The following is a 72,089-nucleotide window of genomic DNA, read 5'->3' on the forward strand; positions in this document are numbered from 1 at the left end:
AAGCTGAATGTTGGGGAAAACATCCTAGTGGGTGTTCACTTCGGTTTATTTATGGCTAAGGAAATTGGCAAGGGATTTGGAAATGAAAAGTGGCAACTATTGGTTTTTATTTATGAAAATAAAGGAAAATAGGAGAAAAGGGAGATGAAAGGGCACAGGTTTGCATGAGGAGGAAATTGAAGGAAAATAGAGGAAAAATGAAGAAATTAGAAGCCTCAATAATGAAAAGGCTTCTAAGGATCAATTCACAACCTTTTTTATCAGTTTGTCTTTGTATTTATCTTCAGAGAGAGAACAGTGAGGAGAAAGCAAGCAAAGGAAACAAAGGAAAGCAAATGAAGGAACATGAAAGCAAGGACAAGCAAAAGGAAGGAAAAGGAAAGCAAGGACAAGTAAAATGAAGGAAAAGGAAAAGTAAGGACAAATAAAAGGAAGGAAAGGAGAGCAAGGACAAGCAAAGGAAGGACAAGGAAAGTAAAGGAACAAGAAAGGAAAATTTGGATCAAGCAACTTCAAAGGGAATACTTGCAGGTAACAGGTTTCATGTTATTTCCTAGTTGGTTAGTGCATGCATGTGTGTATTTGGTTCTCTTGCTATCATTGACATGGGTTTTACCAGGTTTGACAGTGGTTTCAGCCTTGACTTGCCAATTCTTGGATAACCATGGTGTGATGCGATTCATTCTTGGTTGAGCTTTAGATTGCCATAAGGTTTTGCATCCCGGTGAGGTGGTCTCAAGAAAATACCAAGGGTTGTGGGTGGAGATGGTTTTCTCTGGGAAGCTCTCAACAGGTGGGTACAGACAAGAAAATTCCTCAAGGGATGGTGAATGAATTCCGAGGAATCCAAGCTTGGTTTGGTTTTGTAATCTCAGGACCAGTTTAGGTGAGATCACGACAATGTGAGGGTGGAGGTGGTTTAACCTCTGGATTCCCTTGGTTTTCTATGTATTGGTTTATCCCATGAGATCCCACATTCATGCTTGGCATATGGCATGAGGGTGATTTGCTGAAAGAAAGATTTGGTTTAGCCCAATATATGGTCGGGTGGTACGTGGAAGTCCCTAACTTGGTTGGATTTTGCATCTGTTAATATGAACCATTTTCCTCTTGTATTTTATGAGTAAATTTACTTGTTATGATGTGGCTTTGATGGTTGTTCTATCATTGTTATTTATATGGTTATATGTTGGTTATAAGCTTGGTTTTATGACAAATTCCAATTATGGCTCTTATCATGTTTTGATTGGTAAATGAATGGTTATTGAATGCATGATCTAATAGATGTTATTGCAGCTATAGTGAGAGGGCATTATACCTTCTTGATGATTCTTAGATAAGTATCATAGCCCCATGTTCAAATATGCATTCATTACCTGTAGATTACATATTCTCAATGTGTTTGACGTATTGACTGTCATGGCTAGGCATGGTTAGGTCAAGTCCGATCAAGTTTTGTGTTAGAGGCTTCGTCCTTGTGTCATTTATTATTCTGGAAAGTCTCATAAAGTTCTAGGCAGTGATCTAGAGACCCTGAAAATGTGGCAAAAATTCCGCAGTTGCAGGCTTAGAACTAGGAAATTGGGACTGCAGTCGCTACCTTGTAGGCTTATGCATGCGACTAGAGGCCTACAATTACATGGATGCAAGCTTGTGCATTGGACTGGGAGTCCAGATCACTCTAAAGGCAAGTTAGCTCAGGGTTTGGGCACCTGGAGTGGTTGGTTAGCTCTTGTGGGTCCTGTAGCTCCTGAGGAAGGTCAATAAAGTTTTGGTTTGTCGATTCCACTTCCTTAATTGCACTTAGGAGGTTGAGTCATGTCATTATAGCCCTCAGCTCATGTTTACCCCAGCAAGCCGATGAAAGTGGGTAAATGTGGGAGGGGTGGCTATAATAACTCACATTTGTTGACAAATAACACAATCATGAATACTTTACTTAACATTGTCAGTTGTCTAAAATGAATTATAGAGAAAATTTGGCATTTTGATTATTCCACTTGTACTAATCAACTCCTCATTGTGCTTAAGTTGTTTGTTAAGGACCAAGTTGCATCTAACCCTTTTTCACAAGAATATATAGAGAATTTCACAAGGTCTTTAGGATTGTCAAGTGCATAGCTCACACAATAGAGTGAGTGTTGAATTCTCTAGTTTACCTAGTCTTAAATAACAACAATGCATGTTAAAGGAAGTGTTATTTTGTCCAACTTTTCATGACAACAACAAGGTTATGGCACTTTAATGTAATATACAACACATTTATACTTTATACCTCTTTTCCTTTATGATAATTTTGATTATCTTATACATAATAAAAACAATGTTTCTAGTTGTTTAGATGATCACATTAAGATAACTCATTATTTCCAAATTATTAAAATGATAACATTAACACGACTTAATATTAACTTATTTTGGTTTATACTAGTTTTTTTGGTTTAGTTTACTATGAAATACATATTCCTAGGAAACCCACTATGTACTTCCTCTCATTATGAGGATGGTATCTAGGGTAAATGAGATTTCTCAAAAGTTCAAGGTTTTTCAACATAGAGCTCAAGGGCATTACACCTTTATACTCATTAAGAACTCATGACCTTGGGTAGGGATGATAACAATCATTCCTCTTAACCACTTGACCCAGTCCCAATTGACATTTTTGTTTATATTTGCTATGATACTACATATTTTTTTGACACAATATAATTTATATTAAAAAATGTTGTGGCTAAACCAAACTTTTAGCAATACAAAAATATGAAAGTTTAAACATAGCCATGGCCAAATGTCTAAAAAACAACCCAGTATGTCCATTTTCCTATATATTCTAGTACTCTTATTCTAGCTTCTAAGGCTCAGTAGCACACTACCTTACATACTAATTAAGCAAACATGCAAAAAACAAAAAGGAAAAATGTTGATATTCTTACCCCACATGGGTGTCAACTAGTATGTTGTCTAATGAATCTGTGTCAATGTATTCTCACACCTCTATTTTCTAGAAATAGCAGCAAGGAAAACCTCACTTGTGCCATCCACCATATTTACGTCTTGAGTGCATAGTTGTCCCTTAACATCTTCTAAGCTCATCGATTTACCATAGAGGGAGGGATAGATAATTAAACTAGAGTTCTTTAGAGGAGAAGGAGATGCAACAACTTCCAAAAGCAAACCACGATGAACAAAAATTCCCTCTAATAACCATTGCAAGATCTTACTTTTTTGCTAAGCTTTAAATACCATATCTGATGAATCCTCATAAATATTTCCACCTCCTTTTCCCACTCATAAACTTCCTAAATGTATCTTACAAAATCAACCACAAAAATATCTCTAACATTATTCTCTTTTTAATCTACCTTGTAACCTCTTCCATCCATCTTTCCCATTGAATAGTTCGAATGTGATTTAAATCTCCCCTAATAGGATTCATATTAATACAACCATTAGCACAATAACATTAAGTCATTAAAAACAACCCAACCCACTTACTAAATCTCTAACAAAATGCACACTAAAGCGCTAGCCTAATCACTTGATGTCGTAGATGGAACCATGACCTACAACTTTGACAACAAATGGGATTACAAATAGATTTTTCCTCTGTATGATTTCGATGCATGGAATTCATGAAATAAACTTAAAAATATCCAATTTTATATAATGAAAACTTTTCCAGTAATATAATACAATAGATTATCTTTCATTTCCCAAGAATGAAGATTCTCCAAGACAAATCAATCCTATCGTATGACCGGGATTGTGAGTTCAGTTATCCTCGAATCGAGTGGCATGTGTGCTTTTTCCTTTTCACATCAACAATATACTCTTTGGCCGAAACCATATATATATAGTATGGTCCTCATGGCCCGCGGATCAAAAGAAACCAGAGTCACATATATTTTGTCAAAGGATTTCGTTTCACATGGATGAATATTTCAAAGATCCTCAATTAAGGAATTAATATTCACATAAAAAACGGAAACAGCTTGAATAACATTTCAGCAATCACCCCACTGATCAAATAAAGCAAATGAATTTCGTTTTACATTGATAACAACCTAATGAACTGAATTTAACATGAAACTAGAAATACCTTGAATTCAGGTTGGTTCAACCATGTCATACAAGACATGAATGCTCATTAAAAGCCCTTACGGGTCCCTATAACATCCCATGTGGTAGATTGGCACTTAACAAAACATAAATTGTGACCCCGTATCGTCTGCGGTGGCAGTGAACAGTTGGTCGGCGGATACTTCGCCTTTGGAGAGTTTCATTTCTCTCCAGCCACGACTTCTCGCATTCTGACGCCTTTTAGTGCATGAGAGCATCCTTATTTGATCGAATTCAGGCTTTTAAAGCCAGCTTTTACTCTTGGGTTCCCTGGAATCTACAGCTTTTTATACATTAGTGCCTTCAAAATACCATTTTCCAATCCATTTTTGGTATATTACAATGGCAGGCTACGTGGGTGTATTGGTTTCAGATCCTTGGCTTCAGAGCCAGTTCGCCCAGACAGAACTTCGAACTTTAAAATCACAGGTCTGTTTTATTTTCAGCCAAATTACACATAAATTTCTATCTGGACCATTTTAACATTTCTTATTGTTATGTCATTCAGTTTTTAAGATTAACAGAGAGTTTGCGTGAATGAATTCTGGAATGGTTGATTTCATTGAATTTGTGTACAGTATGCATCCATGAAGAAGGAGAAGGGCGAATTAACTGCAGGGGATTTGAGTTCTGGAATGACTAAACTGAAAGCTTTTGAGGAGTTGCTCAGCGAGGAGGAGGTAGGGGCTGTTGTGGCCGAATACCATTCAAATGCAGAAGAGTTGGTGGATTTCGAAGGTTTTCTACGGGTGAGTCATCATTGATTGGATTTACGAGAAAAATTAATATTTCATAGAGAGGGGCAACATGTTAAGGCCTTTAAAGGTGGTGTGAACTGTGGGCTTCCTGTCCTGATGCCAAATCTGTAATGTTAAATATAAAACAGAAGAGGGTAAAGATTTAAAAAAGAAAATTGAACTCTAGTTGATCAAGGGCCGGATTAGCCCTTATTCTTGTGAAATGAGTGGTGATTTGTATTGGTTATACTTGATATTGAAGCTTCCATTGGTTTTGCAGTCTGATTATAACTACAGTCTCTAAACCTGTAACTACCTTTCAATCCCCCAGCCGCTTGGGTTTATACAGGGGTGTGTGTGTAATGATGCCATCTTGATGAGTACAGTCTGTTTTTGGTCTTTCTCGTGTTGTAAATATAGGCTTGTTATCGTCGGTCAGGGACCTCCACGGAAATAAGTTGTTATTGTGTGTGATTGCTATAATCCCACAGAGATGAAGATTATAATGATGACTTATGAGAAACGGGAATTTCCTTTATGTTTCTATAGCAGAACAGCACGTATTCTGCTCTTTTCCCTGGCATTGTTTAATTCTGATTTAGCCCATTAGAAAATGAAAGGAAACCGGAAACCAATCATTATTTCTGTTATATCGGATGAATTCATGATTGCAATTTCCTGCGTCAAACTAAGTATGGTTTGCTCTCTTTTATTTTTCTTATTTCTCATTACTTCTACACAGAATTTTTGTTGTTGTTGATAGAACATGTGCGTCATCTTCTGCTTGTAGATTTCTCATTGAACCTATGGTGGCACTCAGAACTATGTTGTGGGGCATGTAGCCAATAAAGAGAGATTGGAGACCGTGATTACTGGCATATGATGTGGTTGATTTTCTCACTTATATTTGATTGGAAATAGTCAAATTCTATTATTTTCCTTGGATCCTGTACTGTGTTTGCATGTGATCAACCCATATGCAATGGACTGATAATGCCATTATGGGTAGTCTGTGTTTAGCATTTTGGGTTGTATTGTGTGTGCAGATATATAGATTGCACGGAGAATAAGCTGTGATTGTGGTTCTATTATATATTCTTCTGCTGGTGTTAAGGTTTATATTTTATCGGAAAAAATGTTATCAGGCAAAATAGCCAAAATATGCTCTCTCTAATAACCTCTGTTAGTTCAATTTGATTCAGTTCAAATCCTATATAAAATCTTTTCACTCAGGTATTTCAAAATTCATATTACCATCCCCGCTACATATCGGATATTTCTCTTTCATCTTTTTGTGTCTTTGCTGCCAGTATTTGCACAAGTAAAAGATTCCTATGTACCATAAACTTAAAAATGCGTAAAGCTGTTGTGTTTAGTTAAACATTGCACTGCAGGGACGTGATCCCCTAATTTAACATACACAATTGTAGCTAAAACATTCATGTTTGCCATCAAAGTTCCTAACTAAGATATTTGGAATGCAATCATATAACTATGTACTTACCTCTCGTGATAATAGGAAGCTTTGACAGGAGTTGCTACTAAAAGAAAAGTATTTATCAATTCACCGATTGATATGCAGTGGTTTGCCTTATTGATTTAAGTTTTTCAGTGTATGCATGTAATAACTCCACAGAGTTTGGATGCATGATAATTTCTTGGCAAATATCACCCTTCTATTCTTCCCTGCTTTGTCTCATTGTAATGCAATTATATGCAAGAAGAGTTTGAATTTTTCAGCTGCTGATGTAATCGCTTCTTATCCAATAGATGATTATTTACTTTTTTTGTGGGCGGGAACTTTTTTGGCAGATGTATCTTAATTTGCAGACACTGGCAAATAAAAAATTAGGCGGTTCCAAGAACAAATCTGCATTTCTGAAGAATGCCACAACCACCTTGCTTCACACAATTGGTGAATCTGAGAAGGTGGCATATGTTGCTCATATCAATAGCTATCTTAGAGATGATCCAGTGATGAAAAGATACCTTCCAATTGATCCTATGACAAATGATCTCTTTGATATAGTGAAAGATGGCATTCTTCTATGGTATGAATACTCAATTAACTAAAAGTGGGAACCTTGTTGCAATTATATGATAGCTACATTTCAACAACTTTTGAGTCAATTTGGATTTTGTGGTTTGTTCATACTACTAGCTGTTGTCATACTTCTAAGAATGTGAAGACAATGACCATTTCTGTTTTTGTGGGCATGATGCAGTAAATTGATCAATGTGGCTGTTCCTGGTACCATTGATGACCGAGCAATAAATACGAAACCAAAGCTTAATCCATGGGAAATAAATGAAAATCATACACTTTGTCTCAATTCATCAAAGGCTATTGGATGCACAGTAGTAAATATTGGAACACAGGACTTAGTTGAAGGGCGGGTAAGTGAAATAAACTGTATAGTTGTATATGGGTTGTTAAATTACATATTTGTATGCAGGACTTAGCTGAAGGAAGGGTAAGTTAAATAAGCTGTATAGTTGTATCTATGTTGTTAAATTACATATTGGAACACAAGATTTGGTTGAAATGAGGTCAACTGAAATTAGCTATTTAGTTATGTTGCGGAATTTCAGTGTTTTGTTACTTTGTTTGATCCCTCCTTTATATATTAGCACTGCCATAGTATGTTAGCTCAATTGCTATAGTTTAGTGTTCTGACTTACATGTTCTAGTATTGAAAGATTTAGAGCTGCATTAATTGTTATAAATATGCTACATGTCTAAGTCTCTTTGTTTGGCTTTGCGTTTTACTTGATGTTTTAATGGCTTAGATCCTTAAATTACCTAGTTCATAACTCATAAACTGAGGGAAGTGTATTCATAATAATACATTGTTAAATTTGAATTAGTGTTTTTTCACCTATCTATGATCTCTCTACGGTTGCAATTTCTAAAGATTCGTTCAACTGAGGAAGTAGGTTGTGAACATTATAAATTTATGTTCTTTTAGAAAGTAGGTCCATTTTGGTTCTCTTATTGATAGGAACATGGACTCTGTTTTCAAATTCATATATTATCTGGACCTGCCTTTCGAGGACTTCTTGTAAATGGAAAGGTCCTTCTGTTTCGGAAATTGATTGAATTGATGTGTTTCTGTGCCTTATCTAATCTTGCAGCGTGTATATTGTATTTGCAGCCTTATCTTGTACTTGGCTTGATATCTCAAATTATCAAGGTATGTTATGATAAACTTTAATTTTTACAGTGTATGGTACGAGTTGTAATATGAGTTCTGACATGATGTATTTTACTATTTGATTCATAATATCTACACAGTCATGTCAAAAACCCAATCTAGTGCTGAGAATCTACTTTCAAGGATGGCAGTCTTAAATTTGGCAGATTAGCACTCCTTGCTTATCCTACTTGTTATATTTTCAAAGACAAGGTTAAACCACATATGAATCTATGATTGTTCATTCGCAGATTCAACTTTTAGCGGACTTAAGTTTGAAGAAAACACCAGCACTTGTAGAGCTAGTTGATGACAGTAAGGTCTGGATCGAGGAACTTATTATTCCTCTTTGTGTGCTATTGGTCTGCCTAATTATTATCTTATGCTAGTGCTAGCTTAGTGTTTTTCTACTGTTAGGCAGGGCACTAACTCTTGTGATGGTTTATTGATGTATTTTATGAATCAATCTACTAGGACGTGGAGGAGCTCCTGAATCTACCACCTGATAAGGTTTTGCTGAGATGGATGAACTTTCATCTTCAAAAAGCAGGTTACAAGAGAAACGTTACAAATTTCTCTTCAGACGTGAAGGTAAATGGATATTCAAATTTCAAAGCTCTGTACTTGGGGATTTTGATTTATTCCATCTATTGTATTTTAGGTTGCAATTAAACCTGACTTGTTCACAGCAAGCTTGTGTTGGGAATCAGAGTCAACAGAATGTATCTTCTACCAACAAATCCTTAAGCCTTTTAAGATTTAACTAATTTTCAAGAGCATGTTTGCATGTCTCTATTTTGCTAAAATTTATTTTAGAAATTATAAGCCCAACATGTTGTTTTGTGGCCCTGTCAAATGTTCTTGGGTTGCCGACTGTTTTTCAATTGTGAAAGTTCTTGGCCACATGACATCCAGGTGTGGGACATTGTCAGCCAGAATTTGACATTTTGAAGAATACAGGAATAGGGGATGATGGATTGAATGCTTAGTCTTTTTTTTTTTTTAACAAACCTTCATTTTCTCAAGAATTTAATATTCATTCACTACATCTTGTGTCTCTGTGTGGGCATGTGACTTTGTGAGGGCTTGTTGTACTCCATAATACATCTAGCTTCCTCCATAAAACTTCACATGTTTAGTTACTTGAATATATGGAAATTTATATGCTAAAAGTCAGTTCAGCTCTTCTTCTGGGTTTCTGCAGAACTGTAGATAATTAAGTTCTTTGATGCTTGTTTTGCGTGGGAAGTCTAGGTTGATTTAACATTACAGAAGGAGATTAACTGTCATATTTTCCTCCTCTCTCGAAGGAATTGGTTAAATTTTGTTTGTTTTCCTTTGATACAGGATGCAGAGGCCTATGCTGTCCTGTTAAATGTCCTTGCACCAGAGTATTGTTGTCTGGACACTATGAATACAGAGAACCCTATGGAAAGGGCAAAACTAGTTCTTGCACAAGCAGAAAAAATGGACTGTACAAGCTATTTGTCTCCAAAGGATATCTTGGAAGGCTCTCCAAATCTCAATCTTGCCTTTGTTGCTCATCTTTTCCATAAAAGGTGAGATCGAAATATATCCTATCCTGCCTTTTTTTCACCACGCATTTGTCTTCTAATTTCTAGTAAACTATCAAGTTGAATTTACTGGATAGTTTTTGATTCAGAACATCAGTTACTTTTAAGGTGGTAGCAAGATATTCAACCAAGGCTGTCCCTTGAACTATAATCACAATTTGCATCAATTAGTATGTGACTGTTTATTTTACCTTCTGTGTGCTTAATAAGAACATAGTTATCTTTGAGCCCTAACACTTACAAGCTCGAAATTAGAAAAGAAATGATATATATTAAGCTATGAAAGTACTATTTTTTTTCCAAGAAAAAAGATGTATATTTGATATTTCAAGGAGAAATAAAAATATAGATAGAAAAGTGCCTGTCTGGCACTCCCAGAGGACTAGTCTCACTGCTACTTCAAAAAATTAATCAAAAGTGACTGCCTTTATATACCTGTTAAGACAGTCATCCATTGGCTCATAGCTTAAAGTGGGAGGCCTCAAAAAAAAAACTAATAATATGCCACTGGCCAGGATACCATCTTCAGAATAGTTCATAACTTCACTCATGCAAGAACCTTTCCTGGGAGTGAACCTCCCTCCCATGTTTCAGCTACACTCAGCAAACCCTCCTGTAGTAATAGTGCTTCTTTGGTGAGCTTATCTGCCTTCTCATTATGTTCTCTGAATACATGCTGAAAAGAAACATTTGCGAACTTGTTCTTTCCAATGAGTAGTGAGCTTGGAGTACCCCATGATCTGTAAAGTGGTAATACCTTTTTCTAATGCAACTTTTAGCAGCAACCATAAAGCATACAGCTTACCCCTGTTATTTTACCTTGCCCAACAGCTGTTTGAAAAGAAATAGAATGATTTTCTTTCAAGAATAATATGCCTCCTGCTTCACAAACACCTGGAGTCCTTGGCATGCTCCATCAAGATTCAAAATGTCTGCAAGCCTTTTATTTGTCTATATGTGGGAATTTTAATTATCTGGGATTCCTTACTTTTTCAGGTTTTGAAGTTTCTCTGTAAGTACTTCCCTGCTTTTTTCCAACATTTCTTTTGGAATGTGGGCTAAAGACATCTAAAAAACATGTATCCCCTCTAATATTGATCTTATCAAGGTCAGCCTATCTCCCCTAGATAACCATCTATAAAACCAGTTTGTCACCCTCCCTTACAGTTTTTTTCATAACACATAGACCAATTGTGAAATATGTAGTTGTTACAACGTTGCATGAAGCGGGGACACGGAAGCATCATTTCCCAAAAGTCTAGGAAGTGAAGCGTCTACTATATATCTATTTTTTATTATTTTTTTGCATTTATATTAAAAAAACATCCAAAACACCAAATTAGTTGTAGAAGACATGAAAACATGCATATTTTTACATAAATCAAGATAGATATGGCATCCATTGTACATCAATGATTAATTATTCCAGCATCAACCATCTAGAATCTAGATTCTTCTTCTGTTGTCTAGCCTTTGCTTCTACTTCGATTCTCTAGGGATATTAGTCAACATTGTCCAATTTTGATCAAACAGCCTAATCCAAGCCTTATAATATGGTAGAGAAAGCCTAACATGCCTGATCAATGATTTTGAAATGAGTGAAGGGTACATTTGTGCTAAGGCCATGACAAAGGAGTTTAACAATCAACAACACCAACACTCGGGTACATATAGGGCTCGGTGCTCTTGATAAAATGCCAATCACATGCCCTCATACATGACATAATCCAATGAAATGCCGCAATCCCATTGATCCTGAAAACTGTTAAGTCTGCTGAATTTTGAATGGGATATGAAATTCTATTTTCTCCACATAAAGTCTGATGAGGTTGGAACCATTCTTAAACATCATGAGTCATTTAATGGTAATGTTAAAAATTTAAGTAAAAGGAGAATGTCACTTTTACTTCAAGAATTTAACATTACCATTTGGGAGCATTTAGGAAGCGTCTAGGGAGCATCAGGGGCACCTTGGGAGTATTTGAAAAGTGTAGCTCCTCACATAACAACTCAAAATTTAAAAAAATGGCCCTGCGGAACCGTCCACCTTCTCTTGGATCCGCTCACGATCCGTGGTGGATACATGCCTGAACCTCCACGGATCTGCACCTGATGCTTTCTGGATCTGCGGATCGGGCCCCAATGGATCCGATTTTCTAGGAATCGCCAAAAAAAGGCAGAACCGTGGATCCGATTTTTGGATCTGCCGAAGGATCGCTAGCGGATCCATACGGGATGCTATTCCGCCTTTGGATCCTTTGGGGGGGGACCGATCCTGCAACACTGAGTTGTTAGGTTTAAGATAGAGTCCAAAGTATTTCAGTCCATTGTTAAAGGGTGAGAGAGTAAAAGGCAATATTTGACAAAATTGTCTTTTCAAATCTTCCTCATATTAAATAAAATTGAGGACATGTGGACATTCACTTCCATTCCTGTCGCTTGCTATATAAATCAAGAATATTCTTGTAATCTTATGCTTTCATTACTTTTCCTAAGCCAAACAGAGTAATATTATCTACAAAGAGAAATTGTGAGACAAAGGAAGATAATTCCTCATTTTGATGCCCTCCATAGTTCGTTTCATTTTGGATGCTGTTACCATTCTGCTTAGACATTAAACAACCAATAAGAATAAAAACTGGGTATCAGGCATCCCTAGCTGAGTCCCCTGGTAGCATAGAAAAACTTAGATGCTAAGTTATTTATCAATAATGAAAATGAAGTTGAGGAGAGCCACCCCATTGTCCAATTTACTACTCAAATTCTAATCCAAATATGAATCAAATTCCCATCTATATTTTCATCACCATTGCTAGAAGTTTTTTTTCCATTTATTGTATGTAAATTTTGTAAAGGCTACACTCTTGTTTGTTCGTTAAAGGGCAAAGGAGGTTTGAGGGAGAAATCTACCATTTGTTTAATCTAATAAGTTGGATGTGTGTACTCGAGTTTTATTAAAATTTACAGGTTTTACTACCATCATTCAACCACTCCAGATCTTAGCTATTAACATCACCTATCCAAAATTAATGAAATTTTGTCAGAAGCATGAAATTGAAGATAGTTACCTCTTTCTACTAGCTATTGTAATGCATATTCGAAGTACAATGACTGTTAACATTCTACACAATGAATTAACAATTTACCATGAAGATGTGAACATAGGTCTCAAATGACAATAATTTCAAGGCTAAGTGTGATAGGAGGAAAAGAGTACATGTTTTTGTAATAGAAATGCATTGGAAACATGAGGCCCCAAAGATTTGGAAACAGGGAAACATGATATATATATATATATATATATATATAGAGAGAGAGAGAGAGAGAGAGAGAGCACATTATATTGAAACTGGGAAATAAATCATTATGAATAAATGAGCAAGAACATTTAAATGACAAACACATATGACAAGCAATGCCTCACCATCACTTATATTGGGATTCTCATCATTAGTATCACCCTTTTCCTCTACCTCACTCTAGGAACATTAATCAACACTTCCCAATTTTAATTAAACTACTTGCTGCGGCCTCAAAATTCTGTTGCCGAAACATGGGGGATAACCACCCGGTCCGAACCTTAAGACAACTCCTTTTCCATTTAAAGCGGCGGCTCCGACTGGGTGATAATGGGACCAATTTCCTAATGTGGGTTTTAAGATGAGAGTGGGTGGTTCATGAGTATTTGCAATAGAATAATGATAATCTAAATGACCTATTCTATAATGCAATTCCCTAACTAACTTATTCTAATATAAACTCGGGTATTCCTGTGTGGTATGCGATCTACAAAGATATTTTCTTAACATGTGATAATAAAGATTAATCACAACTAAACAGAGATGATAACGTATAAAGATAATTCCTTTGACTAAATAGTTAGTCAAAGAAATTTATAAAATATATTGCATATATGATGAGTTATATATGAAAATCACAATTTCAGCTAGGCATCATACAAAAGTGCAATTAACGCTTAACAGAAACAATAAATCTCACATACAATTCATGAAAGTAAAGTTTTGCCACTAATTAAATGAAAACAGAATCAATCATACAAGATAATAGTACCATATGTGCGAAGTCCTGCTCATTTGACAAATGACATAGACCAACTTCTTTCTTCAAATCAAATTGTCTCCCAAGAATACAATAGTGCATCAACAAAGGAAAGTAGTCTGATATCTAAAAGAAACGATCATGTTCCATAATTTCACCAAAGTATTCACAAACTTACAATAGTGCATTCTTTACAAATGTTTTTGATAAAATTCTGGACCCTTCTCTAAATGCATGAGAAGGGTATAAAATTATAAATACTATCCAACTAATGTGCAAATCGCATATATCGGTCATCGGTTGAATTTGAGGAGGTGCCCCAAAATGTGTCCTACGCTGTTTTGTGAAAATCGCATTGGTGAGAGGTGGCAGCATCCGCTGAGTTGTATGAAGAGAACAATTGAGAGTCATAATCTGGCTGTGTGGCTTGATGAGGTACTACCAATACGAATCCCAGTTGGTCTTGGTCAATTTTGTAATTGCCTCCCTTTGAGTCTCCGCCTTTTCCTGCTAGCTTTTATACAGAGCATTTAAATCGGGCATTTCTTTCAGATTGCCTTCTTTAATCAGGTTGGTGGCAAACAGGGTGTGATTCACTGCCTTAATGATATTCTTTGATACCCCAGCTGCCCTTGTGACTGCTAGCTCGACCTGTTTGATTCTCACGTCCCAATCCGTGAAGAGAATGTCTTTATGAGTTTCCTCAATCTCAGGCAGATTGGCTTTCCTTCCGTCTTCTATTTCCTGCCATTCGATGAACTCAGAGATTCTGGTGTTTAAATCGTTAAACTCAGTTCTCTGGTCGATTGCCTTATTTGTCAGCTGGTCGCTAGTGGTCAGATAAGGGGTAATGTGTGACATATTTTGGCAAAAATGCTCTTGCTATTTCACTAGAAGGGAATTTAATTCCAGTGCCTCTTTAACGAACTCTTTAGTAGTGGGAACATCCTTGTACCTTTCCATGGCTTGCTGCAATTCTTGGAGTTGCATGTTTTTGGCTGATATATCGGCTTCATGACTTATTTTCAGGACCTCCATGTTTTGCTGCAATTGGGTGAGCTGCTCAGCCGCTTGCCTGTTTATGCTTGCTTTCTCTGCTTCGAGCTGCTGCTCGAGCTGTGCAATCCTCTCCTCTTTTTCCCTTAACAAAGTAGAGACTTCAGTAGCCTTGTCCATAGTGGCTGATGCATATGCTCTTGTGAACTGTGATAGTCTAGTCAAGTTCTCGGCCGGATTGAAAGGAATGTCCTTCCAAACTATGTCCATTGGCTCGTTTCCAGGTGGGAACTTGGGTGTGTCTACCCTTTTCCTTTTTCTCTGCCTTCTTACTACAACCTTGTGGAGAGGACTATAGAACACATCAAGTGGAGGTATTTTAGTTACTTTCAAAACAATTTCTGATGTGGGCAGAGTAGGGATAATTTCAGTATGCTGGGACATTGTCGCTTGTTCCTCCATAGGCTTGGATTGCTCACCGATAGACTTGGGCTTTGTATCCTTATGAACATGCAGAGGAGTTTTATACTCCATTGTTTCTTGGGTATTTGTCGCTTTGGGAGTGCCTTGCAATTTCTGATTAAACTGATCCCACTCCTACTCCAAACTACTGTCTTTGACCTCTGGACTGATTTCTTTAGACAGGGTTCTCAAAACCTGTTTCTGAGTTGACTTTCCACTGGACTCTGCTGTGTTATCTGCGTCTTGGGGTTTCCCTGTGTTTGGTGTCTTCTCAGTATTTACTTGAGAATCTACTCGAGAACTAGGACCTTCACTATCAACAGTGACACTTGGTGTAGGCTTATCCTCGGGCTTTAACAAATGCATTGGGATCACTTCGAGCCTTTCATTTTTGAATTCCTGAAAGCTTTGAAAATCTTCAGGTTTCAGATTCGCCTTTGCCCATTCAAACGCTTGTTCGAAGGATTCGACCGACTGTAACAAGTCTTCAAAATCATTATCCTCATGGTTGTATTGCTTGAGCTTTACTGCAGTAGTGATATTATATGCCACTTTGTCTGGATCAAATTTCCTCTTAGGCAATGTATGAAGCCTGAGGGCTTCCATGTGTGTTGACTCCTTAGTAGCATGAACAAAATTTGCTAAAGCAAAAGAACTGCACTTGATAGGAAAAGAGGGCCATAATGACTTCTTGTTGTCTTTGAGAACTTTAGTCAAGCCTTTTCCCACGGTTTGGTAGGCAATCTCTCTTGCTAATAATTTATCATAAACATATAAAGGAAGGACATGTGGATCAGGCACAAAAACCCTAATGTAAGTGAACCATTCTTCAATAAAATATTTGCCGACAACAAACAGGTTTGTTGCGGCTTCTTGGGAAAACCTGGGGGCTCTCTTATTGAAAATTATTTGATGTAGGGGCAAAACAACAACATGAAATATTTTATAGAAGTGAGGTATATAATGCGATTCCCATATTTGTTTATGACTGAGATGGATTGGGTAGGGGTCTTGTAAGGTCCATTTCCAACCCATGGTTAGAAATGTCATGCAAAAACAGATGGCATCCATAATGTAGGCACTAAAATAGAATGGAGGGAGGTTATCTGGAGAGGAGGCTCTCTTCTGTCGATATTCGGTAATGGTGGTGGCTAGGTTATCAGATAGGATGGAGGGCCAATTCATGATGTGGGAATTAACATAGGCATCAATCAGAGGAATCCATTCTATGGAAAACTTAGTATTATTGGGTAACCCATATAATCTACATAACATAGCTGCTGCATAGTTGTAGGGGTTTGCCAAAGAGGCTATAGCATACATACCCGATTTGTCATATTTGAATTTGTTGTCCAATACTCTCCAACCCTGAATCAACTTGAAGGGGTCCGGGTTCTTCTTTGTGAAGTTGGCCACGAACGCCTTGTCATAGATATCCTGAGGGTCAGGTATGTGGTACATGTTCTTCAGATCCTCTCCTTTGAACGACCCTATGAGCTCCTTTCTTGAATTCCTGAATTGCCTATCTTCAATGGTGAGATTTTCAATCATTCCCCTAATCATATCCGTGTATGGGAGGATTTTTAACTCTTGTTCCTATCCTATGAAGGAAAGAATAGGCAGAGTCCCTGAATTGAAGTTCCGAAGGCCTTGTTGAATCAACTGTTGCTTTCGTGATAGTGATTTTAGGACGTTCATCTTCGAGCCTATTGTATATGACCTCCCACGCTGTTGTGCCTCCGGTAGTGTCGTAGACTGTATCAGAGAAAATAGGAGCCATCTCTGTAAACTCGGATTCAACAATGCTCTGCTTGCTCTGTTTCTGCATCACCTTCCTTAATGACATGTCTTTTGTAGCTTGCCTGAAAAGACAATATATATCAGCGCAGATGGTATCGGGTAATTAAGATCGAAAACTTCTCTGAAATGACTTTGGATTGTGAGAAAGGTTTAATGAGGTACTCGATGTTAACTACCCATAACTTGGAAAATGATTATTCTTCCTCGGGCTTTATTAACTTGTCAATTCGTTCGTTTTGATATTAAAACATAATTATTTCACACGTTTTACTGCTCTTAATCACACATCACAATTTTTAAATGGATACAATATAGCGCTATCAGAGGCATAAAGCGAGTTACACCTTCAGAATACCCCTCCAAGGAGATTCATTTCGCTCTACTCCCCCCAATCTGAACTTGACGTCGGGGATGCTCTCCATTGTGGGATTAGACCAAGGAATGCGATTGCGAATATCGCAATATCGCATTTTGCAAATCGCTAATGGAAATTCTAATGGCATAGCTAAATTTCTTGTGAAGTTTGCGAAGTGCGATTTGCGAAATGACAAGGTGCTATTTATCGGGCTATCGCAGCGGGAGATTTGATCGCAGATCGCAATTTTTTGAAGATGTTTTAAGACAGTCACATGGAAAAGTGCAATTTGCGATGTGGATTTCATCCTTAGTTCGTTTTGCGAGGTTTTGCTAGGTATTTTCTTAGAGTTAGGTATTATTATCCTAAGCCTAAAAATTTAAAAGGGTCCCCATTTATATCTCTAACCTTAGCTATTTTTCTTCATAAATGGGGGGGTTGTTTCATAGTACAACAATTGGCGATTCACTTGGGAGAACCAGTTATCTCTGAGTAGTTTTCTGAAATTTCTAAAAAACTTTCAAAGTAATTAGAGTTATAGGAATAATGATTACATGAGTTATAAGGTAAACAACATTTCTCTAGAATCATCATTACTTGCTCACTCTACTTATTCAATTACTTTACTCTTGTAATGATAAAAATATAAACGTTCGCATCAACCAATAATAAGTTTTAAAGTGATATAGCAGGTTTCTTCTGCAGATTAGTTTTTTTGGTGTTTACTCATTTATCACAGATAGAGCCTCTGCTGCCAGCAGGTGTTCATAGCCTCGACAGGGTTATCTTTTAACCAACAATGATTCATTATCCCATCTGTAGGAATTTTCAAATTTCAAAATGATATTCACTTGCTTTGAATCTCACTTGGACCTTGTCCCTTTTTCCTTTTTGAATATAATCTTTTTCTTTTTGGTTTCTTAAAAGACATTGTCTAGGCGTGGTAACCTAATAATGACAATGCCATTCACTGGTTGTAACTAAACTGAACAAGCTGGCTCTTGATGAGACCCCTTGTCTTTTGATCGAGGAGATCATTAGCTATTACCCTGTTTTGATATGCAGTATTGGTAATATCAGTTTAATTATTTCCCTATGAACATGGTAAACAAGCTCATAATGAGACTTTTTATCTTCTAAGTTTCGTATATTTTAGAATTACACTCTGAGAAAAGAAAATTTTATCAGATGGGGTGAATCATTGGCTCTATTAAGAGTTTTGGATGATAATGATAGAGTTTTTAAGATACTCATCTGCAGAAAGTCCTTACTAGGTTAAAGATTCTTTTGTTGACTGATAACAAAACATTCATACTCTATAAAGATAAGAGTTTGTTCGTAGAATAAATGTTTTAAGCAAGATCAAGTTTTTCCAAAGAAATTAAGTTTACTTTAGTACTCAAATGTCCTAATTATTTCTTTTAACTCTTGCTTACTTATAGAAGTGAAAAACATAAATATTATCAAAGATTTTATTTTGAAAAGCCAAAAGTAAATACTAGTTAACCATTATTTTCCTAAGAATCTTAAAAGCAATATGTTACAAAATTGGAAGAGGTTATCTTCTAAGAAAAATATTTTTTCAAAATTTTCCCATTAACAGGCAAAGAATCCTTCTTACCTGACAAGTCTTGTAAAAGAAACGTTGATTGTCCAATTTTTTCAATGATTTGAAAAGGGCCAAGCCATAGTCTTTGGAATTTGGTATGTCTACCTTTTTCCTTGTGTGCTTTGTCCCATTTCAAAACCAAGTCACCTACTTCAAGAGTTTTTTGACTAGCAGAAGTTGTATCAAAAGAAGCTTTGACTAATTGTTGATGATGGAAGTGGGTTGCTTTAGCCTTTTCTCGTTCTTCTTCAAGCTTAAGCATCTGAAACTGTCTAGCCTGGAGAGAAGAAGAAGGGTTTTCATCGATGAATTGTACTAGGGCAAGAGATGGGATTGCTACGTTTGTGGGAAGAACAACTTCTTTTCCATAAACTAAAGCAAAAGGAGAAGAACCAATAGAGGCCTTCTGAGTAATTCTATCTGCCCATAGAGCAAATGTTAATGCTTTGTGCCAATTCCTGTGATTTTGATCAATAGTCCTTTTGATAATTCTGATGAGGTTCTTGTTTGTTGATTCTGCTAATCCATTACCTTGTGGATAATAATTGGCTGAATATTTCAACTTGAAACCTCGCTTTAGAGCAAATTCTACCATTGTATTTCCAGAAAAGTAAGATGCATTGTCAAACATTAAAGTTGAGGGTAAGCCAAACCTGGTAATTATGTACTGATCAATGAAGTCCGTGATGCTTTATGTATTAGCTATCTTTAATGGGACAACTTCTACCCACTTTGTAAAATAATCAGTCGCTGTAAGAATGTACCTATGATGTTTGGAAGAGTTAGGAACAATTTCACCAATTATGTCTAATCCCCATTGTTCGAATGGTTGTTGGATGTTAACTGGTTGTAAAGGGAATGTTGAATTTCTTTCTCTTCCGGCTGTGGTTTGACAAGTTTTACACTTTCTTGCATATTCATGTGCATCCTTAAATACAGTTGGCCAATAATATCCTGCATGCAAGATTTTGTGAGCTGTGGTATTTCCCCCGAAATGTCCTCCAGCTGGTCCATCATGTAATTCCTGCATGACCTTTTTGGCTTCAGGTTTCTCCAGGCATCTTAGCAATACTAAATCATAATTTTTTCTAAACAATACATCATTGACTAGTTCATACTGATTTGATTTCAATCTTAAAGCTCGCTTTGTTTTATGATTAAGATGCATAGGAGCATATTCGTTTTTCAGATAAAATTTCAAATCAGCATATTGTGATTGCATATCATTGAGGCTTACCTCTAATATTTTCACTTCATTACCTTGATTTTCTTTTGGTGGTAACTAGGAAACTCTTGTTAACATCCTACAAAAACCTTGGCCCCTGACAATTTTAGCTGGCCGGATTTCTACATCATATTCTTGAAGCGCAGTAACCCAATTAGCTCTTTTCTCCCCTATTTCTCTTTGGATTAATAACTCTCTTACTGCAGGGTAGGGTACAATTATCTTTGTATGGGCTTTAAGAAGAAAAGGTCTGAAATGTTTCAAAGTTTAAAAACAGCAAATGCTTGTTTCTCGACAACTGAATAATTTAATTCAGCACCTTGCAAATTAGAACTGAAAAAAGAGATGGGTGCCTTGATATTTTCATCGTTTAGCTGTGTTAAAACTGCTGCATATGATGTATCGGATGAAAAAGTATATAATACAAAAGGTTTGAGAAAGTCAGGGGTTGTCAATGAAGGAGCATTAATAATGGCTTTTTTAATCAACTCAAATGACTCTCTTTCATCCTTGTTCCATCTGAAAACTGCGTTTTTTGTATCATTGCTTGTAGGGGTAGGACGATTTGTGAAAAATCTGGAACAAATCTTTTTACAAAATTTATTTGGCCTAGGAATGATTGCATGTTTTTTTTGTTGTGTGGGAGGGGAATCTTTTCGATCTCTTGGACTCTATCAGGATCAATGTAAATTCATTTCTTGGACACTATAAACCCAAGGAGTTTGCCTTCTGGTAAAGCAAAATAAGATTTTTTGGGATTTAAGGAAATGCCATATTTCTTGCATCTTTTGAAAATGTGCTTCAGGTCGCTTAAATGATTGTTCCTATCCTTAGAATAGATTGTGATGTCATCCAAGTAAATAACAATTGATTTATTAATTAGACCTTTAAAGGCAATGTCCATAGCACGTTGAAATGTGGCACCAACATTAATGAGTCTGAAAGGCATCTTTTGATAGGCATATGTTCCCCACTTGGTCCTGAATGTTGTCTTTAATCTGTCATCTGGATGCACAAGAATTTGATTATATCTTGAGAATCCATCTAGAAAAGACATTAATTTGGAACCTGCAACTGATTGCAATATCTGTTCCATAGTAGGCAAAGGAAAATTATCTTTTTGACAACCTTTATTTAGGTTTCTAAAATCAATACAAATCCTAATATCACCGTTCTTTTTCCTTACGGGTACCATATTCGATACCCACTTAGAGTGTCTAACAGGGAAGATTATTTCGGCCTTTAGAAGCTTGTTCAATTTAGATTTGATTTGACTTTCAAGGTTTGGGTGAATTTTGCGAAGCTTATGTTGAACTGACTTTTCGTTCGAAGTCATAGGTGTGGTATGTTGAACTATAGAGGTATCGTAGGTCTTGAGATCTGCGTAATCCTATGCAAAGACACCTTTGTATGTTTTTGACAACCTAATGAATGATATTCTTTCTTCAGATGATAGGCCGAGCCCTAGGTTGACTTTTTGAGGTTTTTCATTTGACCCTAGGTTTATTACTTCAAATCTCAAAGTAGAACTTTGAATTTGGAGTTGGTAATTTTTTTGAACCTATCATTTAGATCGTAGAGATCTTCCATCTTAACTACAGACTTTGGGTTTGGGTTTTGATCATGAATATGTTTTATTTGTAGATCATACTCATGTTCATCTATGATCTATTCTTCATACGACCCTTCTGATGTAAGGAAATTAACTATATCCGCATCGTTGTCCAATTTGTTACATTATCGGGAATAGATGGCCTAAATATTAACTCTATTGAAAATCTGTCTAGACTAAAGTCTTTTGAGGGTATAAGCTTGGATGCCACATTAGCAAGTAAGTCAACACTTGCGTTTTGCAGTCTAGGGACTGAAGAAATGTTAAAATGAGAAGTCAAATTCTGGGCTAACGATTGATAATATTTAAGGTGCCCAGAGACACAATGAATTGTATTTCTCACCTGCTTCACAATTATTTCAGAATCACCATAGACTTGCAGGTATTTGACATTAAGACTGATGGCTTTATACAGTCCTTGGATTAGTGCTTCATATTCAGTGATATTATTAGTGCACTGGAATTCAAGTCTGCAGGCTAACATGGTTTTCTCTCCTTGCGGATTGATCAAAATGCATCCTATGCTTGCGCCGTCTTTAGATTTAGAACTGTAAAAATAGAGAGTCCAGAACAAAGAATTATTTGAAAAAATTTTGATTTGAGAAACTACAACGTTATCTGGAGAGGGAGACCTCTGAGCATTAAAGGATCCCAAAAATGACTCGTTTGAGTAATTTCCAATGATATTATTGGTGAAGGCAACAAGTTCTTTGCTTCTCTCGAGGTCAGTGACTGTATATTGCATGATATTTTCTTGGTCTACCTTGATTTGGTTTGGCTTACCATTGTGTGGCCACTGGCAACCACATGTGAGACCCCAATCAGTTGCGAAATAACCATGCAACTTTTCAGACCAATCCCTACTGAGAATTAAACCATAAAATTTAGGGATATCAGCCACCAAAATATCAATTATTTGTGAAACTTTTGGATTAGAGGAAAGCCTAATTGAAACTGATGCTATCTCTCCAAGAACCTCTACTTTTGTCTTGTATAACTGAACTGTGTACTGTAGATTTTCGAGGTGTAATATTCAATTTGGTACACAGCTCTTGGCATTATATTTGAGGAGGCTCCTGAATCAACAAGGCAGTTATGAACATTCCTGTTAAAAATTTCATAAGTGAGCAGAAATGAAGGAATATGAGAAATAGACCTATCACCAATTAGAACTAGATCTGAAGGATCTACTTTGTTTGAGGATGAGGGAGGTTTTCCCATATCGTAGGCAGCTTGAGTAACTACAGCAGATGGCAGAGGAGATACAGGAACTACTTTTAACTCTCTTAATAGAATTTTTTGTTGTTGCTTGAGTTTAGTGAGCTCGTGCAATGAGATGTTTGCTCTAGTCTTTTTCATGTCTTCGACTATATTGTATTCCACTATATCTGAGATTACCAATTTCTTTGAGGCATTTGGAGGATCTAGAGGAATAGGTTGGCTAGTCTTAGATTCCTTAGCTATTGTTTTCTCCTTTACAAGAGTAGCAGTTTTTTGTTTCTGATTTGTGATAGACATGTCAGGAGAGTTTTTGCTTCTTGTAGTCACTGGCATTGCTTGTGCCTCTTCTTCAGTTGGGAGGATGAAATCCCACATTCCATTTAATTCAATTTCTTCTTTTGCTTCAGCTTCCTCTTCATCTGGTGAATCTTCTTCTGCTTCTTGATCAGACTCAGCATTTGAAATGGTGTTTGGGGGTTGCGATGCAGAAGAAGGGTTCTTTTTGAATGAGCGAAAAGGTTTCTTGGGAGCAGAGGATTCTGCGACCTGTTTTTTGATTTCGACCATTTCATTAGACATTGTTTTTAACACTTTCTGAAGGCCTTCAAGATCAAAAGGGTCCTTTGAAGCTTTCTTCTTAGAGTCATCCTTAAATGTTACTTTCTTTGACTTCCTTTCGTTTGTTTGTGATCTCTTTTCCAAAGCTATAATTCTTCTTTCTACAGACAGGACTTCTTTCATGTTTTCTACAAGGGTAGCCTTATTGGTTCTATCTACAAAAATTGCAATATTAGAAGGAAGAGATGATATTTACCATTCTATTTGTACATCTACAGTAGGTTTAGAGGCAGTTGGGATCTTATTTAGCAACTTGTTAAATCCAGAGTTGAAATATTTGATCTTTTCATCTGGATTAGCTTTCAAATTAGAAAGATTATTGATCAAGGATGCCATGCTCCTTCTTGAAAAGTATCCCAGTCTCTAATTGAACCCGCTAGAAGGGAAAATACCAAGATCCAACAGATCCTTGGAAAGTATAAGGAAATAGTCTTATTACAACATCTTCATGTGCGACCCCATTAAGATTCATGACTAACATAAAATTATTTAGATGTTCTTCGGCCGGGAGAGCATTGTTTTTTTTTTTTCTTTCTTTCTTTTCTGAATCAGTCTATTTCTATTATAGTACAAAAAAGTCAAAAGTTACATCAGAGTTACAACAAGGCCGTGGCCTTGTAAATCTTGCCATGAGATTGACAGTTTGCCCAGAATTACACATGCCAAAATTGAACACAGTAAAAAATTGGGTGACTTCCTTTTGTTGCGTCTTCTCCTAAGACTCTAAACAGTGCATAACAGAGACATGCTGAGGCAGACAATCATAACGATGATGAACACCGCTTAAACATGGACTTACAAACATACTGACCCATATTTCCGACACAAAGACTTTGAGACCCAGACTACAGCCGAACACATACAGAAAAACAAGATTCGAAGACAGAGTAAAACGCCTACTTCCGAGGCTGTCGAGAGCGGAATGCCTGACCAGATCAATCATCGTCCGTGGTGTATGGTTCTTCCTCTACCCTGCACCCAAATTGCAGGGAGTCTTCCGAATCTGAGAGTGGGACCACCGAGCTGGTTGGGACTCCCTGAGCAGGCTCGCTTGGACCCGCCAGGCCTGCTTGAGTAGCTAAGGAGGAACTAACTGGGCGTTGCAGATCAATTGTGGGCACTGTCCCTTGAACTGGTGGATTTTCCAGATTTACTTCTGCCTGACCTCTGAGATTATCACAATGCTCTACAGTAACAGAGACAATGAAAGTGGAGTTGGCGAGTGTGCAGGGTATCCGATACCTGACCGTAGGATGCGCCTCATGTCCACATTCTGTAATGCTTCCTCTCCCATGCCCTCTGCCACGGCCAACTCTGTTGCCATGGAGGAGGTGTTGCTCAGGTGCTAATTCGACGGAGGAAGAAGGGGAAATGGGGGCAGACCTCTGAGTGGTGGCCCGACCGCGAGAGCCTCCTCGTTTGCTGCTCATTCTAAGCCGCTCTCGCCGCATTGCCGGATTCAGAGGATGAACCAACGTGCAGATACCTGGAGAGGAGAAATTAACCAGGACGGAGGCCGCAGAATTTGGCGTGCAATGCTTATAAACCACTCGCAGGCTTGGAACAATGTCTAAATTGGGCGCAGAGAAAGAATGCCCCTGAGCAATCCCCCACACCACAGAGGAGTGCGTCGGTGTTGCAGTGGTATGCCAAATGACTGCAAAGGAATGCGAAAAGGTGGCAGGAGCTCCAGGGTTATGTAGCTCCATCGCTCAGGTTACCAGGAGGCGTATTAAGGCGGACAAGACCGGAGTTAAAACCTGCATTAAAGATCCTGCATGCGACCAGCTAAAACATGCTGTGGGATACTGGGTGGCGCGCATGGGCTGACACCTGCCCATGTGAAGCGCCACCTTGGAACTGCCAAACTCATTGATCACCCGCATCCGGGACCGGGAGAGCATTGTTAGGATTGTACTTAGGCAACCATTTTTCTGGGTTCGCTGCGAGTGCATTTGGATTTGCAACTAGGACAACACCAAGATTTGTCCAAGGTTGAGCAGGTTGATTGGCCATAACTTGAGTTGGAGACTGAGAAGATGGGAAGGTCGATCTAGAAGTAGGTATAGATGGCGAAGAACTTACTACTGGGTTAGTACTACTAATGGTAGTACTAATTGGAGAAGTGGATAGTTGAGAAGTCATGGATTGAGTAGAAGTGAATGGGGAAGTGAATGGATGGAAAGGTGATGTGATCTCGCTGGTATCTGATTTAGATCTTGATGAAGTAACTTTCCTACGTCGTGGAGGGATGGGGAACTTGAAAGGGGTGACCCCAAGCCTTTCACTTTGCAGTCTAGTCAATACACCAGTTTGTTGTAATAAGGAGGTAACACTTTCTTCAGAAACTTCGGGTCTCTCTAGTTTCTCGATAGAAATGGATATCTGTTCCAATTTCTATATCAAAGAATGAACTTCAGGAGACTCGGGAGTGTAATCTGGAGAGGGTGGTTGCCTTACTACTTCAGGAGACGAGGGAGATGTTTCTACAACTTCAGACTTCTAATTAGGAGATTCTGAATGAGATCTAGAAGGTGTAGAAATTGTGGAGGGGTTTTGACTCTTATGAATGTTTTTTGAATGATCTTTAGGTTTATATGCCATTCATAGTTAGATGGCCCTCCTTCTAGCGCCAAAATGTTGTGGCCTTAGAATTCTGCTGCCGAAACATGGGGGATAACCACCCGGTCTAGACCTTAAGACAACTCCTTTTCCGTTTAAAGTGGTGGCTCCAACTAGGGATAATGGGACCAATTTTCCAGTGTGGGTTTTAATATGAGAGTGGGTGGTTCATGAATATTTGCAATAGAATAATGATAATCTAAATGACCTATTCTATAATGTAATTCTCTAACTAACGTATTCTAATAAAAACCCGGGTATTCTTGCGAGGTATATGATCTACAAAGATACTTGCTTAACATTTGATAATAAAGATTAATCACAACTAAACAGAGATGATAATGTATAAAGATAATTCCTTTGACTAAATAGTTAGTTAAAGAAATTTATAAAATATATCGCATATATGATGAATTATATATGAAAATCACGATTTCAGCAAGGCATCATACAAAAGTGCAATTAACACTTAACAGAAACAATAAATCTCACATACAATTCATGAAAGTAAAGTTTTGCCACTAATTAAATGAAAACAGAATCAATCATACAAGATAATAGTACCAGATGTGCGAAGTCCTACTCATTTGACAAATGACATGGACCAACTTCTTTCTTCAAATCAAATTGTCTCCCAAGAATACAATAGTGCATCAACAAAGGAAACTAGTCTGATATCTAAAAGAAACGATCATGTTCCATAATTTCACCAAAGCATTCACAAAGTTACAATAGTGCATTCTTTGCAAATGTTTTTGATAAAATTCTGGAATCTGGACCTTTCTCTAATGCATGAGAAGGGTATAAATACTATTCTAACTAATGTGCAAAAATAGATTATACAAAATTTGAGGAGATTTCAAACAACCTTCCTCCTAACTAGTTAACTAACTCCAAAAATAAACAGTGGCTAAATGAACAGAACTAAGAGGATGACTTGTTGTCTGCCAACTTGTCCTTCAAATCGCATATATCGGTCATTGGTTGAATTTGAGGAGGTGCCCCAAAATGTGTCTTGAGCTGTCCTGTGAAAATCGCATTGGTGAGAGGTGGCAGCATCCGCTGAGTCGTATGAAGAGAACAGTTGAGAGTCATAATCTGGCTGTGTGGCTTGACGAGGTACTGCCAATACGAATCCCAGTTGGTCTTGGTCAATTTTGTAATTGCCTCCCTTTGAGTCTCTGCCTTTTCCTGCCAACTTTTATACAGAGCATTTAAATCGGGCATTTCTTTCAGATTGCCTTCTTTAATCAGGTTGGTGGCAAACAGGGTGTGATTCACTGCCTTAATGATGTTTTAAGATACCCCAGTTTCCCTTGCGACTGTTAGCTCGGCCTGTTTGATTCTCACGTCCCAATCCGTGAAGAGAATGTCTTTACGAGTTTCCTCAATCTTAGGCAGATTGGATTTCCTTCCGTCTTCTGTTTCCCGCCATTCGATGAAATCAGAGGGTCTGGTGTTTAAATCATTAAACTCAGTTCTCTGGTCGATTGCCTTATCTGTTAGTTGGTCGATAATGGTTAGATAAGGGGTAATGTGTGACATCTTTTGGCAGAAATGCTCTTGCAGTTTCACTAGAAGGGAATTTAATTCTAGTGCCTCTTTAACGAACTCTTCAGTAGTGGGAACATCCTTGTACCTTTCCATGGCTTGTTGCAATTCTTGGAGTTGCATGTTTTTGGCTGATATATTGGCTTCATGACTTTATTTCAAGGACCTCCATGTTTTGCTCCAATTGGGCGAGCTGCTCAGCCGCTTGCCTGTTTACGCTTGCTTTCTCTGCTTCGAGTTATTGCTCGAGCTGTGCAATCCTCTCCTTTTTTTCCCTTAACAAAGTAGAGACTTCAGTAGCCTTGTCCATAGTGGTTGATGCATATGCTCCTGTGAATTGTGATATTCTAGTCAAGTTCTCGGCTGGATTGAAAGGAATTTCCTTCCAAACTATGTCCATCGGCTCGTTTCCAGGTGGGAACTCGGGTGTGTCTACCCTTTTCCTTTTTCTTTGCCTTCTTACTACAGCCTTGTGGAGAGGACTATAGTACACATCAAGTGGAGGTATTTCTGTTACTTTCAAAACAAATTCTGATGTTGGCAGAGTAGTGATAATTTCAGTATGCTGGGACGTTGTCGCTTGTTCCTCCATAGGCTTGCACTGCTTGCCGATAGACTTGGGCTCTGTATCCTTATGAACATGCAGAGTAGTTTTATTCCACTGTTTCTTGGGTATTTGTCGCTTTGGGAGTGCCTTGCAGTTTCTGATTAAACTGATCCCACTCCTGCTCCAAACTACTGTCTTTGACCTCTGGACTGATTTCTTTAGACGGGGTGCTCAAAACCTGTTTCTAAGCTAACTTTCCGCTGGACTCTGCTGTGTTATCTGCGTCTTGGGGTTTCTATGTGTCTGGTGTCTTCTCAGTATTTACCTGAGAATCTACTCGATAACTAGGGCCTTCACTATCAACAATGACACTTGGTGTAGGCTTATCCTCGGGCTTTAACAAATGCATTGGGATCACTTCGAGCCTTTCATTTATGAATTCCTGAAAGCTTTGAAAATCTTCAGGTTTCAGATTCTCCCTTGCCCATTCGAATGCTTGTTTGAAGGATTCAGCCCACTGTAACAAGTCTTCAAAATCGTTATTCTCATGATTGTATTGCTTGAGCTTTACTGCAGTAGTGATATTATATGCCACTTTGTCTGGATCAAATTGCCTCTTAGGCAATGTATGAAGCCTGAGGGCTTCCATGTGTGCTGACTCCTTAGTAGCATGAACAAAATTTGCTAAAGAAAAAGAACCGCACTTGACAGAAAAATAGGGCCATAATGACTTCTCGCTGTCTTTGAGAACTTTAGTCAGGCCTTTGCCCATAGTCTGGCAGGCAATCTCTCTTGCTAATAATTTATCATAAACATATAAAGGAAGGACATGTAGATTGGCTATGCTACCAAAAACCCTAATGTAGGTGAACCATTCTTCAAAAAAATATTTGCCGAGCACAAACAGCTCTGTTGCGGGTTCTTGGGAAACCCTGGGGGCTCTCTTATTGAAAATGATTTGATGTAGGGACAAAACAACAACATGAAATATTTTATAGAAGTGAGGTATATAATGCGATTCCCATATTTGTTTATGACTGAGATGGATTGGGTAGGGGTCTTGTAAGGTCCATTTCCAACCCATGGTCGGAAATGTCGTGCAAAAACAGATGGCATCCATAATGTAGGCACTAAAATAGAACGGAGGGAGGTTATCTGGAGAGGAGGCTCTCTTCTGTCGATATTTGGTAATGGTGGTGGCTAGGTTATCAGATAGGATGGATGGCCAATTCATGATGTGGGAATTAACAAAGACACAGACAACAATTAGAGGAATCCATTATATGGAAAACTTAGTATTATTGGGTAACCCATATAATCTACATAACATAGTTATTGCATAGTTGTAAGGGTATTCCAAAGAGGCTATAGCATACATACTTGATTTGTCATATTTGAATTTGTTGTCCAATACTCTCCAAACCTGAATCAGCTTGAAGGGGTCTGGGTTCTTCTTTGTGAAGTTGGCCACGAATGCCTTGTCATAGATAACTTGAGGGTCAGGTATGTGGTACATGTTCTTCAGATCCTCTGCTCTAAATGATCCTATGAGCTCCTTTCCTGAATTCCTGAATTACCTATCTTCAATGGTGAGATTTTTGATTACCCACCTGATCATATCCGTGTATGGGAGGATTTTAGCTCTTGCTCCTATCCTATGAAGGAAAGAACAGGCAGCATCCCTGAATTGAAGTTCCAAAGGCCTTGTTGAATTAACTGTTGCTCTCGTGACAGTGATTTTAGGATGTTCAACTTCGAGCCTATTGTATATGACCTCCCACGTTGTTGCGCCTCCGGCAGCGTCGCAGATTGTATCAGAGAAAATAGGAGCCATCTATGTAAACTCAGATTCAGCAATGCTCTGCTTGCTCTGTTTCTGCATCACCTTCCTTAGTGACATGTCTTTTGTAGCTTGCCTGAAATAGACAAGATATATCAGTGCATACGGTATCGAGTAATTAAGACTGAAAGCTTCTTTGAAATGACTTTGGATCGTGAGAAAGGTTTAATGAGATACTCGATGTTAACTACCCATAACTTGGAAAATGATTATCCTTCCTCGGGCCGCTAAATATTTATTAACCTGTCAATTCGTTCGTTTTGATATTAAAACGTAATTATTTCACACGTTTTACCACTCTTAATCACACATCGCAATCTTTAAATGGATACAATATAGCGCTATCAGATGCATAAAGCGAAATGTGATTGCGAATATCGCAATATCGCATTTCGCAAATCGCTAATGGACATTCTAATGGCATAGCTAAATTTCTTGCGAAGTTTGCGAAGTGCGAAGTGCGATTTGTGAAATGACAAGGTGCTATTTATCAGGCTATCGCAATGGGAGATTTGATCGCAGATCACAATTTTTTGAAGATGTTTTAAGACAGTCACATGGAAAAGTGCGATTTGCGATTTGTGATGCAGATTTCATCCTTAGTTCGTTTTGCGAGGTTTTGCTAGGTATTTTCTTAGAGTTAGGTATTATTATCCTAAGCCTAAAAATTTAAAAGGGTCCCCATTTATATCTCTAACCTTAGCTATTGTTCTTCATAAATGGGTGGGTTGTTTCATAGTACAACACTACCTAATCCAAGCTTTAAAATATACTATGAAAAGCCTAGCATCCTTGATCAATGATTTTGGTTTGAGTGAAGGGTACATTTTTGCTAAGGCCATGATAGAGGAGTCCAACAAGCAATATCACTAACATCGAGGTACATAAAGGGCTTGGTGCTCTTGATTAACTACCAATTCCATACCCTCATACATGATAGAATCTAATGAAAATAATCCTAAAATTCTGAAAATTGTTAAATCTGTTGAATTTTAAATAGGATATGAAATTCTACTTTCTCCATATGAAGTCCGATGAGGTTGGAAACACTCTCAAACATCCTAAAACAATTAATGGTAATGTTAAAAATTTAAGTAAAAGTGGCATTTCTTTTACTTTAAGAATTTAACATTACCATTAATTAACAACATTTTGGTGCAAATTGAGAGTGAAACCCTTTTTAATGAAAAATCCGTGGCCTTAGAGGTTTCTATGAGTTTCATTAATTCATAATTAACCTTTGATTAAGCATTAAAACGAAAAATGTGGGTTTCAACAATTACATCAATGCAAAATCAGACAAATTTCATTTGGAAATGCATTATACAGACATTGAAATGCGTTTCAATTTGTATGAAACACATTTCCCATATGTGAAATGTGTTTCATATGGACTGAAACATGTTTCATGTTGAGAAATCTAAGGCAATTGGAGTAGGTAATTTCTCTTCTTTTCATAAATGCTTGTGGTATATTTTTACTTAACTTGATTAGCTTCTCCTTTCATGTGTTTATTATTAGTGATTTTTTCATCAAATAGCTACCAAACCGTAAAGAACAATAATACAAAGGACTCAAGATATAGGCCATCAACCAGGGCCAAAACCTCTCCACTTGAGAGGAAAACCCACAGGAAATCTCCTTCTTATAGAATCTTCAATTGACGAATTGCAAGACCTAGACCCTTGACCAAGACTCCTCCAAGACCAAGTAAAACCTTGCCTTTTTCTTGCCAGGTCAAACAAAGTCAATCTTGCCTTTCTCTTGCCAGGTCAAACAAAGTCAATCTTGCCTTAATATTGCTGCAACTTTCTTCTCGGTCCTCAACTTCGACCCTGCAACACTAGACTGTAATTTTTGGCCTCTCTTCCTACAATTCTTGGCCTCCTGCATCTTTCTCATGTGTGATGGATTTAGGGCAATTTTAGCCCTTCTCCTTTGCTTTCCTTGAGCTGATCTCCAAGTAACTTTAGCTTGCAAGAGGGATCTTCTTCTTACCTAGTTTCAGCCTTCTTGAGGTGATTGTACTTCTGATCTGCTGCAGTGAAATGATCCCTATTCTCCTCAAAACAGACCCAAAATTCCTTCGATGCTTTTATCTTCTTGACTTCCTTTTCTTCGCTTGATATGAGGCTTCTTCTTTTCCCTTGATCGGGCTTCTTGATGAGTGAATGTGTGTCTCCTTGAATGAGGCCGAGTGCCCTACATATAGGCTTCCAGTCACTTCAAAATAGGCCGACTTGTTGCTTGCATCTTGAGTTGGTCTTGGAGGGTCCTTTGACTTTATTTTGACTCAATTAATTTACTTTACAATATATAACATGCCCAAGAAGGGTCTTTCATACATGATAATGACTTTTTTGACTTGTAGACTCAATGACAAGCCCTGGAAGCTCTCAATGGGAGCTTAGCCTATAAAAATAAATTTTCCTTGAGCATGAAACCCATGACTCAAGAACAACAATAATAAAATTATTTTTCTCTTTACATTAAATACATAAAATCATGATTACATATCTCATTATGAAGACTGAACCTAGTTACATATTTCAACACTCCCTCTTAACTAGGGAGGTATTCATAATCCATACAAGGTACTTGGACATTCTCAATCTGAAGAATTCTCATTAGAAGAGTCGGATTGGTAACCCATCTGTTTAGCATTATACCAACCAACATTATCATATAGCAATGCCTTGACTAACTGCTCTATTTCTCCACAAGGTCAGAGTACAATGCTGGTGAGATCAATGGCTGATGGACACCATCATCATTGTCTCTCAAGGCACATACCCCACCCGGGTATTCATAGGGTATGTCCTTTCAGGACTATTCTTATCTTGGATTCCCAATCCCCAAAGAATATCGGTCCTCTATGACTAATTTTATCTTAGATGCCCTACTTCATCCTCAAAGAGTATCGAATTCTAGATGCTTACCCATTCCTCCATTCTTTCTTCACAATATGAAGACAAGAATGATGTGTCTATCTCTCCCTCTTAACTAGGGAAGGTATACCCATTCCTATAAAAAGGAATGTACGCAAGCTCCCTCTTAACCAGAGACTTGTCCAAGCTCCCTCTTAACTAGGGACTTGTCCAAGCTCCCTCTTAACTAGGGACCTGTTTCCAACAACAAATTTCTGCCTTTGGTGGAGATAATGGGACCTTTAGCTACTTGTAGAGCTCCTTCTTTTGATGTCATGAATTTCTTCTTCATCATTATGGAGCCGTTATCTTTTATTTGTAGGGCATCGACCATCCATAACTTTCCTTCACAAACCATGTCAGTCACGTCATCTTTTTCTTCATTGGAAAGTGATATTCTAATCCACATTTGGATTTTCTTCATACAACTGCCTCTTCCAAGTCATGTTTTTTAGGATCTTCCATCCAACCATGAGTGCTAGTTGTAGGTGACATCTACAAATCTCTTTCGGTAGCCCTATATCAACCCATCCAGATGTTGTTCAAAAAAAAAAATGAACATCAAATCAAAGTTACCTTTTGTGATGACCTTTCATCAATGACATCTGCTTGCTTGCAACATCAACATCCTACATATTCATAGAAATATCTTGAAGATTTCCAATGTAGGGTCCTTTTTCTTTTCAGACTTTATCAAGGTCGTCATACCTTTCCCATGGAGATATCACACCAGGTCCTTCTAGTCATTAGATGTTGATTCCTTGTGAGATCATGGTTGCATCTCTTCACATATTGCTTCCCAAGAACTTCATAGCTCCTTCATCTTTGTCAACCACCTCATATTCCATATGAGGACATATTATGTTGATTTCATCTTAACAATATGTGAACCATGCCTTCATGCATCTTTCAAGGGAAGAGATCCATATTCTTTGATTATGCTCATGATGTAGAGCATTTACCCATGCAACTATATGATGACATGACTCAATCAAATACATGCATACATACCTCTTTCCTTCTTTTGGTCATCTAGGCTTTCTTCAACAACTTATTTTCCTTGATTGAGAGTACTTCAACCATCTTGACATGTTGCATTCCTTAGTTATCATACCATTATTCTTTCAAACAATGAATCCCATACAAGGTGGAATTCTCAACAAGACACTTGCTTCTTCCAAAGGAGGTGAACCTTCTAATGAAGATTCCAACGGAGGACCTTGATTATCCTCATCTAGAAAATGCTCCTTTCTAATGATGATGCATGATGAACTCTATGCTAGATGAATTTCTTCTACCCATAAGTACTACTTATGCTTTCAATGAGGTTACCAAAAGCTATTTCCATTCTATGTAGATTTCTACTTTAGCTATCTTTTCAAGCTTCCATAATTATGTCATGAGCTCTTGCTTTAATCGTATGCTTCCAATATGATGCCATCTTCTACTAAGATGCATTAAGTCATAATGCTTTTCTTCTTGACTGCCATGGTGGAGGTCTTTTCACCTCCCATTTCACTTTGCTATGTATTTGGAGAAACCCTAGTAGTGAAGATCTATCCCTTTGGATTTCTTATAATAAAGTTCTTCCACTTTTTTGGTGACATGAGCTTCATTTCTTTCTTTCCTCCTGTCCTTCTTGAGCTTAGGACAATCTCTCTTGTATTGCCCATATTCTTGACAGCCATAGCATTGGATCTTTGACATATTCTTCTTCTTTTTCTGAGGACCAAACTTCCCAAACTTTCCTTTCCTCTTAGCTATGGCAACAAATGCTTGAACTTGCTCATTTGATCCTACATCGCTTTTTGCCTTCAACCTAGTTTTTTCAATCTTACATAATGACCAAAGTTCATTGAATGGGGTAGTTTCCCTCTTTCCATAGATGCTTGATGTAAAGTTGCCCCATTCCTCTGGTAGTGAATTGAGAACTATGGTGGTCATTTCTTTATCGAACATTATTTCTCCCAACTCTTGTGGTTGGTCTCTTATTTCTGATACAAGTATGAGGCTATTCCTTCTTCCTTTGATATCTTTATCTTGTAGAGTTCTTGCCTTAATGATATCATTTCTCTTGTAGTACTTACGGAGAACAATTCTACTAGATGGATTCTATAAGGATCCTTTGAGCCCTTACTTCCCCTTTCATGTACTTCGCTAGAGCTTGAGCTTCTTCCTTTGGAGGTTTAGTAATTGAACCCTTAACATGATCAATGACTTTCTTTTTCTATGAGGATCAAATCTGTCCTCTTCTTCCATGCAATAAAGTTTGATGACCCAATCAATTTGTTGCTCTCCTTGCAAAATGAAGTCATTTGGATAGAATATTTAGACATAAATATAGAGTTACTTGTCAAGTGAAGATACTCCTTGATGATGAAATCTTCAACTTGATGCTTGATTTTGATAATGATGTTGATAATAGAAGATGTCTTCTTGATGAAGGTGTCTTCCTTCAAAAGTGATCCTTCAAGGAGAGGGAGATCACCTTGATTCCTTGATGATGATGACAATGCTTCTACCTGCTTCCCTTGGATGTAGATACTAGAGTCTTCATGATGCTTCAATTTGTAGTCCTTATTTCTTTGAGTAGAGGTAGGGTCTTTGAGGTCTTCTTCTCCTTGAGGTGATGATTGTGTGAGGTTCCCAAGAATGCTTCAAGTGTAGAATCCTTCTTTGAACGAACTAGGGTTTTGAGGTCTTCTTTAGTAACTTCCTTCAAGATGATGATGTAATTCTTGTCCTTGTGGTGCCTTTGAGATGAGTGGTCCTTCTTGATGATTGATGCTCTTGATGGTCTTGAGTATCCTTCTTTAAGCTGCCTTTCCTTGTCTTGTCAACTTAGCTCTGATACCATGTTGAGAAATCTAGGGCAGCTAGAGTAGGTGATTTCTCTTCTTTTGATAACTTCTTGTGTATATTTTTGCTTAACTTGATTAGCTTCTTCTTTCATGTGTTTATTATTAGTGTTTTCTTCATCAAACAACTATCAAACCATAAAGAACAATAAGACAAAGGACACAAGATATAGGCGATCAGCTAGGGCCAAAACCTCTCCACTTGAGAGGAAAACCCACAAGAATTCTCCTTCTTATAGAATCTTCAATTGACGAATTCCAAGACCTAGACCCTTGACCAAGACTCCTCTAAGACCAAGTCAAACCTTGCCTTTTTCTTGCTAAGTCAAACAAAGTCAATCTTGCCTTAATACTGCTGCAACTTTCTTCTTGGTCCTTAACTTCGACCTTGCAATAATAGATTGTATTTTTTGGTCTCTCTCCCTGCGATTCTTGGCCTCATGCAAATTTCACATGTGTGATAGATTTAGGGCAGTTTTAGCCCTTCTTCTCCTTCACTTTCCTTGCGCTGATCTCCAAGTAACTTCGGCTTGCAAGAGGGATTTTCTTCTTACCTAGTCTCGACCTTCTTGAGGTGGCTGTACTTCTAATCTTTCTAATCTGCTCTAGTAAGATGAGCCCTAGTCTCCTCGCATGTGTGCACAAGAATAGCCCAAAACAGACCCAAAATTCCTTCATTCTTTTTATTTTCTTGACTTCCTTTTCTTCGCTTGATATGAGGCTTCTTCTTTTCCCTTGATCGAGCTTCTTGATGAGTGAATGTGTGTACAAGTGTGTACGATTTTTCCATAATAACTAGTACTGAAACCCCTAATCTTTCTAATCTGCTCTAGTAAGATGAGCCCCAGTCTCCTCGCACGTGTGCACAACAATAGCCCAAAACAGACTCAAAATTCCTTCAATCTTTTTATTTTCTCGACTTCCTTTTCTTCGCTTGATATGAGGCTTCTTCTTTTCCCTTGATCGAGCTTCTTGATGAGTGAATGTGTGTAGAAGTGTGCATGATTTTTCCATAATAACTAGTACTGAAACCCCTGGCCAAAGGAGGGATTAGAATTGGGGATTTCTTAAAATCACATTCTTCTTAAGTATCTATCTATGAAAAAGACAGAGAGCAGGAATAATGAAGATCACTGCTCTTACCTTTTCTCTGGAATCTCTTGGAATTTTGTTCCTTGAACTTGCTACTATAGTCCCTAGCTTCAACATTGTTAAAGTATTCTCACTTCCACTCTTCCTTTGTTCTCTTTTTGCTCCCTCGTCTATTGTTACTCTTTTTGGTTTGGTGTAATATTCCACCGATATCCAAATTGCCCATGGCTTCACTTTTTTTGACTTATGTTCTTTGAAATTTTCAAGGACTCTACGGAATCTTTTTGTTTTCCTTCCAGATCCACCTTCTATCTGGTTTGGGGCACTCTTTCCATACATGTCTAGTGGCATGTCAATTTGCACATTTGGATGCAATTTTTCAATAATTTAGAGGTTGGGTGAATTTCAACTTACCCCATACAATCTCCAAATTCTCTGGAAAATTGTCCCAACGATTATGTTCCATCAAGATTTTTATAACCTCCCTATCCACTTTGGATTGAAAATCACCCTCTAGGTCAATGAACTTACTCAACCCATCCCTTAGAGCTTTCAAAGTGGCTTTATTCCATAATTCCATTTGTAAGCCAAACATCTTCATCCATATTGGCTGCACAAACATAGTTTCCTTGAGTATCAAATTTTGGCCTCTTAAGTCTAGTAGGGAATGACCCTAGAACAATCGTTGTGCTAAAATTCTCTTCAGATCAACTCTAGAATGAAACTCAAAGGCAAGCCAATAACGTATAAGACATTGAAACTTTGGTTTATATCCCATTAGTTAATACCGAACCTTCTCCATCCACAAATGTGAAGAACCTTCTGAAACTTCTTTTCCCATGAACTGCCCAGTTAGGGATTTTTCCATTAAGGCAGTAATTTCTTCCATGCCCAAGACCAACCTTTCCTTATCTTTTTGTGCTCTAATACATCTCTTCTTTCAACTATTCCCTACAAAATCTAAGTTTGAGATTTTTTTCCTTCCTCTTGATATTTTCCTCTCCCCCACTAAACAATTCTTCCTGGGATAAAGCTCCAAACCCGTTCCCGAGACTTGATCCTTGCATGGAGGTTAACTTACTCCCAAAACTCTGAAACTCCTTAATCTTCTTGCAAGTGGAATGTTTTGGCCTCCCCTTTTCCCATCTCTAGTAATGGATTCCCCACCTTGAGACAATGGGAATTAAATTTTCATTGACAGTCGGTCCTACAGTCTTTGATGTTTTTATTGATTTTACCTCCCTAATATCATTGGAGGACTGGGATCTTACATTTCCACTCCGTTTGAAGTAAATGTTTAGTACCTCCTTCCCTTTTGGGTCATTCACCAAAGGTCTTGAATCTCCTAAGGTTTTAGTTAGGTGGGGGTCTTCGTTGATCTTTTTGCTATAAGCCATAAACTGTTTTCGAATTTCAAGTAGCTTATCTCTTGAGCTGAAGGTAGACTTTTGGAGTACCTCTTTTATTAATTTTCCATGAAACTTTGCAACTACTTAGTGAATAAATGAAAACTAGGCAACCAAAACTGAAACCAAATTTACTTTCACCAAGATATAGAGTTTCTTAATTGATAAGCAACAGAATAAAACGCAAAGATAAAAACACACATAGATTTACACAATTATTTTTCTCAGGAATTCAATTGGGAAAACTTGCTTCCTTGTTTGTAGTATTTTATTGATATAGCTTGAGCAATTGAATCTCTTACAAGGCAGTATGTAACAGTGAGAACAACCTTGTTCTCTCCCTGAACTAGATCGGACTCACCTTGCAAACCCCTGATCCCCTGCTCCTACTTCCTTGTGCTTTGCCTGGCCCTATTTCCTTGCACATAGGCCTCCTATTTCGAAGTTTAAAATGCCTCCTATTCTTTAGACTCTACTCTTACTTCCTAGCGCAGAATTGCCTCCTAATTCTTAATGCAATTTTGTCACAAGAAAGCCTACTCAATACTTTGCACTAGCTCCTCTAAGGTATGCACTCACAAACAAAGATGATTTCACACAAACTTGTGCTCTCTCTCACAATCCTGTGAGTTGTGTCTTGTCACAATCCTTCGGGCACAAAACAACAATGAATTCCTTGTGCCTTCATCCTTGCTTTATAGATCCGATCCATGCTAATTTTGGGCTTTGTTCAAATTTAGAACTTGAGTCTCTAACTGGAAAGTTAACTGAGTTGAACTGGTTCTCTCTCCAATCATAACTGGAGTCACAACTCATACTTACTTCAATCAATGACTAAAATTCCCAACTCGTCCTTTTCTAAACTCGAACTGCCACTCGAACTGTAGCTAATCGGAATCATGTAACTGATCCTTCAACACTACACATGAACTTGTGAATATTATTTCCACAAACTGGAAATAAACTCACCATCTCCATGAACTCGCTCCATGGTCAAAGAAGGACAACTCATGGCCTTTTTGGCTAAGCACGTACTAGAGAAGACCTTCCACTAACTAGAATTTTGAACACTCACTCTTAGCGAGGAAGGTACTTTTGGAAGAACTTCGTCCACTTGGATTTGTCTCCAACACTACCACATTCTTTGCTGTTGCAACTGCTCCCTCTAAACTAGAAGATTTCCGTTAATGCTACGAAATCTGATATGAAGACCTGTTCTCTCCAACCATGCTCTGCGAGTATATCACTTCAAACATAAGTTCCATGTACCTCATGTACCTTTGTGGTTGCTTCCTCTGGCTAAAGGTGATATTGGAAGATCCAACTCTCTCCTAATCTCCCTTAAACTACTCTTTTGCCCACTTGGCTAGAACTCTCCCTATACTGGGAGTCACTAACTGAGTGGCTATCTCCACTTGCCCTAGGCTAAGCTCCTCATCATCCTCTTGATCTGCCCAACTGCCAACTAGCCGAGACTCAAACTGAGATATTGGATGAGGCTCCATCTTGAGTAGCTTATTCTCAGGTACTCTAATTTTCTCTTGCTCTAAGGACCCCCTCAGAGCTCCTCCCCTCAACTGTCACTTCTCTCCTCCAAGAACTTCCTTCCTTGTTGCTCAAGGCTGCCCCTGTCTCAAGATGTAGTAAGTATAGATTCTTCTTCCTCGCACCTATCTGCTTCTTACATCCAGAAGCTAAGTGTTGGAGGTAAGCCTTACCTCTGCTGAAGATAACATCATAACCCTTGTCCTCAAGGGTAGCTACATAAACAAGATTATGCTCAAGGCCTGGAACATAGAGGACATCTTTGAGATGGAGAGGATTACCTGACTCACTCTGAAAATTGACAGTACCAACTTCTCTAGCTGCATACATACCATCATCTCCTAGCTCAATCTGAAACTACATGTCCTTCTCCTTCAAGTGGCTGAAATACTTCTTATTCCTGGTCATGTGGAAGGATGCTTCTGAATTAATCTACCATATGCTGCTGCCTCTTGAGCTTGCCATGCATGCAATCAATGAGAAATATTTTTTGAACTGGGCAGAAAACACATCTACATCTTGCTGATGTAGCTACATGATCCTTTTTGGAATCCTTCTTCTGATTAGGAAATTTCGTGGCATAGTGCCCAAACTCATGGTAATGGAAGCACTTGATCTTGCTCAGATCCTTCTTCTTCTTCTTCTCGCCCTTCTAATTGGGCTCAACCTCTCTTTGGCCCTTCTTGCCCTTGGCTCTACCTTTGCCTGCCAGGGCAATGTTCTCCTCGTCCTCTGATCCAGGTGGATGTTGGTGGCCACCCACCTATCCCATTTGGACCCCCACAATTGTCTCTTTTAGTCTTTTCAGTTTCCTAAATTGCAGCACAGTTTACTATTTTTAGCAGTTTTTCGGGTCCTGAACTTCCAGAGCCGTTTTGAGGCCCTAAACGACGTTTTTTTGGGAATCTGGGGCAACATGGGTCCATGGACCGATGTTGCCTCCCAAAGTGGTAGTACTCGGATAGATATTTCTAACGAGCTATCGTGCGCGTCAAACGGAGATCGTATGCCAGAGTTACGACCCCGGGAAATTGATGTACCAATTTACCCAAACGGGGCCCACAATTTGGCGTTTCATCTTCTAGGATTAGGTTTTGGAATGTGAAGGGTTTTCCATTGTTTCTCAACAATAAATAGGCCTTCGAGCCTCATCGTAACTCAGTTCGGAACAGTTCAGAGGCATGTAGCCACCACATCTCTTCTCAGAGATAAGCTACCATCGCCCTAGCTAGTTTATTTCTATTTCTGTTTGTAAGCACATTTCAGTATTTTACAGTAATGAAATGAAGTATTATTTCCGCTGCATCTCTGTATTTATGGTTATCTCATCTCTGTATTTATGGTTATCTTTGTAATTTATTGCGTTCCCATTTAAATCCGGATCAGTGGTATCAGAGCGATCTGCTTTTTCTCTGTTTTTCTTTGCATGTCCCCAACGAGGTCGGGATATAAGGAGTTAGGGCTTGAACTGGTCGAACCTTTGCAAGACCAGCCTCGCAAATCCCGACGGCCTCCCATGGCGGATGAGAAGAAAGACGAGGGGGCAGGAGATCCTATCAAAATCTTGCTCGAAGAAGCGCTCGAGCGGCAAAGGAACGCGATGATGGATAGCTTTGCGCAGATCCTTCAGCGGCTACCCAGAGGCGACGCATCGACTTCCAACAGCGACTCTGGAAACACTACACCGTTTAAGGTACAAGTTAATTTTGAAATCCCCATCTTCGAGGGTCAAATAGACGCAGATGCTATAGATAAATGGTTAAATCTACTAGATGGGTATTTTTCTGTTCATGAATTTTTAAGTCGGGAAAAGATTGTTTTCGCTCTTCTCAAAGCAGCCCCCCACGACAAGCACTTGTGGGAAACCTACTGCGAGCAGAAGGATGAAAGTACAGGCTCATTATTTTCAGCCGCACCCACTTGGAATGACTTTCGAGATGCCATTAAGGAGCAGTACTACCCTGTCGGAAGCTATGAGGACAAATACATCAAATGGACCACACTGCGGCAGAGACGAGACCAAGATGTGTCGGAGTTGACAAACATTTTTCATACCCTTCGCACACAGTTGGGTATCAAAGATTCTGAGCTGCATCTGGTACTCAAATACCGCGACTGCCTACACAGATACATCTAGGAAGAGAAGGGGTTCTTGAACATCCCCTCACTCGGCACAGCATACCGATACGCTGTCAAAATCGAGTAAAAGTTCAAACAGAAGAAGCGAGACTTTGGACCTGCAAATCCGAAGCCCAAAGGACAAAGCCAAGGCGGGGTGACCCAAGACAACCCGTCGAAGCCGCAAGAAAAGAACAACACCACGAAGCCGAAGAAGGACACAAGAAAGTGGTGTGAGTTCCACAAGAGTCCCACTCATAACACAAGTGAGTGTCGGACCAAGCAGTCGCTGGTGGCCGAGTTGAAGGCTTCTGAATCAGATGCATGTTCTGACCCTGAGCCAGAACCTGACAAGGGGAATGGTAAAGGGAAGCAGATCATTGATGCGGATCCCAGCGCCACTGTTGCCACTGCCAAGATCTAGAAGAATGACCCTGCAGATCCAGAAGAGGGGGAGCGTCTTTTCCACTCATGGATGTGGGTGAAGGGTTCGCCACTGCAATTCATTGTCGACAATGGCAGCCAAAAGAACCTCGTTTCAGCAGAGGTCGTGAAGTGGTTGGGCCTACCGACTACACCATACCCACAGTCGTACAGTGTCGGGTGGCTTCATGAAGGACGAGATCTCAAAGTTCGCCAGCAGTGCCGCCTTCCCTACAACATCAAGCCCTTCATAGACGAGGTATTGTGTGATGTTACACCTTTGGATGTTTGTGATGTATTACTAGGCCAACCATACTTGTGGAGGCGACATGCTGTGTATGAGTCAAGGCCTCGTGCTGTCATTATTTCTTTAAATAATTCATTATACAGGATACCGGAGGTAGCCCCACCTACTGCCACATCTTTGATCACTGCTAAGAAAGGCAACAAGCTCATATCACAGACCAGGAAATTCATCTGTCTGGTTCACTCCCAAAGTAAGGGGAAGATTGTTGCTACATCCATGACCCCTGCAAAGGGTTCCTCTACGCAGCAGCAGCAACAAAGGGATACGGTCATGACAAAACACAGGAACGACTTCTCCTCACCCACAGGGGTACCACACAAGTTTCAGGTGGGCAACAAAGTCTGGTTGCATCGACAGAAAGAACGCCTTACCAGAACCCATCAGAAGCTCAGACCACTCCGACATGGTCCTTACAGCAGTACCAAGGCTATGGGGAACAATGCTTTGGAGCACGTCATTCCTCCATTCCTTCGCCTGCACCAAATGTTCAATGTGGACCATCGTCGACCATGCTTCCCACCATTACTGGACACATCAGAGATTACAGGACAAGTTCAGCAGATGGAGGAACTCAACGCAATGGGGACCATTGCTTCCTAAGGGGGGAGGAATGATCCAGGTGGATGTTGGTGGCCACCCACCTATCCCATTTGGACCCCCACAATTGTCTCTTTCAGTCTTTTCAGTTTCCTAAATTGCAGCACAGTTTACTATTTTTGCCGTTTTTCGGGTCCTGAACTTCCAGAGCCGTTTTGAGGCCCTAAACGACGTTTTTTTGGGAATCTGGGGCAACATGGGTCCATGGATTGATGTTGCCTCCCAAAGTGGTAGTACTCGGATAGATCTTTCTAACGAGCTATCGTGCGCGTCAAACGGAGATCGTATGCTAGAGTTACGACCCCGGGAAATTGATGTACCAATTTACCCAAACGGGGCCCACAATTTGGCGTTTCATCTTCTAGGGTTAGGTTTTGGAATGTGAAGGGTTTTCCATTGTTTCTCAACAAATAGGCCTTCGAGCCTCATTGTAACTCAGTTCGGAACAGTTCAGAGGCATGTAGCCACCACATCTCTTCTCAGAGATAAGCTACCATCGCCCTAGCTGGTTTATTTCTATTTCTGTTTGTAAGCACATTTCAGTATTTTACAGTAATGAAATGAAGTATTATTTCTGCATCTCTGTATTTATGGTTATCTCATCTCTGTATTTTTGGTTATCTCTGTAATTTATTGCGTGCCCATTTAAATCCGGATCATCCTCTGCTGGAGCTTTTCTACCATCTCTCGTCCTTCTTCGGATCTCTTCTTGAACACAATCACTCCATAACCTTTCCCAACTAGGAATATTCTCTCTGCCACTCACTGCATCTTGGAAACTATACCAAGACTTATGGAGTCCTAGAAGCGCAAGACTCACAAGGTCTTGTTTTGCTACTGTCACGCCCACACCACCTAGCTCATCTCGAACTTGAGTGAACTTTGAAAGATATGTGATGATGGGCTCATCTTTGCTCATCTGGATACTTCTCAGCTTCTCTTTGAGAGCAAGCTTCCTGGCATCACTGGAACCCTGATATAAATCTAAGATGGCTTTAAACATCTCATATATTGTCTTCTTCTCATGGAGATGAGGAATAATATGGTCTCTGATCCCCTCAAGAATGATCCTCCTCGCCTTGGTGTCATTCTTGTTATGCTGGGCCAACTGTTGGGGATCTTGAGGTGGCACTTGAGCCTGCTTCACAAACTCTATCACCTCATTATCTTCCAACACCACATATATCCACTCCTTCCATGCACAGAAATTTAAGGCTCCCTCTAAACTGTGATCTGACCTTAGCCCTAGGAACGACATACTGCTATCCAAGCCACTACTCTGCTTTTCTCTTCAAACTCTAGCGCTAGCCTTCCTCACTTGTATGCGCTCTAGTCTCACTGATCAACTTGGTGCTGGTCTTTATACTGATCTCTGCATTGATACCATGTAAATTTTCCACGAAACTCTGCAACTACTTAGTGAATAAATGAAAACTAGTTAACCAACACTGAAACCAAATTTACTTTCACCAAGATACAGAGTTTCTTAACTGATAAGCAACAGAATAAAACACAGAGATAAAAACACTACACAGATTTACACAATTATTTGTTCTCAGGAACCCAACTGGGAAAACCTGCTTCTTTGTTTGTAGTATTTTATTGATAAAGCTTGAGCAATTGAATCTCTTAAAATGCAATCTGTCACACTAAGAGCAACCTTGTTCTCTTGCTGAATTAGCTCATACTCACCCTGCAAACAATTGATCCCCTGCTCCTACTTCCTTGCGCTTTGCCTGGCCCTATATCTTTGCGCACATGCCTCCTATTTCCTAGCGCAGATACCTCCTAGTTCGTAGCGCAATTCTGTCACAAGAAAGCCTCCTCAATACTGCACACTAGCTCCTCTAAGGAACACACTCACAAACAAAGATGATCTCACACAAACTTGTGCTCTCTCACAATCCTGTGAGCTGTGTCTTGTCACAATCCTTCGTGCACAAAACAACAATGAATTCCTTGTGCCTTCGTCCTTGCTTCATAGATTCGATCCATGCTAATTTTGGGCCTTGTTTAAATTTAGAACTTGAGTCTCTAACTGGCAAGTTAACTAAGTTGAACCGGTTCTCTCTCCAATCATAACTGGAGTCACAACTCGTCCTTACTTCAATCAATGACTGAAGTTCCCAACTTGTCCTTTTCTAAACTCGTACTGCCACTCGAACTGTAGCTAATCTGAAGAAGGGTCCACGTAACTGATCCTTTAACACTATGCATGAACTTGTGAATATTATTCCCGCAAACTGGAAATAAACTCACCATCTCTATGAACTTGCTCCATGGTCAAAGAAGGACAACTCGTGGTCTTCCTGGCTAAGGCACACATGAGAGAAGACCTTCCATTCGCTACAATTTTCAACATCTTCCCCTTCATCAAGGCTCGGAGTAGTCAACTAACACTTCTCCATGATGGAAGGGTATTGCAATCAACTGGAAAGGATGCTTTCAGTTATGGAAATACTATATAGTGCAAACTGTTCATACATATATGAAAAGGAAATAATTGAATTTTAACAGTGTGAAACAACTCCAATACAAAAGGATAGCCTGGAAATGAACCTAGACTTCAGCTGGAGTAAACATGGCATTTGAAATTGCGTAATGATAACATCGCTGCTCAAACATATTGTCCCACTGGTCAACCAATGTCCTTATGAAACTTTCTTGATTGCCAAATTACTTGCTAATCTTTATCAATGGTGGAAATTACAAATATGCATGTATTAATCACTCTACAAATTCTTCAATATACTATGTCAGTTGAGTACTTCATTATGTGGTATGATCAACATTATTAGTGGATGGTTCAAAATGAGGATTAATCTGTTCTTACACAATTATCTTGTTTATCTTGGTTTTTAGGAGTGGATTATCATTGGATCCAAACAAGGTATCATTTGCAGAGATGATGGAAGACGATGTGCAAGTTTCTAGGGAAGAAAGAGCTTTCCGCTTATGGATCAATAGTCTTGGTATTGACACATTTGTCAACAATCTTTTTGAAGATGTTAGGAATGGGTAAGTTTGTCTTCAATCATGACTTTGGCAGTTGAATTTTACATTATTTTCTTTTTTAATATCTCTAGCATTTTTATTGGCTGGTGTTTCACTTGGATCTTCCACATTGCATAGATTTCCATATTTGATTTTGATGTCTTCTGTAGGAGAATTCTTTGGGTTCTTAAATATTGCGATTTATACTGTGCTTTTCTTTGTCATAGATGGGTTCTGCTTGAAGTACTTGACAAAGTGGCCCCAGGGATGGTAAATTGGAAGCAAGCAAGCAAGCCTCCAATAAAAATGCCATTCAGGAAAGTAGAAAATTGTAATCAAGTAATCAGAATTGGAAAGCAAATGAAATTTTCACTTGTTAATGTGGCTGGGAATGACATTGTGCAAGGAAATAAAAAGCTCATTCTTGGTGAGTCTTTGATTATATTTTGTTTGTTTTATCTACATATTTCTGTTTGCACATCTTAAAATATATTTTAACCTATATATCCCTTCTCTCTGACGACATCAATGCGATTAAGCTAATTATCAGGGTCATGGTATGCTGTTGGATAGAAGAAATTTCTTGGCTGAAATTCTAAGCAGTCTGTAGAACATACTCGGACCAAAGTATGTTGGGAGAACCATAATAGTTGACTGCTAATGAGAACAATCCATTAACCTAAAATCTATGATTTAAAGTCTATTCCAAGAGCACTAAATTTAAACTATTGTTAACATGCAATTATGTTCAAAAATAAGTTCTGTTTCACAGGGTGCACTCTTGATTGAAGATCATTGAAATTTACAGGCATGACCGGTTGTGAGGTGCATGTTTACAAATCAAAAAAATATATTTTGTCATCCTAAACTTGTTTGCCTCAACAATAATGTGCCTGTCATTTAAACATTAACTTGTTTGTCTTTAACAATCAGGTGCTTTCTTTTAATTAAGCATCATCAGATGTCTTGAATCAAAATCTCCATCAGCTTTTTGAAATTGCTATCAACCTGTAAAATGTTTAAAATATAGTTTGTTACAAATCCAGAAATTATAGATTTTTTTTTTATTCAAAAATCACTTGGACAGTAATGCATTTGTGCTTGAATTGGTAAAAACTAAATAATTTTTTATTTTCAGCATATTTGTGGCAATTGATGCGGTACAACATGCTTCAGCTGCTCAGAAATCTCAGGCTGCGTTCTAGTCATAAGGAGATATCGGATCTTGAGATAATGAATTGGGCAAATGCAAAAGTTAAAAATACAGGCAGAGCTTCTCAAATGGAGAGCTTCAGGGTATGGCATTCTTAATCTCCCCAGGTTATTTTATTGCATTTAGAAACACAACTTCATACAGAGTAGGGTCCTTCTTTGTGGAAAATTGAAATGAATTTCTGTGTATTAGTTGTTTTTTGAGTTGTCTTGAGATTTGAAAATGATTTGTTTCAGGACAAAAGTCTTGCAAATGGAATATTTCTCCTTGAATTACTGAGTGCTGTGGAACCTAGGGTTGTGAACTGGTATATTGTCACAAAAGGCGAGAATGGTAAGTGCTTATCAGTGGGGATAATATATATCCTTATCATATATAATATTGTTTGAGAGAGGAACATACCTATCAGTTTTCGCTTGAGCATTTTATTTGGGTTGAATTGATAGAAAACGGTTGGTTTACATTGACTTCAATACCAGCAAACAAAAACTATTCTTCTATGTGAAAACAATTTAAGCCAGTAGCCTATTATATATGATTTCTGTCAGCTTTATTTTAAAGGAGCTTTTCTGCTATGTAAACATGGATGAAAAAGATTAAATAGAGAACAGCAATTTTGCTTGCTTTATTTGTTGTGAATCTATTATGTGAGAATTCACATATCTATTTATTTACTTTAGTATTTTGATACAGCTAAACTGATAGAAATTTGTTAATTTATGCCGACTTATTAGATATTAGGAACTGATTTCATCTGCGAAAGCAGTATCAATTGTTGTAGTCTGTCAGCTTGAAATAAGACTTTCCTCTGCTGGCTCTTGGATTGCCAATTGTTTGTTTATAGTCTCATTATTTTGGTGAATATTATGCTATTTCTACAGAGGAAGAAAAGAGACTGAATGCAACCTATATAATCAGTGTGGCAAGGAAGCTTGGTTGCTCAGTTTTCCTTCTACCTGAAGACATTGTTGAGGTATTCCACTGAAACTATTATTTTCTCTGCAGAAGTGGTAATATGATGTATCATTTGTATAGATGTAAAATTTTGTATTATGCTTTTGTTCTATTGACCATCCTTAACATCCCATCTCACCAACATTGAATATAAATATGCAGGTTAATCCTAAAATGATACTGATATTGGTTGCAAGCATTATGCTTTGGAGTCTTACAAAACAAACCAGTGAAGATGTGGGAATTTCAGACAGTGAAAATGGAAGTGTAACCGGCAGTCTATCAAATCTTGCTCTTGATGATAGTACTTCAGAGGCTTCTTTGCCACTTGATAATGGAAGTGAATCGGCAAGTGAACATTCCTTTGAGGAGAATAGAGGAGAGTAGAGGTGATTAATGTTTAATTGATTTTGCTTTCGCCAAAAATGTTTCAAATTTTTTTGACTACAAATCATAAAGCTTGGCCATGGTTCTGGGCCTTGCTTGGAAAAACACACTACCCGGTAAGATATTTTTGTACCAATATTTGGAATCTCACATGGACTATGTAATCTAGTTCCAAAGAGTTCAACAAAATGTGTTTGAATTCCACAAAAGAAAAGGGAAATTCACTTAACTTTTGTAAAGTAACATGATCATCTTGGTGATCGTTTTGCATATCGTTCAAGGCTGATTCTTATCACCACTAGGAGTCAGCAGATGATTAATGAGCACAGTAGTGAGTAAGGTGTAACTCGTCTGGATATGGAACGATCCATAGTATAATTGCTTTTTCTCTGCGAGTCATTTCACTTTTTTTTTTTTAATATGACATTCAACAGTTTCCTCAGAACGGAAAAATTTATAGCCGTCACACAGCAGTGTATATATGTAAAATATTATTCCTTTACTGTTTATTTTCAAATTTGATTGAGATATTCAATTTAATGGGCAAAACTTCATGGGCATTTGCTTTCCTACCAAATGGTCCCCTCTTCTATACAGGAAACTTTATAATTTCAGGTAGGTTGACAAAATGCATGTGCATATTTGTTTTATTCAGGTAGGTTGACAAAATACAGTCAATCTATCAACAATCTAGTATTTACAGGTTCAATTGACGTTTATTAACTAAAATGCTAAATATTTCAGTCTATATTGAGACCACCAATTTCATTATTGCTTTACTTTTTGCATGTGGTCAGCCTTTTTAGTCTATACACCAATTATGTTATTGTCACGACTCTAGAGCATTCTTCATCCAGGTAGGCATGCTGGGTGCTCTCTAGGCATGTGACACCGGTGAGACCAACTCATTACTTCACCTAGACTATGCCACACTTGGCTAATGTTTTGATTAAGTTATATAGCAGCTAAAACTTTTCTGTCTTAATCCAAAACCCATGTATTATGATTACACTTCACAATTTCATCACCGACAAATCTTAACATCATTATCATTAACACATTAGCATGCATCAATAATCAAACACGAAATATTTTTTACCATGGGGCAGTTCATGCATCAGTAATAAAACATAAGAATTTTTTTTTACCATGGGGCAGTTTGCAGTCTAATACCCCAACAAATATTTCATATATGTAAAATATACAAAGTACAATGTAGCAGCTCTCACTTGGCCGGGTTGCATTTGTACCTAGTTACAACAATACAACACTTCACGGGTTGCTCGGGTCGCAAAACAACCCTCACCTGCAAACCTCAAATTTTGGCACTGATTAGGTCACCTGGCCCACCTGTCGAGTCTGATCACTCCACGTCCCCCATCATCTCTCTATAGTAGTTCTACCCTCAAGCAACTTGATCAAATGGTTCAGGCCTCAATTTGAACTCACAACACCCCGTGGTCACACACTAGGGTGAAAGTGGGTGGTTCTTCCCTTTGGTCGAGTTGTTTGGTCGAAGTGTGGCATGTTGAAATTTGGTACCGGAGGACAGGTGGTTCCCTTAGGCTTTGATCTTTGGCCTAGGGAAAAGTGTCCAAAAGAATTTAATTTTTCTCCTAAAGTGACTTTATAATTTTATAAAGTTAAATCTAATTTAAAAGTGACTTTAAGTGATAACGTTATTAAGTCTAATTTTAAAGTGACTTTTATAAAGTCAATGAAAAATTAGAAAAGAAAAGTGACTTTGGAAATAAATGACTAAGTGGGTCTTTATTAAAGTGGGGTGAATTAAAAAATAGAAAGTGAGATTTAAATGAGCATTTAATCTCAACCATCGATCTAAATCTATTTCAGCCATTGGATTTAGAGATCACCCAAAAGTCACTTGGAGTTATATTAAAGGAGGAAAAGGTCATTCATTCTTTCATGAGCAGATTGGGAGAAGGAGAGCAAAAGAGCAAGAGAGATTTCTGAGCAGGAAGGAGAAGGAGACAACAGCTTGGCACACATTCCAAGGCAGCAGTTGAGCAGATTTGTACAGCTGATTCAGCACATAGTGAAAGACAGATTTTTGCACAAACATCGAGGAGCAGTTTGCTGATTTTTCTGCACACAAAACGGAGGTCGTACAGCATTTATTGCTGTCCTGTTTGCTGTAATTTCCAGATTGTTGTGAGGCACGGGAAAGGAGATAAGTTGTAAATTTGTTCGCTGAATAATTCTCACTGTAAAAAGGCAATTTTCAGAAATAAAGAAGAGCTCTCAAACTGGTTTTCCCCAAGAGTTGTAGGGAGTTTTTCCAGGGTCAAGTTGACCAAAAATATCAGTGTTTTAATGTGTTTTAATGGCTGTTTTTAATTGCTGATTTTTATTTCTGCAATTTCCAGCATTTTGAAAATTTTCCAAAATTTGTGTTTTCAGCAATATTTATTTTTTTTCAGTCTGTTAAATGTATGGTTATGGGAATGAGCATTTAACTACATGGGAGAAATAAGGAGAAATTGAAAACCGGGGTAGGAAAATAGAAATTTTTACATGGTATCAGAGCTTGAGTGCTGAAGGGCAGTTTGGGACAGCAAAAGGAAAAATTACAGTTGCTGATTTTTCACTCAGAAAATTCCAGCAAGCTGATTTTTTCATAAACAGCAGTTTTATCTTTACTATAGCAGTGCTATTTTTCAGTTTTAGGACAGCAGGATGTCATTGGGATTGAGGGTGGAGGATAGGCTGGATGGGCATATAAATTACAGCGTTTGGAAGGAGAGAATGCAGAGTATCTTTGAGGAGGCAGAAGTCTGGGATATCATGGTGCATACCGCACAGAACCCTGTTGTTGTGCCCACTGATGTTACTCAGTTGGGTGAGTATAAAAAGAAGAACAATAAGAGTAAGAGACTGATTCTAGACGGAATCAAAGACCATTGCATTCCTCATGTGAGAGGAAAGAGCAATGCCCATGAGATGTGGACAGCATTGTCCAATCTCTACCAGAGTACCAATGAGAACTGGAAGATGGTCCTGAAGGAGAAGCTGAAGAACATTAAGATGGGGAATGATAGTGCAGCTGGATATCTCACAAAGATTACCAATGTGAGAGATGAGTTGGCAGCGATTGGAGAGGCCATTCCATCCACTGAGTTGGTGCGTATTGCAGTGAATGGCCTCCCCCGTTCATGGTTGAACTTTGCTGATGGGGTTTGTGCACGTGAGACCCTTCCCACATGGGAGAGGTTTTGGGATGATTGCATTCAGATAGAGATCAGGAAAGGTCAGCTTGGGGCAGCCAATCCAGTTGAGCTGGATGAGGATGTAGCACTGGTGGCAGGAGGCAAGAAAGGCAAAGGGAAGAAGCAGGCTTCCACAAGCGGTGGTGGGGGCAAAGGCAAAGGTAAAGGTAAACAGGGGAACACACAGAAGGACTATTCCAAGGTGAAGTGTTGGAATTGTCAAAAGATGGGACACTATGCAGTTGTGTGTCCGGAGAAGAAGAAGAAGAAGGGAAAGAACCAGGAAGTGGCAGCTTCAGCTGAGATTGAGGACTTTGCAGGTCGTTTTGAACGGGAGTTTGCGTTCACTACATGTGAGTCCTCTAGTGCAGGATCACCTGCCACACAGGTTCAGAGGGAGCATGCTTTTCCCTCGATTAGCGGAGCATCTACAGATATCTGGTATGTGGACAGTGGGGCTTCACGTCATATGACAGGAGTCCGTGAGTACTTCTCAGAGCTTTCAGAGAGTGGCACTGATATTGAGGTAGTACTCGGTGATGACAGAGTTGTTAGAGCAGTCGGGGTGGGGACAGTGACATTTCAGAGGGAGTCCAAACCTCCCTTGAAGGTGTCAGAGGTTCTTTATGTGCCAGGGATGAGGAAGAACCTCATATCTGTCTCAGCGTTGGAGGACAGAGGATATGAGGTACTGTTCAGGGGAGGACAGGTGTTGATGTATCCCAGGGACGCTCCAGCTGATTCAGCTAGAGTGATAGGTGTACGCCATGCAAAGGTGTACAAGTTTGCATTCCAGCCCCTTTTGGCATTGAGCAGTAGTACCGACAGCAGAGCTAGCAGTTCTGAGCTGTGTGAGATTTGGCACCGCAGGATGGGACACATGTATCATGGAGCCTTGAGGACATTGCGGGAGATCACTACATGTGTGCCAGATTTCAGTACTGATCACTTTGATACTTGCAGAGGTTGTGTGATGGGCAAGTTTGCCAAATCCCCTTTTCCCAGCAGTGACAGCAGAGCGACGGGGATACTTGATTTGATTCATTCCGATGTGAGCGGTCGGATGTCTCATGTTTCCTTGAGTGGATATGAGTACTATGTGTTATTCATTGATGATCACTCCAGGAGGACCTGGATTTATTTTTTGAAGACCAAGAGTGAGGTCTTCAAGCGGTTTCAGGAGTTCAGAGCTCTTGTGGAGACTCAGACAGGTCGAAAGATCAAGTCCTTGAGGTCGGACAATGGAGGAGAGTACACCCTTGGAGAGTTTGTTGACTATTGTGCGGAGGCAGGCATTAGGAGGGAGTTTACTGTTCCTTACAACCCCCAGCAGAACGGAGTTGCAGAGAGGAAGAACAGATCCATCATAGGGGCTGCCAAAGCCATGATACATGATCAGGGGTTGCCATTGTTCTTGTGGGCAGAGGCCTGCAACACAGTTGTTTACTTGCAGAACAGGAGTCCGCATTGTGCCTTGGGGCACATGACTCCTGAGGAGGCTTTCTCTGGGAAGAAACCTGATCTTGGTCATCTTCATATCTTTGGATGCATTACATACTCCTATATACCCAAAGAGGAGAGGACCAAACTAGAGCCCACCGCAGAGAAGGGTATCTTTGTGGGCTACAGTGAGACCTCAAAGGCCTTTCGGATTTACATTCTTGCATAGAGGAGAGTTGTTGTCAGACGGGATGTGAAGTTCGAGGAGGACAGGGCCTTTAGGAGGTCACGGGAGTTAGAGTATCTGGATCAGCCAGACCCTCAGCAGCGGTTGAGTCAGTCGCAAGGATCCAGTGGGCAGGGATCAGGAGGATCCGGAGGTACATCTATGAGGATGTCAGGTCCATCAGTGAGCAGTGGCTCGCCGAGCCAGAGGGGTGGTGCTCCGGGCAGCATGCAGAGCAGTTCACAGAGCAGTTCACTAGGGAGTCCACTGATGGACAGTTCACACGGTACCTCAGCTTCTACAGGTTCAGGTGCATGCAGAAGGACAGCAAACAGACAGTCAGGAGTTCAGGCTACTGATGGTGATGAGGAGGAGGAGTTTCATTCTCCTATGGGAGAAGCATGCTCAGGGAAGAGGAAGCCCAAGTGGCTTCAGGACACCTTGAGAGATGCCACATCTGTTGCTGAGCCGAAGAGGTCGGTCAGAGAGAGTAGACCACCTGAGAGGTTTTGTAGCTATATGGCGATGGTTACCAGCATCCTTGACTCTGAGCCTTCTAGCTATGAGGAGGCAGCTAGCCAGCAGGTCTGGAGAGAGGCCATGCAGGAGGAGTATTCTTCTATCATGAAGAATGATGTTTGGGAGGTGGTGCCGAGACGTGAGGGCAAATCCGTGGTTACTTCCAGATGGCTTTACAAGGTAAAGCATGCTGCAGATGGCAACATTGAGAAATTCAAAGCGAGGTTTGTGGCTAGAGGGTTCTCCCAGGTAGAGGGAGTTGATTATGAGGAGACCTTCGCTCCCGTGGCTCAATATACTTCGATCCGCTCCATTATATCGATAGCAGCAGAGATGGGTTGGAAGATCCACCAGATGGATGTGAAGACCGCATTTCTCAATGGCTTCATACAGGAGGAGGTGTACATTGAGCAGCCACAGGGCTTTGAGGTGCATGGGAAGGAGTCCCATGTGTGCAGATTGAAGAAGGCCCTTTATGGCCTGAAGCAAGCTCCCAGAGCTTGGTACTCCAGGATAGATGCATACTTGCAGGGGATGGGTTTCACAAAGAGTGAGGCAGATCCGAACCTTTACTTTATTGTGATTGGTGAGGAGCCTCTCATTCTGGTGCTGTATGTGGATGACTTGATCATTACAGGTGCAGAGAGACTCATAGAGCACTGCAAGAGAGATCTTGCGGCGGAGTTTGAGATGAAGGACATCGGCTTGATGCATTACTTTTTGGGTTTGGAGGTGTGGCAGGAGGAGGGGCATTTCTTCCTGGGGCAGGGGAAGTATATTGTGGACATCCTTAGCAGATTCCACATGGAGGATTGTAGACCCATGTCGACACCGATGATCACCAACTAGAAGAAGCTTCATGCTTCGGATTCCGAGTTGGTGGATCCCACATTGTACAGGCAGCTGATTGGTTCCTTGATGTATTTGGTCAACACTAGACCAGATATCTGTTTTGCAGTCAACACGATGGGTCAGTTTATGTGTGAGCCTAGGAAGGTTCACTGGGTGGCTGCAAAACACATTTTGCGGTACTTGCAGGGCACAGTGGATTATGGTCTGGACTACAGGCAGGGAGATGGAGTGAGATTGGCAGGATACACTGATTCTGATTGGGCAGGTTGTGCTTCTGATAGGAAGAGCACTTCAGGGTGTTGTTTTGGGTTGGGTTCAGCAGTAGTGTCATGGTTCAGCCGGAAGCAGCAGTCAGTAGCACTGAGTTCAGCGGAAGCAGAGTATATGGCAACCAGTCTAGCTAGTTGTGAGGCTATCTGGCTTCGCAAGATGTTGTTTGGCTTATTTGGTCAGCGGTTGAGACCTTCAGTGATTTACTGTGATAATCAGAGTTGCATTAAACTCACGGAGAATCCAGTATTTCATGACAGGTCAAAGCATATCGGGATCAGATATCATTTCATCAGAGACTATGTTCAGAAGGGAGTTGTGAAGCTTGAGTATATTTCCACTGATGAGCAGGTTGCAGATATCCTTACCAAAGCCTTACCATGGGGCAAGCATGTCTACTTCAGAGACAAGATGGGTGTGGTGAGGAACACCTTCCTCGGTAAGAGGGAGTGTTGAAATTTGGTACCGGAGGACAGGTGGTTCCCTTAGGCTTTGATCTTTGGCCTAGGGAAAAGTGTCCAAAAGAATTTAATTTTTCTCCTAAAGTGACTTTATAATTTTATAAAGTTAAATCTAATTTAAAAGTGACTTTAAGTGATAAAGTTATTAAGTCTAATTTTAAAGTGACTTTTATAAAGTCAATGAAAAATTAGAAAGGAAAAGTGACTTTGGAAATAAATGACTAAGTGGGTCTTTATTAAAGTGGAGTGAATTAAAAAATAGAAAGTGAGATTTAAATGAGCATTTAATCTCAACCATCGATCTAAATCTATTTCAGCCATTGGATTTAGAGATCACCCAAAAGTCACTTGGAGTTATATTAAAGGAGGAAAAGGTCATTCATTCTTTCATGAGCAGATTGGGAGAAGGAGAGCAAGAGAGCAAGAGAGATTTCTGAGCAGGAAGGAGAAGGAGACAGCAGCTTGGCACACATTCCAAGGCAGCAGTTGAGCAGATTTGTACAGCTGATTCAGCACATAGTGAAAGGTAGATTTTTGCACAAACATCGAGGAGCAGTTTGCTGATTTTTCTGCACACAAAACGGAGGTCGTACAGCATTTATTGCTGTCCTGTTTGCTGTAATTTCCATATTGCTGTGAGGCACGGGAAAGGAGATAAGTTGTAAATTTGCTTGCTGATTTTTTGCTGAATAATTCTCACTGTAAAAAGGCAATTTTCAGAAATAAAGAAGAGCTCTCAAACTGGTTTTCCCCAAGAGTTGTAGGGGGTTTTTCCAGGGTCAAGTTGATCAAAAATATCAGTGTTTTAATGTGTTTTAATGGCTGTTTTTAATTGCTGATTTTTATTTATGCAATTTCCAGCATTTTGAAAATTTTCCAGAATTTGTGTTTTCAGCAATATTTTTTTTTTTTCAGTCTGTTAAATGTATGGTTATGGGAATGGGCATTTAACTACATGAGAGAAATAAGGAGAAACTGAAAACCGGGGTAGGAAAACATAAATTTCTACATGGCATACATGCTCTTGACCGACCCTTCACATGCCCAAGTTGATTCTTATATCCTACCATCATGCTCAACTGAAGGTCTCATCTTCATGTGGTGGAGTGCGACAATCATTGGCTGCACCTATATTTTGCCTCATATCGTCTTGATGAAACATGCCAATAACCAATCATGCCATGTTGCTTCATTTCGAGGGGGTGTGCCAATCATTGATTGCACTCATCGTCTTATCTCTATTGCTCTGATTGTGTGTGTCATGCGATATCACATGCACTCGTACTGAAAACACCAAGTTTCCCAAACGAACACCAAAATGCAAGTGTCACACAAACTTGTGATGAATGCCCCATGCTTAGTGATGATGTCCTCACACTCGTCTTGATCATGGACGAGGTGCACATGCCCATCACACTAAGGGTTCGACATCCTCCCCCACTCCAAAATTGTTGTCCTCGACAATGCTCCAACCAACAAACTCATGTCACCCACTGAATTCCAACTACCATATGAAGTGATATACCCTGGATGCTACCTTGTCTGTCATTTACTCATGAAAACCCCTGCATGCCTCCATGTGTTAGATCCCCTTGTGTCTCTAGTTATTCAGGTAGCTAATCTAATTAGAGCGTTAAATCCACAAGAACTCACGTAATCACATGTACAACCACCTTGAATCTCATCAACATCCAAGTATCTCCTTGATCATCCTACTATACTAAGAAGAAAGGTACCTTGCCATATGACTTGCCACCTAACTGCTACAGGGAGCCATCTCCTTACAACTTAATGTGAAGATGAGGTGAGACAATCACCTTGACCACCTCCTTTATTGTCATCCACAAACTGTCCTACTCGAAGAACTCCTTCATGCATTTGTGTCATGTACATCAACAAAGGAACATGGGACCTGATTTTGCCTCTTGCCTCCTTAGTGAGTCTCTTCAATTATGGATCATGGGGCCACTGTCTCTCTCCAAGGGTCTGTGTGGATGAGCCGGTCTCTTCCTCGGATCGTATATACCAAGGCACGTATCCTCCCCGACCACTCTCCTAGGTCAATGGTGTCTCCATGGTCTCCCTTGTGGAACAACCATACATCCTTGTCCCCTTTACAATTCTCTACTCAGGTTTTGGTGTCTCTCCCAAAACTCTATTTGTCAAGGTTGCTAAGATTTGCGTATGCTACAAAAGAACAAATTACATGATCTATCCTAGAATGTACCACAACACTTCCATTTGACTACTGATCTACTTTGTCAACCATGCGAATATAAGTAACTATAGCTCTCAAATTCGTGCCTTAACTCAAGGTCTTTACTGTGACTGGATCTGATCCTGATAGAATGTAAAATTGATCCATACGAGGTATTGGAACAACCTTTTATGCTATTAGAAACTCTCGGCCTAGAACCAACTTATGTTCATCAAGCTCCATAATGGTAAAGCTCATCCTCCCTTGGCAATCTCCAAGTCGAATAGGAACATGATAAATCACCCCAGTCACTCTCATCTCCCCATTGTTAACAACTTTGAAGGATGCTAGAGTTGGTTTGATCATCAACCCAAGTTGTCTAGACTCTAGCCATATATTCTCTCATGAAGTTGTGTGTAGCCCCAATGTTTACCATTGCCTACATCTGGCTCCCATTTACATTTGCACTCACAAAATTGAGTCGTGTCCTTCTCTCATCCTAATTAGAAGCGACTTGCCTTGCATTTGCTCCTAAAACCTTCATCACTCCCACTCATGGTGGCTTCTTTTCCTGGTCCAAAGCAGTTAACTTCTAATTCAAAGGAAATTCTTTGCCAAATTCTCTTTCACTCATATCCAACATGAAAGCTACTTTTTCTCTCTCACAATATTTGTCTTTGCCTCGCCTTCCTTAAAAGCCTCGAAATTTCCTTATCTTTCTTTTTGTTGTTGGACACCTAATCCACTAAGGGTTATGGTGTGGAAGTTGAACAGTCACTAGAGTCCAAGAGACCACTTGGAATGTGAAAACCAATGGTCATAAGAAATTGTGTTTATATATAAATCTTGTTAATAGAATTCATCTCACAATTATCCTTCATATCCTCTCGATTCCATGCATGTGTTTGACATGGTATCAGAGTGGGCGAATTCTGGCTTTGCTCCAATTTGAGCCATTGTTTTTGTGGCCTTGCCCAACCATTAGTTTTTTGGTCTTCATTACCCTACTGTGCCTACAATTCTGAAATCACAACACAAATTTAATTTGATCATGGGCACTCAAAACTTGTTAGTGCTACCATCCACACCCAATTAAAAGTTGTCAGACTACCATTCTCTGTGTACCTCCCATGTACAGTTTTTAAACCTTCGCGACCCTAGTTTCGGCCCCATGTTGGAGACTTTTGTAGATGAATTCGCACTACGCAACTTCGATTCGCACTGGTAGAATTTGAAGACTATTCACATTCCTCACGTCTTCTCTGTCACGTCTCTTCCAAATCTCACCTGTGCGTTTGGTCTTTGTGGATTGATTTGTTGCTTGTTCGTGCTCTTGGTTCATATTATATGCATCGTATTGCATGCCAAAGCAGTGAGCGTTGTATTGGAATTGTGATTGAATGTTGTGAGCGTCTTTGTGTGTTGAGTCCTTATGGTCCATTTGGTGTGTATGCCGCTGTGGTTGCTGGGATCCGAGTGTGGAGTACTGACTGTGTTGTTCGTTTTTTTCCGGTGGTGAGAGTGGAGTGCTAACTAAATTTATATAAAAATAACACATAATGTAAAAAACAACAAATAATATTAATGATTAATTAGTTAGCGATTAATGAAAAGGTATGTCCCTAAAAGGACATAACTGTTCGTGAAGGGGTACTTACCTAGCTATATATATACAAGACCCTCATTCTAATTTGTATCATCTTACATCAATTTTTCTATATAATATACAATTTCTATCCTACAATGGATGTAATATTTCCGCTGCGTATACGACTTTTGGTCATTACATTGGTATCATAGCTTCGTTTGATCCGGCCTTTGGCCATCAACCCATCGTCAACCTTGTTGTCATCGTGATTTAAAGCATTTCGTTATGCCAGTGATGGAGATTCTCCATTCCACAATTTTCGCTATTAGGCCCTTGGCCACATATTATAATATTTTTTTATAGAAAAAGAAAAAGAAAAAATCAAAATATATAAAAAAATATTATTAAAAGAAAATAAAAATAAAAAAAGTTACTGAAATTTAAAAAAAGAAAAAATAGAATTTATATATATAAAAAAGAATATTTAAAACAAAAAATTACTTATGGCTGACATAACTACACCTGCGGGCCGCCACAACAAAATTTATTTGCAGCCCGCCACAACAAAATATGTTCGCGGATCTGCAACGTCTTGTGCCGCCATTTAAGTTTGCAACGAACGACCTCAAACCACCACACTTGTCCACCATTGGCCGATTCCTTCACACTGTGCAATCAAATGTTCTATTCTGCCACAGTCGTGAGCCACGCGCTGCCACCACGAGCTCCAACCAAATTCGACTGCCGCTACTCCTCTGTCCCTCGCAACCCCAGCTGCTCCCCGTCATCATCTGCTATCAAATTGTCAACCACCCTTCGTTTGATGCATGCAACTAGCCGCAAGCCCGTTCCCCTAGCGCCCACCGCATCCTTGTGCTACCACCGCTACTTCTTCTGCGTTGCGTTGTTGTTTCCCTGTGCTATCACTGTTAAAACCTTCTGTTACGCTGTGTTATGACCGTCCACACAGAACCTCCGCCAACCGGTGCCGTTGTCTACCAACCGTCGATGTCCAAACATCTACATACCGACAACCCTTTGTCAACCAACGTGGCCCCAGCTGTCAAGCATCGAGCCACGAAAAGAAGCTGATGTCGGTTCATACGGGCTCGACCAATTTACATTCGGACCATCGCACCAATTCGCTTCACTAATTTATCTTATTACATTGGCCATAACACTAATTTTTATATAGTTAATTATTATATAATTATACTTATATATATATTTACATTATATAATTTATAATTATAAAGTTTTATAATTATATAATTATATAATGTAAAATTATATATTTTATAAATATATAATTAATTCAATTATGTAATTAAACTATTTAAAATATATATATGTATTTTGGAAAAAATATATATTTATATTAAAAAAAAATCACGTAATACTTTAAGTCATCTCCATAAAACAAATGGGATCAGTCATTGAAAAAAATTGATGGAGCTTAATTCTAAAATGGCGAAGGAAGAAAGGTTTTCCTATAATGGTCTTTCAGTTACAGATCATGGAGTAATTACATTAAAATGAAGTATCCAAGGAAAAAAAGTTAATGTCGCTATCAGCCCAAGCAACAATAAAAATTATATCAACATCAACTTGACAAATCAACTATTAATTCCAGATATAAGCATTGGTGTAAAGAAAAATATTTTTGACCAAAAAGAGTATAAAATTAGTGATCTACAAGTGATAATAGGTCATTATGAGTACATATCTCAAATTCATGTTGTAAGGACGGATAAAAACACTGACATCATACTCGGTCAACCATGGTTTAAGGATTTGGGTACATTCATGTTAAACATAAAGAAACAAGTTTTGATGTTTCCATATAAAGGGAAGATAGTCACGTTTCGAGACATAACAATTAAATCAAAATCAATAAAATTTTCATTATAAGACCTTAAGGATATCTCAAACTTGATGTTTCAAGATAACGAGAAAACTATATCGAAAAAGTAAAAAGAGCATGAAGAAGTCATCTGCAACAAAGACAAATTTCGCGCCTCAGAGATCACCAAGAAAAACTACTCGAACAAGTCAAGAAAACTAAAGCATCAAAGAAGGAACTCAAGGAGCATTTATTAGAACAAGAAGAAGAAAAATTATGTTTAAAGAGTCTTAAGCAAACATTAGTAGAACAAATCAAGTGTTTAAAAGACGAGAAGTGTGAAGGCCAAAATAAAGTTGACTCAGAGAATGAGGAATGCTTATGTCTCAAAAATCATAATCAAAATAATTTTGCTCAAACAGAGTAAAAAAACTTAAGGTGAAAAGAAATCATTGACTAATAGGTTCAAAGAACTTGTCGCAAAGGAAGCATCAAGATCTTCGGATGTAGTAGTCCAAACCGAAGAAACAAACATCAAGACCACTAATCTCGCAATTCAGGCAAATCCAAACCTTATTGAAGTAAAAACGTACTCAGAGGTTGTCGTTCAAACATAGAACACTCAAAATAAAGATTCAACAGTTAAGCCAACAACAACAATGCTTGATGAAAATCAGGAAACTGCCATAAAAACGTTTAAGGAAATTCAAACAAGAAAAATTCCTTATCTACATCCGAATCACAAGAGTAGACGCCTTAATAAATATGCAAATCTATATCACGCATAACGTAAACAAACTTTTGTCCTGAAGAATACTGAAATAAGCTCAATCAAGTGATACGATAACTATTCCCCATACATCTCCAAGGGTCAAAAAATTTCCCAGAAGATTAATCTAGGATGGCTTGACCCGTTTTTAGTACGACAATTCTGTCTATCACTCATAACATTATATCATCCTGTATCAACAAAGATGAAAGCTTAGAAATAAGAAGATATTCCGATCAACAAAAGAGAACCGATCCTTCATTAGTAAGCTTTAAGGACAAAGCTTTTTGAAGGGGAAGGCAATGTAACGAACTAAATTTATATAAAAATAACACAAATAATGTAAAAAACAACAAATAAGATTAATGATTAATTAGTTATCAATTAATGAAAATGTATGTCCCTAAAAGGACAACATGGTGTAGTAGTGGCACAAGGTACAACAGTGCTAAACACTGGGACAACAATGCAGCATAAGGTGCAACAGTATGATGTGTACAACATGGTCATAAGGTGCAACAATATGATGTGTACAACATGGTCATAAGGTGTAACATTGTGATGATGGGTGCAACATGGTGCAGCACAGTGAGGTGCAACATGATGACGAGATGCAACACAATGATAGGTGAAGGAGTCACCTTGGAGAATCAGTTGAAGCAGCTTGTCTTCAACTAATATCATGTATCATCTTCTTAAAGATGATCTATGCTCTTATCTAGATAAGTCAAAGTGTTGACTTCTATTGTAAATGCACTCTCTTTCTCTCTGCTGAACTATTGAAGAACATATAAGAAGAATTGATCAAGGGTTTCCCCACATTGGGGTTTTTCCCTGGCTAGCGCCACATCTTGTGTCCTCTTGTCTTGGCTTGTCTTATGTGATTTATGTTTGTGTTCTATCTACAATTTACTTTAATGCTGATGTGATTGCTAATCTGGAAACTATATTGAGCTAACTGTGAAAATTGAAATAAATTTCTCTAAGCATAGAACATACCTAAAATTAACATGGTATCGAAGCTGAGGAGAAGACAATGCCCTAGCAAGAGTGAAAGAGCAATCACCGAAGACAGTTGGGAAAGGACAAAAGGATCAATAGATTATTCATCCCTCTTCAAATTCACCGAGGGTGAAGTCGGAGCAGGGAATATTATCAGAGTGGCACAACATAAGCTTTTGATTGCCTACCTACAGATCACTTCAATGGGAAGTCTAGATCTCAAGGTGAAAAGGAAAGGCATATGCGTTGATTGTAATAAGTTTGGCCATTATGAGAAGGAGTGTCTAAATGGAAGGGACACACACTTGATGATGATAACAATCATTCCAGGGACATCTTCAATGATCGAAGGAATGACAGATAATGCAGGTCATCAAGGAAATAGCCGACTCTTCAAAGGAAACAAGGAACCCCAGGTATGAAGAATCAAATGTTGTATCTAATAAGATAAAGAAGCATTATCTTGTATTTTCCCTCTCCTTCAGATTCTTTGGGAATCTGGCTTATTGATTGTAGTGCTTCAAGGCACTTCATCAGATAGAAGGGTGCTTTCTATAATTTAGTAGAGATGGAAACAATTGTGGGACTATACTTGGAGTCGATTCCACCTATCCCGGAAAGGGTATAGGGAATGTTACCCCTAAATTGAATGAGGGTAACTTGATTCATTTACAAGAATCTCTTTTGTGTACCTGATCGCAAGAAGAACTTGGTGTCCATTTCGGCAATGGAAGTCAAAGATTTCAGGGTGGCATTCATCGATGGAAAGGTACGTATTTGAAAATGGAATTTTCAAAGATGCTTTTGAGTTCACGGTTGTATCAAGTTGTAGTATGGTCCATTGGGGACCATGTCAGTTGTCACATCTCATCTATAGCACCAGAGGTCTACTTATTATGGGGCCCTACCCAATGTGAGTCAGATGGTGACAGGGATGCCTGAATTCAAGAAGAGCATGATGGTACATGTCTAAGATGTATCGAAGGAAAAATATTATAAGGGGACCATTCCCCTCATATAGCAGGTCCACAGGTTTGGAACAACCCAAGGGGTTTGAGATTCATGATTGAGAATCTCATGTGTGCAGGTGGAAGAAATCCCTCTATGGCTTGAAGAAAAACACCTTGGGCATAGTATGAGAGGATTGATAGCTTCCTGATGAAGTTGAGATTCACCAGGAGTGAAGTCGATCCAAACCTTTGCTTGAAGGTTGTGGATGATAGACCTCTCATACTAGCACCTTCTGAGGATGACCTCTTTCTGACAGGTGCAAACCCTCTCATTTGCAAAAGTGAGAGGGAGTTGTATTTCAGATTTGGAATGGGGAACTGCAAGCCCATGACTACCTCGATGGATCTTAACTTTCAAAAGTTATGTGGTAGTGATGCCGAACCAGATTTGGGAAATGCCTCTGAGTTTCACAAACTCATACTAGCATTGATGTTCTTGGTGAACTTCCGTCAAGACATATGTTTTGCAGTTAACATGATGAGCTCATATATGGTTGAGCCTCACTGGATTGGTGCCAAGAATCTTTTGAGATATCTTCGGGGCACAATCTCTCATGAATTGAGATACACTGCCGAAAATGTGAAGCTGCATGATTATTCGAATGCTGACTAGGCAGGCAGTGTGGAGGATCTCAAGAGAACTTCTGAGTGTTGATTCTCTTTGGGTTCTGCTCGATATATTAGATGAGCAGGAAGTAGAATACAATTTCTTTGATCATCGCTGAGACTGAATACATAGCTACGAGTATGAATTCGTGTAAAGTTGCTTGGTTGCGGGAGCTCTTCAGTGAGTTGTTTGTACACATGATGGATACCACCATGATCTTCTATGTCAACCACGGGGGGTTCGATTGTTGAGGAATCCCGTATTCTATGATTGCTCCAGTATATAGACATCAAATACTACCTTATCTGGGATATGGTATGTCAATGAGCGATGAGTCTCTATCGCATTGAGACTGATGTACAGGTTGCATACACTCTGCCAAAGCCCCAGGGAAAGGTCAAATTTGTGACTTTCCCGAATGACTTGGAGTCGTTGAGAGACCTTCTTATGAGGGTCTTGCATGTTGCATGCATTGAGCTCTGGGAGCTTCGAGGGGCTTGGGGTACCACTGGAGCAACACGCGACCACAGGGCGACTCGCCCTCCCCTAATGGTGTGCTGTGTACAGGGTGAATGGCTCAGCCTTCTCCTGTCGAGGCATCCTACCCATACAGTGTGGGACTCATGGGAAGTACCTCTTATCTGTCCAATGAGCAGGGAAATGGGGTTAGGGACCATAGTAGTACTATCTATGGACACATCGTTGTATCTACCGTACTCCCTATGCTAGGATGACCTCCATTGATCTGGGATCAGTATGAGTGGTTTAAGACAATATCTTGTGATATTGATATGGGATCAATAAAATTGACTTTGGGTTAGTAGAGAATGTTATGAGACATTCTCGATCAATTCTTCTTCTTCATGGTTCAGCAGAGCAGAGTAGTGCAGGGCACTGATGGCAGAGATAGTACAGTCAGACATATGGATCAACGGATTGAGTTCTCCCTAGTTGAGAGGGAGTGTTAAAATTGACAACTAGGGCCAAACTCCATGTGGGTCATCTTATTTATGGTAGCTGATATTTTTCTTGGATCCCTCTCATTGAGAGGTGTAGAATTGATCTAAAGATCATTCGATTCCGATAAGTATTCATGGAGTTATGAATTTATTTGTGTTATAAGACAATTCGTCAAGGTCGGCCAGCAACCAAAGAAACCCCACATGTGTTGAACGTTTTAGTATAAAATGATATGACTTGATAGTCTTTTCTACACACACTTCTATTTTGATTTCTCTCCAATTGTCTTGGGTTTTAGTGGAAGAGAAATATAGGAGTGGAAGCCTTAGATGTTGGTGGATTGACGCTACCCTAGCCGCAGTCAAGAAGAATGATGCAATAATCTAGAGGACAGAGTCAATAGAGAAGCCCTAACGATATCAAGAAAGAACCCTAACCTAAACGTTGGTCTCTACGCAAGTCTAGAAGGAGGCCTATAACCCTAGATGCAGATGGAAGGAAACCTCTAACGTAGGCCTAAAAAGCTGCCCTAAACGCTGATCTAGTCCAACCCTAAAAACTGGTCTAATTCAGCCCTAATCGCAGTCAAACAAGAGTCTTAGCCACAACATGAAGTGTAAAGGGACAACGTGTAGGCTTTCCTAGACAATGTGAAGGGTTATGTGGACAACAAAGTCTTAGTCGTCGTATAAAGGGTCAAAGGGACAACGTGGAGGCTGCCCTAGACAACGTGAAGGGATGTATGGATAACCGCTTCTCAAGGGAGGTAAGCCACACTCTTTTCAAGGATTGTTGCTGAGTTTATAGGTGGTTGTTAGGGTACTATTGATGCCCTAACCAGAGTTGCAGAACTACAATAGTGCACTAGAATTCAAATATAATTATGAGGATAATTTGATGATGAGAGTGTTGTTAGAAGAATCAGTGTAAGCATGCCTAGCTTGGCAAGCATGGCTAGACAACATGGCAAGGATAACAAGCTGTGATGGGACAACAGTTGTGACATGGCAACAAAGGTACATGGTGCTGCAAACTCATTAGACAACACAATTAGGGGACACCAACATGTTGGGACAATAGAATGTTAGGAAAAAAACATGTTGGGACAACACAATGATTAGGACAGCTATGACATTGTGCAATATTGGCACAATAGGATAACAACAACAACAAGTACATGGTGGTTGTACATAGTGATATGGTACATGGGGACACTGTATTTAGTGCAACAAGTTCATGGTGATGCAATAGTATGGTACATGGGACAGCAACGACAAGGTGCAACAAGCATAGTGTTGCAAGCACATTGGGACAATAGTATGGTACTTGGTGCAGGTAGTACACAAAGCAGCAATGGTGCAACAAGCACATGGGTGACATCATGGTGCATCAGTGGCATAAGGTACAACAATGTTTAGCACTGGGACAACAGTGCAACATAAGGTGCAACAATATTATGTGTACAACATGGTCATAAGGTCCAACATTGTGATGATGGGTGCAGAATGGTGTAGCACAGTGAGGTTCAGCATGATGATGAGATGCATCACAATGATAGGTGAAGGAGTCACCTTGGAGAATCCGTTGAAGCAACATGTCTTCAACTGATCTCATGTATCATCTTCTTAGAGATGATCTATGCTCTTATCTAGATAATTCAAAGTGTTGAGTTTTGTTGTAAATGTACTATCTCTCTCTCTCTGTTGAACTATTGAAGAACATATAAGAAGAATTAATCAAGGTTTCCCCACATTGGGGTTTGTCCCTGGCTAGCGCTACATCTTGTGTCCTCTTGTCTTGGCTTGTCTTTTGCGATTTATGTTTATGTTCTATCTGCAGTTTACTTTAATGCTGGTGTGATTGCTACTCTAGAAAAGATATTGAGCTAACTGTGAAAATTGAAATAAATTGCTATTAGCATAGAACATACCTAAAATTAACAGGGCTTGTCATAAATCTAGAATCTTCTCTAGTTTTTAATGTGCTGAGACTACAAGTGGGTATTTTTTCACTCATCATTTTATCATTTGTTGAGAATATGTTTGCACTGGTGATTGCATTCATTGTGCGCCTAATTTCTTGGTGGGCTTGTCATAAACCTAGAATCTTCTCTTATTTTTAATGTGCTGAGAGTACAAGTGGGTATTTTTTCACTCATCATTTTATCATTTGTTGAGATTATTTTTAATGTGTTGACGATGCATTAGATGTGTTGAATACCTTAATCCATTCCACTGTTGATGAGATGGTAGAAATAAGCAAAAACACTCTTTTTGACATTAAAACCTGCCTGCAAAATGCACAAGAAAAGATTTATTTTTTATAGCTTGTCACAGCTACAACGAGGTTGGCTTCAACAGAAGAGTCGTCATTCTAAACTATTTTATGTTCATAACAATCTTCTGTTCAAGATTGAGACATACTCCCAGCGGTAGAACAAATATGAAGTTGAGGTTGATTAAGTTCCCATTTCCAGAGTATATTTGCTTGCAAATGTAGAAGTTCAGTATGCACTTTCCAAGTCCATCATCAAACCTCGGGAAGAGCTTGTCAACAATAGGAACAAAAATGATCTTGGAAATGACAAGGAGGTGTCCATTCATACTCTAGAGTATTCCAAGCTTATCTAGTTTCATAGTGTTTGTTTTCTACATAACAGTTCATCTTCACCTCTTTCAAATCCTTCTCTTCATCCTCCTTCACAAAATATTTTCAAATGCCAACATTGTGACAGAGTTGGCCATGTGAAAGATCATTGTTTTTATCTTCATCCATGTGAGCATTGTGTTCAACAAACTCATTCTTCAAACAAATGCTTCAAAAACAAGCTTACTGCAAGAACAAAGATTCACTTTGGATGGATCGCTTCTTGGCAATGGGCTTCAACAACCAAGAAGATATTTCACTCATACTACATAATTTGTTCTAGAATATTAAAAAGTCATGCAGTTGATTTTTCTTCATCTTCTCACCTTGTATCTAACGTGGGGAATTGATAGTCTTATACAAGCTTCAAATCCACATCAAGCGAGCTTGAGCCACAACTTGAACCTATTTCCTGAGTCTACAGCCAGAGACAACCATACCCAGATTCGAAGTTGTAGCCAGAGACATAGAGAAGGCTCTAAGCATGAATATGGTTGGTGGCCTTCCTTAAAACACCACAGTTTGAGACCTCCCTTTTCAGGTTGATGTTATCCCTTTTTTCCGCAGGATGATGACCTCACTTTTCTAGGTTGATGGTCTCCTTCTTCAAAGCATTAAGGAGCACTTCCTCTAGCAGAAGACTTCAACTTGTTGCCAGATTTGGAAGAGTTACGGGAATCACACTAAGCGTTCCAAGTTGAGACCCAAAGTTCCTCTTTTCACAAAAATTGGGAGCACTTCCTCTAGCAAAAGACTTCAACTTCTAGCTAGATTTGGAAGAGTTCCATGAACTGCACTAAGCATTCCAGTGTTGGTGGTCATCCTTAAACTTTAGCTAGTTGAGACCTCGAGTTCTCCCACCTTATGCCATATTTCAGAGAGAAAATTCAACCTATTGATGCCATGCTTTTTTGTACATTTTTTATTACAATTCTCTTCTTGGACTTGTATATACCCCTTTGGATTGGGGTGGGGGGAATGTTGGACACTTATTCTGCTAAGGGTTATGGTGTGGAAGTTGAAAAATCACTAGAGTCCAAGAGACCACTTTGAATGTTAAAACCAAGGGTCATAATAAATTGTATTTATATGTAAATCTTGTTAATAGAATGCATCTCACGATTATCCTTCATATCCTGTTTATTCCAAGTATGTGTTTGATAGTTGCTATCGCCATGTCCATCATCATTGTTCTTATCCCCCGACTTTCCCTCATTCTGGAAGTGTAAGTCTCTTTGTTGCAGTGATAACTTCTGCGATATTATACACATTCTGTAGCTTCAACTCACTCTGTGCCCATATTTGTGATCCATTCATAAAGTGATATAACTGATTTCCATCTAAAATATCCTTGATCTCCAATATGAGGCCTAAAAACTCCTTGATGAATGTCTAAATCCTTCGCATATGCTTCAACACCATAAGTTGATTTATGGCAATTCATACTCGGTTTCCCAAGCCAAATTGTGCATACAAAGCCATCTTCATATTTGTCCATGCAATGATCCTCTCCGTGATGTGACCTATTGTCCAATCTTCTTCTTGAGTTTTCCACCACAACTTGGTTGTCCTTGTTAGAAGCATAGTTGTAGAATTTACCTTGGCCTCATCAAAACTATTGCTTATTTGATCCAAGCATTATTCCATGCTCCAATAGAAGTTCCCAAGCACCTTGACACTCATTCTCCCATCAAACAACTTTGGGTCCTTAATCTTCACTTTCATTGATGTGTTGGACATTCCTTGTCCAATAGCTCTACTCACAACTACTATATGGTTGGCTTGATCCCAGGTCAAGTTGATGATAGAAGTCACCTCATTCTCCAAGTGCTTCAACTTATCAGCCCATGCCTCATCCATGAATTGAACGATTGCATTCAAAGTGCCTTGGAATTCTATAATGGCTTGATAAAGGCCGCCTTTGTAATCTCCATACATTGTCTCTAATCATCCAACTCTGCACCATGTTGTTGCATAACATCAATCATTTGTCCCACACGATCCTCAACAATAGTAACCTTGTCCATCAACTTGGGATCCCTCTAGTTTGTACTACTACTTCCATGTTGAGAACCTGTCATCTCAAATGGTCACCACAATTCCTAAAAAACCCATGTTGTGATATGTCCTTCCCAAATATCAATGTACCACCTCAACAGTACCAAATTGTCATATTTTCTTTGTTATGCTAGAAAGCCCGTTGAGCTTTGTCATGAGAAGGATAATGTACCTAAAATCCATCTGTGGTATTGACTCCCATCTCAATGATAAAGGGCTCTTAATATCATTTCCCTAATTCCACTTGTGTGGTGAAGAGCATGACGTGATACCACCTGTCATGACACTAGAGCATTCCTCATTCGGGAAAGCGCTGGGGGCTCTCTCTATGTGTGGCATTGGTGTGTTTCTCATTGATGTCAAGACCAACCCAATTTTACTTTACTAGGACTATTAATCACTTGGCTTATGTTTTGATTATGTTATATAACAATGAAAACTTTTCTTTGTCTTAATCCAAAACCCAAATATTCTATGATTACACCTCAAAATTTCATCATCGACAATTCTTCACATCATTATCATTAAAACATTAGAATGCATCAATAATCAAACACAAGAAATAAAGTGTAGACTTATTTTTTCCCTAATAAATATTTTTTGTGTCAAATATATAAAGTACAATGTAGTAGCTCTCACCTGGTCAGGTTGCACTTGTATTTGGCTACAACAATACAACACTCCATAGGTTGCTTGGGTCACAAAACAATCCTTTGCCGTGAAATTCAAAATTTGGCACCCATCGAGTCCCCATTCCACCTGTTAGGTTGAATCACTTCACACCCTCATCGGCTTTGTACACTAATTTGTGATCAAATAACTTAGTTGAATGGTTTGGGCCTTTTCCCAAATCCACAACACTCCATTGCACTCTAGGATGTAAAACAGGTGGTCCTTCCCTTTAGTCGGGTCCTAGGTTGGGTTGCTACTCATCTGCTACACCCACGATTAACCACACTTGACACCACCATAGTATACCCACATAATTGTTTGGATCCATCCACAACTCATTTGCATCGTGTATGCTCTTCTGGTCCTACCTATTCCTTGAGTAGGGAGCGACCCAGTCACATCCGAAGTGAAACACAACTACCCAGGGTTGAAGGCACCCTTATGTGGTATGCCTCTTCTCTTCTTCATTCGAACTATGTGAAGTATGTGAGTGATTGGGTTCTTGTTTTCAAATGGGAGCTTATTCGTGTATATATACTAACACATGGTAACAGAGAGGGGTTGCAACATTTAGGTCACCTAACCAACGTGTGGAACATGTGTATTTAACTGACCCTTCACATGCCCAATTGGATGCCTATATCATATCACTGCGCTCAACTGAAGATATCTTCTCCATGTTGTGTGGTGCGCCAATAATCAATAGCACCCATACTTCGTCTTATCTCCTCTCAAGGTGGGATGCCAATAACTGATCACCCCATGTCATTGCATCTCGAG

The 72,089-nt window shown here is 39.1% G+C and overlaps 1 protein-coding gene across 1 annotated transcript; it reads left to right on the forward strand.

Moving 5' to 3' along the window:
• The first annotated feature begins 3,910 nt into the window (after positions 1-3,910).
• LOC149240459 (fimbrin-5-like) lies at positions 3,911-49,205 on the forward strand. The gene is made up of 14 exons (XM_089373711.1): positions 3,911-4,548; positions 4,698-4,868; positions 6,669-6,907; positions 7,082-7,253; positions 8,012-8,050; positions 8,302-8,370; positions 8,525-8,641; positions 9,398-9,609; positions 46,277-46,432; positions 46,636-46,835; positions 47,547-47,704; positions 47,858-47,954; positions 48,503-48,594; positions 48,738-49,205. Exons 1-14 carry the CDS (start codon positions 4,462-4,464, stop codon positions 48,960-48,962), a joined length of 2,034 nt encoding a protein of 677 aa, XP_089229837.1. The 5' UTR covers positions 3,911-4,461; the 3' UTR covers positions 48,963-49,205.
• Positions 49,206-72,089: the final 22,884 nt, after the last annotated feature.

Source organism: Pinus tabuliformis, chromosome 8 (assembly GCF_031772625.1).
Source record: "Pinus tabuliformis cultivar Carrire ecotype Pingquan chromosome 8, CPIR1, whole genome shotgun sequence".
NCBI classification, from domain to species: Eukaryota; Viridiplantae; Streptophyta; class Pinopsida; order Pinales; family Pinaceae; genus Pinus; species Pinus tabuliformis.

Coding starts and splice junctions, on each gene's coding strand:
- LOC149240459 (XM_089373711.1), top strand. CDS start 4,462: ATGGCAGGCTACGTGGGTGTATTGGTTTCAGATCCTTGGCTTCAGAGC. Junction 9,610..46,276: donor GCTCATCTTTTCCATAAAAG/GTGAGATCGAAA, acceptor CTTGGTTTTTAG/GAGTGGATTATCATTGGATC. Junction 46,433..46,635: donor TTTGAAGATGTTAGGAATGG/GTAAGTTTGTCT, acceptor TCTTTGTCATAG/ATGGGTTCTGCTTGAAGTAC.